This window comes from Mustelus asterias, chromosome 19 (assembly GCF_964213995.1).
Source record: "Mustelus asterias chromosome 19, sMusAst1.hap1.1, whole genome shotgun sequence".
Taxonomy (NCBI): domain Eukaryota; kingdom Metazoa; phylum Chordata; class Chondrichthyes; order Carcharhiniformes; family Triakidae; genus Mustelus; species Mustelus asterias.
In genome coordinates this window covers 12571995-12644083 of record NC_135819.1, presented here as the reverse complement: position 1 = coordinate 12644083, position 72089 = coordinate 12571995, and positions in this window count along the sequence as shown.

The window sequence follows — 72089 nt, the reverse complement described above, 5'->3', positions numbered from 1 at the left end:
ACTCTAAGATAAAAATGTCTCTGTATCAATGCTCGGAAGTAGGGCTGATTTTCAGTTTCAATATCTCTGAAGATGGGACATTATTTTCTTTTTAAGCACAACTGGGAAAATAGGTGACTCATTATTATGAAAACAGATAGCACTTATCTGTTTTCATAATAATGAGGCAAAGAAAACTTGGAAGTATGAATATTTTACATATTTGGATGCTATGTGCTGAATAGAGGGTCATATTCTGGAAGCTCACTGGGTAAGCGAGTAAGTGAGCAGGCCAAACAGACCAGAAAGGTTTCACCTCTAGTCTGCCTTGTTAACTAATTCCTCCATGTCCAGTCCTCCAACCCATTTTAATCTCTGTGCTTCTCCTACTCTAACCTCTAACGCATCCCCTGATACCCATCATCTTCCATTGGCAGTCATGCCTTTAACTGTTTAGAGCTGGTCCCAGCGAGAAGGATAAGAGCAGCAGACACATGAGAACACCACCAGTTAGAAATTCCTATCCAAGCCACTCAACACCCCGACTTGGAAATATATCAGCCGTTGCTTCACTGCCATGGGTCAAAATCCTGGCACTCCCTCCCTGACAGCACTGTGGCTGTGCCTACACCACATGGATTGCGATGGTTCTGGAAGGCAGCTCACCACCACCTTCTATAACACTACATTCTGCACTCTCTCCTTTCCATTATAAACCTTTCTCCCTGAACTTCTCCACCTCCCCTCCTCTCTTGCTTTCCACCTTTACAATCTTTCAGTTACCAGTCCCAATCTCCCAATGTGGCTTGATGTCAATATTTGTCTGGTATGCTCCATGAAGTTCATTGGGATGTTTTACTGTGTTAAAGTTAATGTTGATGTTTTTACTGCTTTAATGCAATTTTTTTGTTAGAATTTTAATCAGGATAACAGAAACAACACTCTAAGTTAGTGAAGGAAAATTTCCATTCTTGATCACTATCTGGCAATTACTATCTGGGTTTAATTGTAATGTCCATCAAGGTGGAATGACCTGTCGACACTCACTGTCTGGACTTGCATGTAAGCAATGAGTGTTCAGTAAGGAGGTACTGGAGGATGATCAGTACCCACACACTATACCCCAAGTTGACTCGGTATTTATTGGTTTTGTTGAAAGCTACAAGATGTTGTGCTAACATAAATCAAGACCACAAGAAACTACAAAGGGTCGTGAATGAAGCCCAGTCCATCACGCAAACCAGCTTCCCATCCATTAACTCTGTCTACACTTCGCAATGCCTTGGAAAAGCAGCCAGCATAATCAAGGACCCCACACACCCCGGACATTCTCTCTTCCACCTTCTTCCGTCGAGAAAAAGATAAAGAAGTCTGAGGTCATAAACCAATCAACTCAAGAACAGCTTCTTCCTTGCTGCCACCAGACTTTGAATGGACCTACCTTGCACTAAGCTGATCTTTCTCTACACCCTAGCTATGACTGTAACACTCCATTCTGCACTCTCTCCTTTCCTTCTCTATGAACGGTATGCTTTGTCTGCGTAGCGCGCAAGAAAAAATACTTTTCACTGTATCCTAATACATGTGACAATAATAAATCAAATCAAAATCAAATTAAAGGCATTTAATCTCACCTCCATCTTAAATGAAACCACCTCATCTCTCCATGTCAGGAGATGCCAATTACAGAGGAGGGTTACTCACTCTTCGACCCTCTCCATTCTTGTGCTGCTGGTTTATGAATGAAAGTTCGGAAAGACATAGGAGGATAAATCGCGAAGTGAGGGAAAGATGAATCAGCATTGGAGAGAGTGGGTAGAGTCTCTCAACTAAAAGCTCTTCTCAATGTTCCTTCCATTAAGAAGCCAAAAGCATCACAAGACTGGAGCAGAGGAGCAGATTGTATTATTCAAAGTTGATGCTTGGAACATTTTTTGATATCTGATTTGATTTGATTTATTATTGTCATGTATTAACATGTGACAATAGTTATAGTTATATTAAAGGTATATATAAATGGAAGTTGTGGAGTTTTACATGATTTCTCTGATAGAGTCTCCCATTGCTTCAATGGAAAAAAGAATAGTTTACAGTCTATGGGCGGGATTTTCCACGCCTCCTGCTGCGTCTTTCACAGTGGCGGAGGCAACCCATCATTGGCCAGTGGCGGGATCTTCTGGACCGCTGTCAGTGGCGTTTCTCTTTTTTTATGCAACTCCGCCGCTCTCGCTGGCGGGAACGGTCAGAAATTTCCGGCGCCAGTCCAGGGAAGGGGAAGAAAGGGAACTTTAAAAACAACTTTCCCAGGACTGGAGAGAGCAGCTGAAAATGTCTGCTCTGTCATCTCAGGAGGTTACAAACTCCACATCTGCGCAGAGCCAGTCGCCCTGAGGCTAGCTGTGTGCAGGGTTATGACTGAAGACTGCCAGTAGCATTATCTACTTGCCTGTCATCACTTCACCCCTGGCACAGGGCTCGGTAAGCCTGATGTGGGTTGGTTGATGACTTGTTGAGCAACTTGACTGCTGACTAGAGGGCGGGGTTTGTTGCAGCCTTGTCCAAGGCAGCTATTTGATGCGACACATTTGAAGTAACTCTTCAAATGCAGACAATAAAAATAGAACAAAACTTGCCCCAACTTATAAATCAAAGACATGGTTTAATAAAGAAACTTCATTGCTCCAAACTTGGGGCCTCGCCCTGGGCCACTCCAAGCTTACCACAATTCCAAACAGGTTCTTATTTATAGTGAGTCAGCTGACTATTACATCATTCTGTAATTGGTTCCATGGTTTACTGGGTCAGCTGACCCTTACAGCTCGTTAGCATTGGTCACATTACATCCAATACAAAGTTGCCACGGGTTACATTCTAACAATGTGTGCTACACTCATGGCAGATGAAAGGATGCAGGTTTGATTTTGAATTGTCCTTCTCCTGGACCTGTTGCTGAGTTTGCTGAACCTCATCTACACTGGCCCTTGACAACGCTGTCCAGTCTCTTGGAGCTATTTGTGATATTTTGTACTGTCAGCTGACCCATAGCTGGGTTTCGAAATCAGAGGTACCTTCTAGTAGACTGCCAATTAAGGCTGATGAGCCCTACCAACATGGAGCCATCTGGTTTAGAGATACCAAGCATCCACCTTCGCACATCTGCCCACAGTCCTGAACATGAAGCCGGGTGGTCGGAGATTTATTTGGAGCAATTACTTGAGAGCTTACGGGGGCTTTTTGGGAATGAGAAGCATCTCAACTGCCTTCATCATCCCAGTCCTTGCTAACCCTTTGTCCCCCTAGTAATGCCGAAACCACAAAAAAATGTATAGAGTAAAATCAGAGTGTTATATTGAGACATAGAAACATAGAAAATAGAAGCAGGAGTAGGCCATTCAGCCCTTCGAGCCTGCTCCGCCATTCATTATCAAATTCAATATCCTGAACCCGTCTTCCCTCCCCCGACCCCGCACCCCCCTCCCTCCCTCCCCATATCCCTTGATCCTTTTAGTCCCAAGAGCTATATCTAATTTCTTCCTGAATTCACACAGTGGTTTGGCCTCAACTACTTTCTGCGGTAGTGAATTCCACACATTCACCACTCTCTGGGTGAAAAAATTTCTCCTCACCTCAGTCCGAAAAGGTTTACCCCTTATCCTCAAACTATGACTCACATTTAGTCGAGTAATCTTATTAGGTTACTGCACTAAAGAGAACTATAGATAACTGAACGTTATCGTTTTAAAAATTCATTTGGGGGACATGGGCGTCGCTGGCTGGGCCAGCATTTATTGCCCATCCCTAGTTGCCCTTGGATGGCAGTTGAGAGTCAACCACATTGCTGTGGCTCTCGAGTCACATGTAGGCCAGGCCGGGTAAGGACGGCAGATTCCCTTCCCTCAAGGACACTAGTGAGCCAGATGGGTTTTTTTCAACAATTGACAATGGTTTCATGGTCATCAGTAGATTCTTAATTCCAGATTTTTTTTTATTGAATTCAAATTCCACCATCTGCCATGGCGGGATTCGAACCCGGGTCCCCAGAACATTAGCTGAGTTTATAGATTAATAGCGATAATACCACTAGGCCATTGCCTCCCCCAAAGTTGAAGCTTTGGCGTGGCAGATATGTTGGCTTAAGCAGGTTATCCAGTAGGTAACTGAGCCACACAGACCTAAGAAGTCCCAGGTGCAAGTTTAGACTGCTGTGTTTGCTGAGCGTCAATACTCTTCGATTGGCTCAAAGTCTCCAGGTAAGGAGAGGAAAACTGGACAGGCCTCTTTCATGGTGGCACAGTGGTTAGCACAGCTGCCTCACAGTGCCAGGGACCCGGGTTCAATTCCTGGCTTGGGTCACTGTCTGTGCGGAGTCTGCACGTTCTCCCTGTGTCTGCATGTGTTTTCTCCAGGTGCACCGGTTTCCTCCCACACTCCAAAAGACGTGCTGGTTAGGGTGCATTGGCCGTGCTAAATTCTCCCTCAGTTTACCCGAACAGGTGCCGGAGTGTGGCGACTAGGGGATTTTCACAGTAACTTCATTGCGGTGTTAACGTAAGCCTATTTGTGACTGATAAATAAAATAAACTCTTTATTATTATCCAATGATCCCATGTATTTCAGTGATCAGGTGAGGAAGGGATCAAGCTCAACCTTTCCCTGTGATTGAATATCCTTTCGGCACTCCACATCAAAAATCACTGCTGCGCAATGGCCACTTGGGCAAAGAATCAGAGGGCAATTGGTACAGGGCAGTACCTAACCAGCACAACTTTCAGACTGGGGGAGGAAACCGGAGCACCCAGAGGAAACCCATGCAGACATGGGGAGAACGTGCAGACTCCACACAGACAGTGACCCAATCCAGGAATTGAACCTGGGTCCCTGGCGCTGTGAGGCAGCAGTGCTGACCACACCTCACAAAGAAGCCAGCAGCCTCAATGCAAGAGGACAGGGAATTATTGAGAGAAAAAAAGAAAGAGCTGCATTTTTATCAGGCTTTTCCAGACCACCGAACATCTCAAAGTGCATTCCAGCCAATGAAGTATTTTCAAAGTGTAGCTACTGTTGTAATGTCGGAAACCCGGCAGCTAATCTACACCCAACAAACTCACACAAACAACAATTTGATAATGACCAGATAATCTGATTTTGACTGAGGGATAAATATTGGCCAGGACACTTGGGATAACTCCCACAACCTTCCTGAAGATAAAATAATAAATCAACATGTAACATCATATTTAAGGCCACCAAATATCAAAGTGCTATCAGAAACATTAATAATTTTATTTTAGAACATTAATAAAATTTACCAAGTTTTAATACTTGAAGAAGTCCAAACTTGTGCAGGTCAGGCACATTGGTCATACTAACTTGCTCCTTAGTGTCCCTGGATGTGTTGGTTGGAGGGATTAGGGACGGCACGGTGGCACAGTGGTTAGCACTGCTGCCTCATAGTGTCAGGGACCTGGGTTCAATTCCCGGCTTGGGTCACTGTCAGTGTGGGGTTTGAACATTCTCCCTGTGTCTGCGTGGGTTTCCTCCGGGTGCTCTGATTTCCTCCCACACTCGAAAAATGTGTGGGTCAGGTTGATTGGCCATGCTAAATTGCCCCTTAGTGTCAAGGGGACGAACAGGGTAAAAACGTGGGGCTACGGGGATAGGGGCTGGGTGGGATTATGGTCGGTGCTGGCTTGATGGGCCAAATGGCCTCCTTCTGCACTGTAGGGATACTATGATTCTATAAACTCAGCCAAATTTACTGTTCCTGTATGTCTATCCATGTTTGTGAATTGTAGATCTACACTCTAGATAAATGGATATTATTTCACTAACAGGTACAGCATTATTGAATTAAAACACTGGTGTGAATGAGAAGTACAGAAACAGAAAATATGAAGTGTTGGACTGGCGGTCACTTCACCCAGAGTTCCTCTCCTGACCTGGCTGCTTTCTAGCTCGCTCAGGTCACTGAGAAATTGTCCCATCAATCACTGCTATTTGACTGCTGACGGAACCAAGAGGAGGTCCTTCCTCTGGGACCTGAGGGGACAGTTCTCATGCCCTTCAGAGGCTTGGGAATCCCACTAAACAGAGAACATACTGGGCCAGACAGCTGCTTTTACCATCAGTAGAGGGGGACCAACACTGCACTCCAGCTTCACACACACAGCAGCTGTTAAGTGTAAAATTGCCCATTAACACTTTGTGTACTCAGTTTCTCTGCATCAATGGAAGATCAGCTACCTTTGAAATCAAGCTGCCTTCTGAACTTGTTACTGTACCCGTCTCTTACCCTGCTGGCTGGTGTCGTTTGACAATAATTGCCAACAAGTTATACTGTGAACACCTTTCTCCTGTTTGTGGATGAGAATTCTACTGAATGCAGGATCGTTCTTTCAGATGTAGGGATTCAGGCAGTCAATAGTGTTTCATTTTCACATTATCTTGACCGTACCAATATCTGGTGTAAAACAGTTTTGTTCCCGTAATGTTGATGTAGGGAGGAAAAATTCAGCGTCTTATTTTTAGCTTTTATAGTTTATTTATTAGTGTCACAAGTAGGCTTACATTAACACTGCAATGAAGCTACTGCGAAAATCCCCTAGTCACCACACTCCGGCGCTTGTTTGGATACACTGAGGGAGAATTTAGCACGGCCAATGCACCCAACCAACATGTCTTTCAGACCGTGGGAGGAAACCGGAGCACCCGGAGGAAACCCACGCAGACACGGGGAGAACGTGCAGCCTCTGCACAGACAGTGACCCAAGCCGGGAATCGAACCCCGGTCTCTGGCGCTGTGAGGCAGCATTGCTAACCACTGTGTCACCGTGCCGTCTGAATGGAGACATGTGCGAAGTGAAATCTACCATTCCCTATCCGGGGCGGCTGGGAATTACGGTAAGACTATCAAAGGGACTCAGGTGTCCAGGCTTCGGATGGAATTAACTGAGGTCAGCTGCCGGCAGGTGTGGTGTGAGGGTGATATTGCGTGTCCTTCTGATGACGGCAAGACATGCAAGCCAACATTTGTGGGTTGAAGGTTACGCTGCGATGCCCTCCACTGCCAAATTGCCTGCTGACTTCCATTGTGATGGATAGGTAAACACGGCCACGTAGACAAGGAGGGTTTCTGGCATTCCAACAACATCTTTGTGAAAGGAAAAAAAACTTGGCAAAGCAGAAGGAGTCTAATATAGCACAATCTCCACAACATGCTACTCCGACAATGGATCATAAAATCCTACAGTGCAGAAGGAGGCCACTCAGCCCATCGAGTCTGCACTGACCACAATCCCACCCAGGCCCTATCACCACAACCCCATGCATTTATTCTAGCTGGGTCCCCTGACACTCAGGCAATTTAGAAACCCTACAGTGCAGAAAGAGGCCATTTGGCCCATCGAGTCTGCACCGACCACAATCCCACCCAGGCCCTACCCCCCTATCCCTACATATTTACCCACTAATCCCTCTAACCTCACATCTCAGGACACTAAAGGGCAATTTTAGCATGGCCAATCCACCTAATCCGCACATCTTTGGACTGTGGGAGGAAACCAGACCACTCTGAGGAAATCCACGCAGACATGGGGGGAACGTGCAGACTCCACACAGACAGTCACCCAAGGCCGGAATCAAACCCGGGTCCCTGGCGCTGCTAGGCAGCCATGCTAACCACTGTGCCACCGTGCCATAAACAAGGTATTCCTGCCATTCACAGCAGTGCAGACAACTACCTCAAAAAGTGTCAACAGCAGTCAGACTAGCAACCCCCATTTTTATTCTAACCACAATAACTTGGCTTTATGACTATTCACCAACCGCAATAGCAGGTCTACATCTGTTACCGATCCCTCCAGGACAGGCATGCCAACTGGTGAGGAAGTCTTGTTCACAAATTGCTAAAGTTTATGGTATGAACGATTTTTTAAAATTACTTGTTGAGGAGATACTGAGTTATCCCTTAGTTTAGTTAGACTCTCAACTGCCCTTGGGCAACTAGGGATGGGCAATAAATGCTGGCCAGCCAGCGATGCCCTTGTCCCATGAATAGAGTCATAGAGGTTTACAGCATGGAAGCAGGCCCTTCGGTCCAACTTATCTATGCCGCCCTTTTTTTTTCACCACTAAGCTAGTCCCAATTGCCCCGCGTTTGGCCCATATTCCTCTATACCCATCTTAACCATGTAACTGCTTTTTAAAAGACAAAATTGTACCTGCCTCTACTACTACCTCTGGCAGCTTGTTCCATTTTTTTTTTCTCCACTCCACCTGACGAAGGGACAGCCTGTTCCGAAAGCTAGTGGCATTTGCTACCAAATAAACCTGTTGGACTTGAAGCTGGTGTTGTTAAACTTCTTACTGTGTTTACCCCAGTCCAACGCCGGCATCTCCACATCACAGCTTGTTCCAGACACTCACCACCCTCTGAGTGAAAAACTTGCTCCTCTGGACCCTTTTGTATCTCTCTCCTCTCACCTTAAACCTATGCCCTCTAGTTTTAGACTCCCCTACCTTTGGGAAAAGATGTTGACTATCTACCTGATCTATGCTCCTCATTATTTTATAGGCCTCAAAAAGATCACCTCTCAGTCTTCTCGGCTCCAGGAAAAAAGTCCCAGTCTATCCAGCTTCTCCTTATAACTCAAACCATCAAGTCTCGGTAGCACCCCAGTAAATCTTTTCTGCACTCTTTCTCGTTCAATAATATCCTATAATAGGGTGATCAGAACTGTACACAGTATTCCAGGTGTGACCTTACCAATGTCTTGTACAACTTCAACAAGATGTCCCAACTCCTGTATTCAATGTTCTGACCAAGCATTAATTAAAAAAATTCAGTGTCATCATACAGGAACAGAAACAATGAGAACAAGTATCTTTGGGCATCAAAAGCATAAAACCAGTAACTTTGTACAGCACAGTGATATTATATAATAATTAAATCATAATATGATTGTGGATATCAAAAGGCAGGAGTGCAAGTCAATCTTTGCCTCTTCAAAAATGCAATGTTAGAAATGTAATTCTTCAAAATCTGTAAGAGTGTCATTTGGGCACTTGCAAGGATTTTATTGAGGGGGCGTTAGGCTCAATGGAACTCACACGAATGTGCAGTATCACTACTACAGTGTAATGGATACTAAACCAAGGGGCCCTGTCATCAAACAGTCACCACATCCTTAATTAGCATGGAAATGTTGAATGCTTTACAGTGTAGAAGATGGGGTCGACTGCAAAGCCTGCCAGACCGCATCGAGAGCTGCTGACAAGAGTGCAGTAACAGATGGATGGACAATGAAGAGTTTTCCAGTCACTCAGGAAAGATGGGCAAATTGAGAGGCACTGAACCAATTTCGTGCTTAATCTCCCTTCCACTATCCGTATCTTCCCTTGTAGATCTAGCATAGAGTCATAGAGGTTTACAGCATGGAAACAGGCCCTTTGGCCCAACTTGTCCATGCCACCCCTTTTTTTTTGAACCCTTAAGCTAGTCCCAATTGCCTGCATTTGGCCCACATCCCTCTATACCTATCTTACAAATGTAACTGTCTAAACGCTTTTAAAAGACAAAATTGTACCTGCCGCTACTACTACCTCTGGCAGCTTGTTCCAGACACTCACCACCCTCTGTGTGAAGTAATTGCCCCTCTGGACCCTTTTGTATCTCTCCCCTCTCACATTAAACCTATGCCCTCTAGTTTTAGACTCCCCTACCTTTGGAAAAATATATTGACTATCTAGCTGATCTGTGCCCCTCATTATTTTATAGACCTCTATAGGATCACCCCTCAGCCTCCTACACTCCAGAGAAAAAAGTCCCAGTTTATCAAGCCTCTCCTTATAACTCAAACCATCAAGTCCCAGTAGCATCTTAGTAATGTTTTCTGTTCCTGTAGTCATTGGAGGTTGGTCCCAACTTGCTTTTTCATTCTCTCCCCATCCAAACCCTGCTTCCACCCCCATCACCTTCTATAGCTGGGCAGCACGGTGGCACAGTGGTTAGCACTGCTGCATCCAAACCCTGCTTTTAACCCACACCACCTTCTACAGCTGGGCAGCGCGGTGGCACAGTGGTTAGCACTGCTGCATCCAAACCCTGCTTTTAACCCACACCACCTTCTACAGCTGGGCAGCATGGTGGCACAGTGGTTAGCACTGCTGCCTCACAGCGCCAAGGACCCAGGTTCAACTCGGGCCTCGGGTGACTGTCTGTGCGGAGTTTGCACATTCTCCCCGTGTCTGCGTGGGTTTCCTCCGGGTGCTCCAATTTCCTCCCACAGTCCAAAGATATGCGGGTTAGTTGGATTGGCCATGCTAAATTGACCCTTAGTGTCAGGGGTATAGCTAGGGCAAATGCATGGGGTTATGGGGATAGGGCCTGAGTGGGATTATCATCTGTGCAGCGTTGATGGGCCGAAAGGCCTCCTTCTGCACTGTGGGGCTTCTATGATATAGATTCTTGGAGATCCATACAATCGTTAAAGTCTGAATGGTTGAATAAAATCTAGAAAAGGGCAAGGTGCCCCTCAGGCATGGCAGTGAACACAAGACGGGATTCCCCAAGATCCTAGCACCCTCCGTATTACACTGAATAGCAATGTGAAACACAATGTTAGGTCTATATTGCCGGTGAAGGCAGGATTCTAATCCTGGAGACAAACTGAAGTAGTGAGGATACAATGGAGAAGCCTTGTTCAGTGCAGTGGGTGTGAACTTGCTCATTTACACAATGCAACATTAATGAATTACAGGTCCTAGACACCTCCAAAGTATATCCAGTTAACCCCTGGTCGCTTGGGCCATTCAGGTCCTGTGTCTGAGAGGGCAAGCGGCTGACCCTGTACAGGGCTCCTTAAATGCCTTTCAGAATCAGCTGCTAGGAGGCACACAAGGCAGGTCGATGGATTGCTCTTTTGTTTCCTGCGATTCGAGGCTTTGTGGTCAAACTATGTGATTTGAACTGCACCGCCGTCACTGCCTCCAAGCAGCAACTGGAGTTACGCCGCATCTGTTTCTTTGGAATTTAATTCATCACAATTATCTGTCCTCACACTCCCGAACTGCTGACTGATTAGGGGCTGCTGCTCGTCCTCAGGGCTTCTCAGCAAAGCCACTACTTCCAGAAGTAAGCTTCGGCACGGAGGGCATCACAACTACATTTAAATTCTGCCCTCTCCTGCTGTGTACATACAGATTTATGAGCAGATCTCCCACTCACCTGGCGAAGGAGCAGCGCTCCAAAAGCTAGTGGCATTTGCTACCAAATAAACCTGTTGGACTTTAACCTGGTGTTGTTAGACTTCTTACTGTGCACATACAGATACAGAGACACACAAAAACAGGTACACGCACCTTACTTTCCAGCAGAAGAACTGGACACTGGTCAGGAACCTTAGCTAAAGTAAAAGTTTATTTATTAGTCACAAGTAAGGCTTACATTAACACTGCAGTGAAGTTACTGTGAAATTTCCCTAGTCACCACACTCTGGCTCCTGTTCTGGTACATTCGGGGCGGCACGGTAGGACAGTGGATAGCACTGCCGCTTCACAGCGTCAGGAACCTGGGTTTGTTTCCCGGCTTGGGTCACTGTCTGTGTGGAGTTTGCACGTTGTCTGCGTGAGTTTCCTCCGGGTGCTCCGGTTTCCTCCCACACTCTGAAAGACGTGCTGGTTAGGGTGCATTGACCTGAACAGGTGCCAGACTGTGGTGACTCGGGGAATTTCACAGTAACTTCATTGCAGTGTTAATGAAAGCCTTACTTGTGACTAATAAATAAACTTTACACTGACAGAGAATTTAGCATGGCCAATGCACCTAACCAGCACGTCTTTCGGACTGTGTGAGGAAACCGGAGCACCCGGAGGAAACCCACACAGACACGGGGGGAGAATGTGCAAACTCCACACAGATAGTGACCAAGGCTGGGAATCGAACCTGGTTCCCTGGCGCTGTGAGGCAGCAGTGCAACGGTACCACCATGCATACAAAGGCCAATTGTAGTCGGCAAAATATTGCCGCAGCTAAGATTAGCTGTCAGTATAGGCAGAGAAATTAACTGCACTATACATTGAGCGGGACACCTTTATCAATTAAGCTACTGAGGACATGAAAATGGAATCCTTTATACACTTCTGTTACTATCGTCAATGCCAAATATGTCAGGTACAGCATAACTAAATGCAATGCAAAGATCCCTCTATTCTACCACAGCCTCAATATTAGGCCCATTTCCTCCCAGTCCAGCTGAGAATCTATAGAATCCCAACAGTGCGGAGGGAGGCCATTCAGCCCATTAAGTCTGCACCAACCCGTCAAAAGAGCATCTTACCCAGGCCCACTCATTTACCGTGACTAATCCACCGAACCTGAACATCTTTGGACACGAAAGGGCAATTTACCATGGCTAATCCACATAACCTACACATCTTTCAACTGTGGAAAAAATCTGGAGCACCCGGAGGAAACCCGGGGAGAATGAGGAAGGCAGCACTGTATGGCATAGTGGAGGGCAGCAAGATGGCACACTGGTTAGCACTGCTGCCTCATAGCGCTGAGTCCTGGGTTCAATTCCTTGGGTGACTGGCTGTGTGGAGTTTGCACGTTCGTCCCATGTCTGCATGGGTTTCCTCCGGGTGCTCCGGTTTCCTCCCACACTCCAAAGATGTGTAGGTTAGGTTGATTGGCCATGCTAAATTGCCCCTTAGTGTCCAAAGATGTGTAGGTTAGGTTGATTGGCCATGCTAAATTGCCCCTTAGTGTTTAAAGATGTGTAGGTTAGGTTGATTGGCCATGCTAAATTGCCCCTTAGTGTCCAAAGATGTGTAGGTTACGTGGATTGGCCATGCTAAATTGCCCCTTAGTGTCCAAATATGTGTAGGTTAGGTTGATTGGCCATGCTAAATTGCCCCTTAGTGTCCAAAGATGTGTAGGTTAGGTTGATTGGCCATGCTAAATTGCCCCTTAGTGTCCAAAGATGTGTAGGTTAGGGTGCATTGGCCATGCTAAATTGCCCCTTAATGTCCAGAGATGTGTAGGTTAGGAGGATCAGCGGGTTAAATACACAGTGATATGGAGTTAGGGTAAGATGCTCTTTCGGAGAGTCGGCGGAGATTGGATGGGTCAAATGGCCTCTTTCAGCAATGTAGGTCCTATGATTGTGCAAACTCCACAGTCACCCAAAGCCGGAATTGAGCCCAGGTCCCTGGCACTGTAAGGGACCTGGGTGACTTGCTAACCACTGTGAACCGTGCCGCCCACTTGATTAAATGCTCTCAGCTTCTTGGGGGGGGAATCTGAACCAAAAAATGGCAGAGTGTTGTTTCTGGCGACAAAACCCGCTGTTGAGAAAATGTCGGTTTTCTCTCCAGATTCGACTGCACTCCTTCAAAAAGAACAAGGGGTGCGTTTCACGCTGTCGTACAGGTGGGCGGGGCTTCATCTCGCCGGCAAAGCCCCGGCTGCACAGAGATCGGGCACCGTATTTAAAGGATGCTCCGACCGGTACATGTATAAATCTCCTTCCTAGCCCACCATGGAAGTGCCAGGGTCTCCCATGCCCACTCCCAATCAGAGTCGACACTTCTCTCCTCCCACCCATGCGCAGTTGGAGGCGCCGATCGGAGCTGCAGGATTTTGGGTGCATTAAGCCCCGCCCACAGGCTTGTGCGGCGCGATTCGGAATTGCTGCGATGTTTTCAGGCAGAGTGCACTTGGGGGCGGCGCCAGATCTGAAACACTCCCAGTTTCAAGTCCACCCAGCACTTAGAATCAAAATGATAAAATAGGGCCTTAGTGTCAGCTTTGGAGAAAAAGTGTCTCAAGCCTGACTGGGTACATTGGATGTCGAATCAATACAGCCTTCCTAGCAGCAGTGTGGTTGTACCTGCAACGGAAGGGCTGCAGCAGTTCAAGGCGGTGGCTCACCAACACCTTCCCAAAGGCAAGTAGGGTTGGGCAACAAATGTCAGCCTTGCCAACGATGCATACTCGTTGCATACTGGCGTAACATGCCAGCTCACCACCACCTTCTCAAGGGCAACTGGGGATGGGCAAAAAATGCTGGCCAGCCGGCCACGCCCATGTCCCGCGAATGAATGAAGAAAGATATATCCCATGAAAGAATTTTAAAAATCTTTTACAGCTAACACAGATCACTGTGTGCTGGATTACAAATCATACCCTAAAGACGACGGGATTTCATGGTAAGCTGCCGCGGAACATCACAGCCTAAGCAATTGGGACTTCAAATGAAGAACACATGATGTATGCTTATTAAACAGTGTAACAAATCACTCAATTCTGCCTTTGTCACGTGTGTCTCATTGAAAGTGAACACAACCATAACCTATGACAAAAAAAATCACGACAAACCACTCAGGCTGATAAGAATGTTCAGAATAGGTTAACAGCTACGCTGTATCTTTACACAATGTGGAGATGCCGGCGTTGGACTGGGGTAAACACAGTAAGAAGTTTAACAACACCAGGTTCAAGTCCCAACAGGTTTATTTGGTAGCAAATGCCTCTAGCTTTTGGAGCTCTAAGCCCCTTCTTCAGGTGAGTGGGAATTCTGTTCACAAACAGAGCATATAAAGACACAGACTCAATTTACATGAATAACGGTTGGAATGCGAATACTTACAACTAATCAAGTCTTGAAGAAACAAAACAATGTGAGTGGAGAGAGCATCAAGACAGGCTAAAAAGATGTGTATATGTGTAAAATGGCTGTCTTGTCTGGAGACAATACACATCTTTTTAGCCTGTCTTGATGCTCTCTCCACTCACATTGTTTTGTTTCTTAAAGACTTGATTAGTTGTAAGTATTCACATTCCAACCATTATTCATGTAAATTGAGTCTGTGTCTTTATATGCTCTGTTTGTGAACAGAATTCCCACTCACCTGAAGAAGGGGCAGCGCTCCGAAAGCTTGTGTGGCTTTTGCTACCCAATAAACCTGTTGGACTTTAACCTGGTGTTGTTAAACTTCTTACTGTCTTTACACAATAGCAGATGGTTTTAAAATGGCTGTTTATATTGCCCAGTATGAAACTATATCACACTGCACGCCCCACATTATGTTGCTTGTTTCCTGCATCTTCAAACGTGAACTAGGCTTTCTCTCTGTTGAGAGCGAGTGTGCTGACAGGCCTGTTTTGGTTCTGCACACTTGCTGTTTGTTAATAAAAGTCAGCTGGTTCCCTACTTTTCTCTTTTTCCAAAAGACACCTACGTGGATATTTGTACAGAATTCCCCCAACATTCAATTATTTGTTCCTTCCTGCCGCTTGCCATTTCAACACGCCCTCCTCCTCTCATGTCCGTGTGCCCACTCTTGGTCTGTTGCAGCATTCCCGTCAAGCCCAACGTAAACTGGAGGAACGGCACCTGATCTTCCGATTAGGCACTTTGCAGCCTTCCGGACTGAACACTGAGTTCAACAACTTCAGAGCATAGACTTTCTCCTCCACCTCCACTTATTTTATTTCATTTCTTTTTATCTCATTCAGCTATATTTATTGTTTTGCATTAATATTATTTTTCATTTGCATTTTTTCTCTCATTTCACTTGTCCGCTTCTTAAAAATCTCACGGTCCATCTGGTTCCCCCCCACTGCTTCCCTCCAGCTCACGAAGGCCATCGGCCACATGCCTCAGGTTGTCTTTTGACACTCTGCACCTTTTTTCTTGCCATTTACACATTCCGATCTCTTAATGGACGCTATCAGCACCCTTCTCAGCCTTTATCACCACCATTTACATTCCCTTTGTCCTTTTGCCATTGACATCTTTGTCAATTACACCCCCCCCCTCCCCCCTCACCCTTACAGTATAAATCTCATCTGATTTTCTTTGTCTTCAGCTCTGATGAAGAGTCACCCAGACTCGAAACGTTGGCTCCATTCTCTCTCTCTACAGATGCTCTCCGACCAGCTGAGATTTTCCAGCATTTTCTGTTTCCCTTCACGTTGTATCTCTGATATCTAGCAATTACCAGCAAGTATTACTGGGAACAATCACAGGCTAGAAACTTGGTTGACTTTTGCACTCCCTCTCCCGGGATATGGAAATCGAGTATTGATTTACCTTCGCCTTGGTGGAAATCAGTCGATTTATCACATCAAGAAAATGAATATGTAACTTTCCTTAGTTGTGCGGTTCAGTACTTTTCCTTTAACACTTACGCATGAAACATGCTGTCCAAACAGATATCAGTATCAGAAAAACTGCAAAGTGTGCACTTCCAAACACACCTATACATAAGCATGTGCATTGGCAGGGAAATGGATAGTTCCACAGAAAGGCAGACACATGCACAGCACACGCATCAACACATAAACAGAAAAACAAACACACCCAGGCATTTGCCTTCCAGCTTTCTCATTGTGTTGTCTTTCCCTGAGATGTATATAGTTCTGGCAGTTGTTTTACCTGACGTCTGAACTGAAACCATTGTCAGAAAGCACGGTGGCCCAGTGGTTAGCACTGCTGCCTCACAGCGCCAGGGACCCGGGTTCGATTCCCGGCTCGGGTCACTGTCTGAGCAGAGTCTGCACGTTCTCCCCGTGCCTGCGTGGGTTTCCTCCGGGTGCTCCGGTTTCCTCCCATAGTCTGACTTATGAACTGAAACCATTACCAGAAAGCACGGCGGCACAGTTGTTAGCGCTGCTACCTCACAGCGCCAGGGACCCAGGTTCGATTCCTGGCTTGGGTCACTGTCTGTGCAGAGTCTGCACATTTTCCCCATGCCTGCATGGGTTTCCTCCGAGTGCTCCGGTTTCCTCCCATAGTCTGAAAGACATGCTGGTTAGGGTGCATTGACCATGCCAAATTCTTCCTCAGTGTACCCGTAAAGGTGCCGGAGTGTGATGACTAGGGGATTTTCACAGTAACTTCATTGCAGTGTTAATGTAAGCCTTACTTGTGATGCTAATAAAAAAACTGCGTATATTCTCGAGATCTTTCTTTGTGAACTAACAATGTATAAACAAACAAAACCAAAAATTGTTGGAAACACTTAGTAAACAAGTCAATGTTTCACTTGTGAACTTTTTCTGAGCAAAATATATTGCGCCATGCATGAATACTTATTTGAAAGAAGGAAAAAAAAATAGCTTACATTTATATAGCACCTTTCACAACCTTGGGACATCCCAAAGTGCTTCACAGCCACTGAAGTATTTTTCAAGTTAAATCCCAATGATTTGGACTTACCCCATCAAACGTCTTAATAACTTTAAAGATCTCTTTTTTGTCATCTGTTTTAGCCTTTTTGATCCTGGGTGGAACTTTCTGCTTTTTGACTAGGTGTCAATCAACTAAGGCAGGAAAAGCAGTGTGTAGCCTGCCAGCTATAATGTCATCTTTTGCTGCCATATCTTTTGACATTTGGTCAAAAGAAATCCTGGAGGTGGGTCCCACGACACCACACTGGTGGGACGGGCTCTGAATGTGGATCACTGCCAGGTTACTTCCTGGGCATGACCCTCTCCCCCCTGGGGTGTTGTACTTACCTGTGCACCCTCAGTGGGTTCCCTTTGCCAGGTCCCCATTTGTCAAAGACTGTTCTAAACTTTAACATGGGGGGAAAATAGAATAGGAAAGCCCACTATTAATACCAAAATGTACGGTAATGCAGTTCCCAATCTTTCATGGTGGGAACCCCATTATGTACAAAAGCTTGTGAATGTAGCCCAATCTACCACGCAAACCAGCCTTCCATCCATTGACTCTGCCTACACTTTCCGTCACCTTGGAAAAGCAGCCAGCATAATTAAGGACCGTACGCACCCCGGACATTCTCTCTTCCATCTTCTTCCGTCGGGATAAAGATACATAAGTCTGAGGTCACGTACCAACCGACTCAAGATCAGCTTCTTCCCTGTTGCTGTCAGACTTTTGAATGGACCTACCTTGCATTAAGTTGATCTTTCTCTACACCCTAGCTATGACTGTAACACTACATTCTGCACTCTCTCCTTTCCCTCTCTATGAACGGTATGTTTTGTCTGCATAGCGCGGAAGAAACAATACTTTTTACTGTATCCAAATACATGGGACAATAATAAATCAAATCAAATGTCATTGGCGGGGAACGGGGACAATGAGAAATCCCAGGAAATCCCAATGGCATAAAAGCCATTTGGGGACTCCCATTGGATTCTCTGTCTCTGCCGTCATTCCTTCCTGCTGGAAGTGGGGATTGTCTTCCTTAGTGATCCAATCAGAAATATTGCAGTTTCTTGTTCCCTTCCCTCTTTTTAATTAGATTGATGGGATGTGATCATTGCTGTCAAGGCCAACATTTGTTTGGCATCTCGAATTGCCCTTGAGAAGTTGGTGGTGAGCTGCTATCTTGAGTCGTTGCGTACATACACACACAGTGCTATTCGGGAGGGAGTTCCAGGTTTTTGACCAAACAACCATAGTGGCCACAAATGTGGCATTCCATATTACTAACCACCTCGCGCAGAGTGCTGTCATTCTTTTTCTACAGTCACCAGCACCCCTCTGGGTCATTGCACCTGGCCAGCCGTTCTTCACACACGGTGGCACAGTGGTTAGCACTGCTGCCTCACAGCGCCCGGGACCCGGGTTCGATTCCCGGCTTGAGTCACTGTCTGTGTGGGGTTTGCACGTTCTCCCCGTGGCTGTGTGGGTTTCCTCCGGGTGCTCCAGTTTCCACCCACAGTTCGAAAGACGTGCTGGTTAGATGCATTGGCCGTGCTAAATTCTCCCTCAGTGTACCCGAACAGGAGTATGGCAACTAGGGGATTTTCACAGTAACTTCACTGCAGTGTTAATGTAAGCCTACTTGTGACTAATAAATAAACTTTTTACTTTAGTTTTTCCTGTGAGCTTTCACATCAATATAAGCAGACTATAGAATACAATCATGAAATCACTCAAAATCCACCTATTCACCCTGTACTGTAAGACTCACAGGACTGGAATCTTGCTGGAATTTTCCCTTCCATTTCCTGGCAGTGTCAAGGCTAATTACTGCCTCGTTTTGAGACCAGTTGGCATATCCCATGGATCAAATCTGAAACATTCCTGTGACTTGGCTCAGTTTCAATCCAGGTATCCACTCAGCTGGAGTCTGCAAACCAATGATCTAATATCAATGCTCAATGAGTGAAGGACTCATTTTCTTCCAAAATTTCATTGAGAATTAAATAGCGTCCTGTTTTACATGTCATATTATTCATTTGCTGCCACACGGAGTGGTTGAGGCATGAATGCATTTAAAGGGAAGCTCGGTGCGTAGATGAGGGAGGTGATGAGTGAAAAGTGGGAAGGTTTAACAAGAGTGGGAGAAGGCTCATGCAGGGCAGTGGGGGGTGGGAGTGAGGTGCGGCTGGTGGTAAATGTTTTTGTCGCCCAGTTAGGCTGAATGAGCTGTTTCTGTGCTGTAGGTCTGTGCAATTCTTAAATCTGGTCCATTTTATATAAGCTGTTTTTATTTTTTTGTTGTGTATAGTGAATCACTGGGTGAATGACAAAATGTGCTCTGGTACAAGTGTTGGGTTGTTTTAATCCACAATTCATAGAACCCTAATCCCTGCGGAACGTGTCTTGGCAAACTAATTGGGAGTTTAATGAGACATTGCTCAGGGTGCACTGTCACCAGCCTGCTAATGTGTGAACCAAATCTAGAGAAGCTCTAAATAAAATGGATGCTGAGAGGTACTGCGGCAATGCCCTATACCATGAAATGGGGAGATGAAGCCTTCAACTTCCTACTTTATTCAAGAAGAGAGGGAGACAGCTAGAAGGAATCTATTGGCCCAGTTAGCCTGTCATAGGGAGAAAGTTAGAAGCCATTCTTAAAGATGTTATAGCCGGGCATTTGGAAAACTTCAAGGCAATCAGGCAGAGTCAACATGGTTTTGTGAAAGGGAAATCCTGTTTTACCAATTTATTTGAGTTCTTTGAAGGAGTCACATGTGATGTGGATAGAGGGGAACTGTACTTAGGTTTCCCGATGGCATTTGATAAGGTGCCACATCAAAGATTATTGCGTAGAATAAAAGCTCATGGTGTCGGGGGGTGGGGGTAACATATTGGCATGGATTGAAGATAACAGGAAACAAAGGGTCGGCATAAATGGGTCTTTTTCTAGTTAGTAGGATGCGATGAGTGGTGTGCCACAGGGATCAGTGTTGGGGCCTCACCTTTTTACAATTTATATAAATGACTTGGATGAAGGGACTGACCATATGGTTGCTAAATTTGCTGATGACAAAGATAGGTAGGAAAGTAAATTGTGAAGGGGTCCAAGGAGGCTATAAAGAGTCACAGATAGGAAAGACAGTGGGGAAAAGCTCTGGCAAATGGAGTATACTGTGGCCATTTTTGCAGGAATAATAATTTTTTAAAAGTTTATTATCTAAATGGTGAGAGACTGCAGAGCTCCAAGATGCAGAGGGATCTGGGTGTCCTAGCGCATAAATCACAACAGGTACGGCATGTAATTAGGAAAGCGAATAGAATGTTATCATTTATTGTGAGGGGATTTGAAGACAAAAGTAGGGAGGTTATGTTTCAGTCATATAGTGCAGCGGTGAGACCACATCTGGAATATTGTGTTCAGTATCGGTCTCCTTATTGAAGGAAAGATGTAAATACATTAGAAGCCAGTCAGAGAAAGTTTAATACACTAAAACCAGGAATGGGTGGGTTGCCTTATGAGGAGGGGTTAGGTTTGTATTCACTAGAGTTTAGAAGAGTAAAAGAATCATAGAATCATTATAGTGCAAAAGAAGGCCATTTGACCCGTTGAGTCTGCACAGATCACAATCCCATCCAGCCCCTATCCCCATAGCCCCACTTATTTACCCTGCTCGTCCCCCTGGCACTAAGGGGCAATTTAGCATGGCCAATCAATTTAACCCGCACATCTTTGGACTTTGGGAGGAAACGTGAGCACCTGGAGGAAATCCACACAGACACGGGGGGAATGTGCAAACTCCATATAGACAGTGACCCGAGGCCGGAATTGAACCCGAGTCCCTGGCGCTGTGAGGCAGCAGTGCTAACCATTGTGCCACCGTGCCGCCCATAGACTTAAGACCATAAGACCATCAGACATAGGAGCAGAATTAGGCCACTCGGCCTATCGAGTCTGCTCCGCCATTCAATCACGGCTGATATTTTTCTCATCCCCATTCTCCTGCCTTTTCCCCACAACCCCTGATCCCCTTATTGACCAAGAACCGACCTATCTCTGTCTTAAAAACACTCAATGACCTGGCCTCCACAACCTTCTGCGGCAAAGAGTTCCACAGATTCACCACTCTCTGGCTGAAGAAATTCCTCCTCATCTCTATTTTAAAGGATCGTCCTTTTAGCCTGAGATTGTGCCCTCTGGTTCTAGTTTTTCCTACCAGTGGAAACATCCTCTCCACGTCCACTCTATCTAGGCCTCACAGTATCCCGTAAGTTTCAATAAGATCCCCCAGGGATCTTAAGATCCTGAGGGGTATTGGATATGGAGAGAATGGTTCGTCTTCTTGTGGAATAAACTGTGTGCAGGAACAAAAAGGTCGCCTTGGAAAGATGTCACCTGCCTCAGGCCTCACTTGAAAGAAAATCTTTTGAACTCAACCTTTTACCTGCTGAGCTGGTAAAGCATCCAGAATAGACCCCTATAAGAGCTACTTCACATGATACTTTTAGCATAAATATTTGTCTTTCCTGCATTGGTATTTGCACTGTACTGACTGGCTTCATGGACCCTGTCAATAACAGGTTGACAGCTCCTGCCACAGGCATGAAAAGTGCTGAGAATCAGAGCTGTCGTAGCAGGGCTGGGCAGCACAGCTGCATGCAGACAGATTTCAGCCAACGAGAAGATATTTTCTGATTTAGCAAGATCTTTCTGCGATGCCTGACATTTACTCAGCAAAATGCAGCTATGGCTCATTCCTGCCCAAGAGTCATTGAACCCCATAACACGATGATTAATATTCCTCAAAGGTCAGGTGAAAACGCTTTCCCACATACAGTCAAATCACATCATGCATTAGAGAGTCATCTTGATGATTATTGGACTAATCCTTCTAATCGGAGGACTGAGCTCTGTATTTAACTCCTTTGCTGCCCACTTGTGAATGTTCCTGTGGTTTCTTAAAGTTTGTTTATTCGTCACAAGTAGGCTTACATGAACACTGCAATGAAGTTACTGTGAAAATCCTCTAGTCACCACACTCCAGCGCCTGTTCGGGTAACACTGAGGGAGAATATACCATGGCCAATGCACCTAACCTGCACATCTTTGGACTGTGGGAGGAAACCGGAGCACCCAGAGGAAACCCACGCGGACACGGGGAGAACGTGCAAACTCCACACAGACAGTGACCCAAGATGGGAATCGAACCCAGGTCCCTGGCGCTGTGAGGCAGCAGTGCTAATCGCTGTGCCACCGTGCCGCCCCTGCAAGGTACAATTGTTCGGTTATTGCTACTGTGCAGCTGTAGAAGGTGCTGGTGAGGCCACACTTGGAATACTATGTACAGTTTTGGTCTCTTTATTTGAGAACAGATATACTGGCACTGGAGGGGGTGCAGAGGAAAGTCACTAGGTTGATTCCGGAGTTGAGAGGGTTGGCTTATGAGGAGAGACTGAGTAGACTGGGACTATACTCAATGGAATTCAGAAGAATGAGGGGAGATCTTATAGAAACATATAAGGTTATGCAGGGAATAGATAAGATAGAAGCAGGGAGGTTGTTTCCACTGGCGGGTGAAATTAGTACTAGGGGGCATGGCCTCAAAATAAGGGGGAGCAGATTTAGGACTGAGTTGAGGAGGAACTTCTTCACCCAAAGGGTCGCGAATCTGTGGAATTCCCTGCCCAGTGAAGCAGTTGAGGCTACCTCGTTGAATGTTTTTAAGGCAAGGATAGATAAATTTGTGAACAGTAAAGGAATTAAGGGTTATGGTGAGTGGGCGGATAAGTGGAGCTGAGTCCACGAAAAGATCGGCCATGATCTTATTGAATGGCGGAGCAGGCTCGAGGGGCCAGATGGCCTACTCCTGCTCCTAGTTCTTATGTTCTTATGACTGTGTTGTTTATTGGTGCCTGGCTGACGTTACAATAGGCCATCACAACACATTGGAGTATATTGTAGAGAATTAATCAGAGACTCATGATAAATTGCAATATGATGGGGCATTTCAAGCATCATGGCGAAGCTTGTCTGTCCAGGCTTGTTGGCAGAAAGCCTTCCTGGTTTTAACATGTCAAGGAGAATTTCTATTCCAGGGGATCTGTGGGATAACTGCAATACTGCTCCTCCAGTCCCATCCCTTACACCACGAATGTAAGTGTGCAGCTCAGGTCAAAACAGGGTCAAGCTCGGTTGTGATGTCACCGACAGCCAAACAGCCTGCCAAAATGCAATGTCTGGGCTTAGATCCGAAGACTGGGCTTTGGAGTTAAACAAGGGAGGGTGGGAGGTGGGAGAGGAATCCTTCAAAATGTGGACAGTACCTCAGTAAAAGGCAACAGCAAGGGCAAAATAAATAATTTGGAAACAAGTCACAAGAATGACAGAAAAACATCACAGAATCTTTGCACTGCAGAAGGGAGGCCATTCAGTCAGTCCAGTCTGCACTAGCTCTCCAACAGAGCATCTTACCCAGTCCCATTCCCCTGGCTTATCGCCGTCATCTCGCACATTCTTTTTTTTCAGATAGCAATCTAATTCCACTTTGAATACCTCGAATGATCCTGTTTTCATCACACTCTTGGGAAGTTCGTTCCAAACTCCCTCTGGGTGCAGAAAAAAATTCCTCACATCACTTTTACTCCTTTTCTCAATCATTTTGAATCAGTGCCCTCTCGTACTTGAATGGGAACAGTTACTCACTCTTTATCCTGGCCATACTTCTGAGGATCTTGAATACCTCTTTCAAGTCTTCTCTCAGCCTTCTTTTCTACAAGGAAAACAATCGCAGTCCTCTCAAATCTATCCTCATAACTACAGCTCTTCATCTCTGGAAGTCATTCTTGTGAATCTCCTCTGTAATCTATCCAATGCCTTCACATCCTTACTTAAGTATGGCACCCAGAACTGGATGCAGAACTCCAGATGAGGCCTAACTATTGTCTTATACAAGTTCAACATAACCTCCTTACTCTTGTGCTCAATGTATGTGCATGTGTGTGTGTGTGCATTTGTGAAAGTGTGCATGCGTATGTGTGTGGTGCGTGTGTGTGTGTGGTGCGTGTGTGTGTGTGTGGTGTGTATGGTGTGTGTGTGTGTGTGGTGTGTATGGTGTGTGTGGTGCGTGTGTGTGTGTGGTGTGTATGGTGTGTGTGTGTGTGTGGTGTGTATGGTGTGTGTGTGTGTGGTGCGTGTGTGTGTGTGGTGTGTATGGTGTGTGTGTGTGTGTGTGTGTGTGTGTGTGGTGCGTGTGTGTGTGTAAATGTGTGAGTGTGCGTGCGTGCGTGTGCGAGCATGCATGTGCGAGCATGCGTGTGTGTGCGTGCGTGTGCGAGCATGCATGTGCGAGCGTGCGTGCGTACATGTGCGCGCGTGCGTGCGTGCATGTGCGAGCCTGCGTGCATGAGCATGTGTGCGTACATGTGCGAGCGTGCATGCGTGCATATGCGAGCGTGCGTGCGTGCATGTGCGAGCCTGCGTGCATGAGCATGCGTGCGTGCATGTGCGAGTGTGCGTGCGTGCATGTGCGAGCGTGCGTCTGCGTGCGTACGTGCGTGCATGTGCGAGCGTGCGTGCGTGCATATGCGAGCGTGCGTGCGTGCATGTGCGAGCATGCGTGCGTGCATATGCGTGCGTGCATATGCGAGCGTGCGTGCATGTGTGAGCCTGCGTGCATGAGCGTGTGTGCATGTGCGAGCCTGCGTGCGTGCATGTGCGTGCGTGCATGTGCGAGCGTGCGTGCATGTGTGAGCGTGCGTGCGTGCATGTGTGAGCGTGCGTGCGTGCATGTGCGAGCGTGCGAGCGTGCATGTGTGAGCCTGCGTGCATGAGCGTGCGTGCATGTGCGAGCCTGCGTGCGTGCATGTGCGTGCGTGCATGTGCGAGTGTGTGTGCGTGCATGTGCGTGCGTGCATGTGCGAGCGCGCGTGCGTGCATGTGCGAGCGTGCGTGCGTGCATGTGCGAGCGTGCATGCATGCGTGCGTGTGTGTGCGTGCGTGCGTGCATGTGCGAGCGTGCATGCATGCGTGCGTGTGTGTGCGTGCGTGTGTGCGTGCGCAGTGGTGTGTGTGAGTGTGTGTGTGTTTACACAGAGTAGCTGTTTGTTGTGTGTGTTTACACAGAGTAGCTGGATAGTTGTTAGATAAAGGAAATCTAAAAAAGTTCGAAAGCCAGGATACTATGTTTTATTGACTCTCACCAATTTTTACAGATGCACCATAGAAAGCATTCTTTCTGGTTGTATCACAGCTCAGTATGGCTCCTTCTCCGACCAAGACCAAAGAAAATACAAAGGATCGTGAATGAAGTCCAGTCCATCACGCAAACCAGACTCCCATCCATTGACTCTGTCTACACTTTCCACTACCCTGGAAAAGCAGCCAACATAACTACGGACCCCACGCACTCCGGACATTCTCTCTTCCACCTTCTTCCATCAGGAAAAAGATCCAAAACTCTTGAGGACACGCACCAATCGATTCAAGAACAGCTTCTTCCCTGCTGCCATCAGACTTTTAAATGGACCTACCTCACATTAAGTTGATCTTTCTCTACGCCCTGGCTATGACTGTAACATTACATTCTGCACCCTCTTCTTTCCTTATCTATGAATGGTATGCTTTATCTGTATAGCACGCAAGAAACAATACTTTTCACTTTATACCAATACATGTGACAATAATAAATCAAATCAAATCAAAAACCACTCTCTCATCATGCTCAGCCATCTTCAATTACTCAGCTAGACTGAGATCCCACTGTTTCTTCACCTCCTTTAGAGTTTCTCCCTTTATGATATACCGTACTCTACTGAATGGAGAATAACTAATGGTGGATGAATTAAACTGATATTTTATGTCTGTCTTCAATGTAGATGATGCAAATAACATCCCAGAAATAACTGTGAATCGGGAGGTGGAAAGGAGGGAAGAACTCAAAACGATTACAATCTCCAGGGAAAGGTTACTGAGAAAATTATTAGAACTAACAGCTGACAAGTCCCGAGTCCTGGTGGCTTCTGAGATAGTTGATGCATTGGATTTAATTTTCCAAAGTTCTATAGATTCAAAAAGGGTCCTATCAGATTGGAAAATAACCAATGTGACTCCTCTATTCAAGAAAGGAGGGAGACAGAAGGGGCTGCAGGACAGTTAGGTTAACATCTCCCTAAATAAATTGCTAGAATCTATTGTTAAGGAGGTTTAATTGGGGCATTTAGAATGACACTCTGCAATCGTGCAGAGTCAGCATGGTTCTGTGAAAAAGTTTATTTATTAGTCACAAGTAAGGCTTACATTAACACTGCAATGAAGTTACCGTGAAATTCCCCTAGTCGCCACATTCCGTCGCCTGTTCGGATCAATGCACCCTAACCAGCACGTCTTTCGGACTGTGGGAGGAAACTGGGGCACCTGGAGGAAGCCCACGCAGACATGGGGAGAACATGCAAACACCACACAGACAGTGACCCAAGCCGGGAATCGAAACCAGATCCCTGGCGCTGTGAGGCAGCAGTGCTAACCACTGTGCCACCGTGACGCCCCTACAGAAAGGGGCAGGAAGCATCCAGAGATTGTATACATGCACGTCATTTGAAAAACAAATGAGTATTTTCTGGTAATAGTGGGGGGTCCAACCCACCTGCCGTTGGTGCCACGCCATCAACACAAAAAAAAATACTTTAGAACTGAAACAAGTCCTTCAGCCCTCAATGGGCAAAATTCTAACCTCAGAATCCAGCAGGTGTGACGCTCTCTCTTTAAGGTTCTGCACTGTTGCATCTGCTACACTATATTGGCAGACTTGACCTAGCTTGAATGTGGTTAATGATGTACTCTGTCTTTTCTTATTGTTTGAATAGAAAATTCCTGCGCACACCCATTCACGGTGCAGGTAGCAGTCGGTACTGCCAATGTCACCTTACACCTGCTATTGAATACAAGAACCTGCTATATCTACTCTTACAACTCAACAGAACCACACATTAGCCATTAATAATGGGTTCTACGAATAGAACCCAGCACAATTCCAATTATTTGCTATTTTACCTCTTGCTTTCTAATTCTCGAAGGCTTGTTTTAAAACAATTTAGGGATTTTCACAAACAGGAAGCAGAAATCGTACCCTTTAGTAAGCTGACCTTTGAGCCTTCTAGATGCTTTCATCCTTTCTCTGTAAGGCTGAATACAAAACGCTTTGATGAATATTAAGCAGTTCCCTTGTTTTCCTATGCAGCAATGACACTATCCCGTCCACTAAAAGAGTTACATAAATGTAGTAGCACTCCTGCTGTTAACAGCTGTACAAACAACCAAATAGATGGTGATTTAGAAACCATAGAATCCTTACAGTGCAGTAGGAGGCCATTTGGCCCATTTGAGCCTGCACCGACAACAATCCCACCCAGGCCCTATCCCCGTAATCCCACATATTTACCCCGCTAATCCCTCTAACCTACTCATCCCAGGATACTAAGGGGCAATTTAGCGTGGCCAATGCACCTAACCGCACATCTTTAGACTCTGGGAGGAAACCGGAGCACCCGGCGGAAACCCACGCAGACACGGGGAGAATGTGCAAACTCCGCACAGGCAGTGACCCAAGCCGGGAATTGAACTCAGGTCCCCGGAGCTGTGAAGCTACAGTGCTAACCACGGTGGCACAGTGGTTAGCACTGTTGTTTCACAGCTCCAATTTGGATGGTGGGAGCCCGGAACTCACTGCCTGAAAGGGCGGTGGAGGCAGAGACCCTCATTTAAGAAGTATTTAGATGTGCACTTGCGATGCCAAGGCATACAAGGCTGTGGACCAAGTGCTGGAAAATGAGATTCGAATAGCTGGGTGGTTTGTCTTGGACCGGCACCGGCTCTGTGGGCTGAAGGGCCTTTTCCTGTGCTGTAGACTTCTATGACTCTATCTATATGCAAGGACTGCACTGTAATTAATGAGCATGGAGTGGGTGAATTGCCAGCTTTGACCCAATTGCTTGCTGTGTTCTTCTCTCATCAGGCCTGTCTGTGGTTGTAATGCCTGTTGCATTCTCTCTGTTCTATAAGTTTAGCACACAATAACACTTTGAGGATTGAATTTCCTTTCTTTTACGGTGCTTATCCATGATCCTTCTGACCATTTCTCTCCTGGGAAATCTCTTTCACTGGCTAAACCAGACATGCAGGGCCAGGAAGTCTGACAGCCCCTCATGTAATACTACAAGCAAACAACCTCAGGCAAAGTGCACAACTGGCTGCAACTGTTTGTGTGGTACAAGTGGTTATAGCTAAAGCACCAGCTGCCAGGCTGTGGCTGACTATTAATGGAGCTGCGAATCCAATTCAGAGCTGGTAAACACCTACCCAAGGCCAAATAAATATTTTACTGGACCCATCCTGTTGATAGCTGTCTGGCTAAATGCACCATGTGGTGTGCTACCTTGCCACATATTTCAGGATGTTACCAAGTGCAGTCCCCACCAGGTCTTCCCTCAGTTGAAGAGTTAACCCTTACAGTTGTTCACAGTCTTGAAAAGAAAGAAAGGCATGTTTCTATGGCATCTTATATGGCCTGAGGATGTCCCCAAACACCATCAACTAATTCAACGCTTTTTAAAATGTTGTCACTGTTGTAATAGGAAACACAACAATTTATACATAAGTTTATTTATTAGTGTCACAAGTAGGCTTACATTAACGCTGCAATAAAGTTACTGTGAAAATCCGCTAGCCACCCCATCCCGGTTTCTGTTAGGGTACACTGAGGGAGAATTTAGCACGGCCAATGCACCCTAACCATCACATCTTTCGGAAACCAGAGGAAACCCACGCAGACACGGGGAGAACGCGCAGGCTCTGCACAGACAGTGACCCAAGCTGGGAATCGAACCCAGGACCCCGGCGCTGTAATGCAGCAGTGCTAACCACTGTTCCACCGTGCCGCTCCTAATTTGGTTCCACAAACCGGAATAACCAGATAATAATTTTTAAACCAAAAGAGAAAACGCTGGAAAATCTCAGCAGGTCTGGCAGCATCTGTAAGGAGAGAAAAGAGCTGACGTTTCGAGTCCAGATGACTCTTTGTCAAAGCTTTTTCTGAGTCCAGATGACCCTTTGTCAAAGCTTTGACAAAGGGCCATCTGGACTCGAAACGTCAGCTCTTTTCTCTCCTTACAGATGCTGCCAGACCTGCTGAGATTTTCCAGCGTTTTCTCTTTTGGTTTCAGATTCCAGCGTCCGCAGTAATTTGCTTTTAATAATTTTTAAGTTAAGATGGTTAAAGCTGGTTAAGGGAAACGTAATGGCCAGGTCAACAGGGCTTGTTCTTCAGTATCTCCTCAAAATCTTGCCATGAGAATTTCATCAGGGAGGTAGACGGACTCAGGTTTAACATTTCACCCAAAAGGTCGCACCCCTGACAATGCAGTACTCCCTCAGTGTTGCACTGATGCTTCAGCCTAAAGTTGTCTCTGGTGTTGGGACTTCTGGCCTTTTGACTCAGATTTGAGAGTGTAACCAGTCAGCCACAGCTGACACAGGGATCACAATGAACTTGTTATATTTATGATCTGATTAAATTCTGGGCTCCGCGTTCTTCCAGCATTAGAGGGAAAGTTGTGCTGAGAGGAGCTTTGCCAATACTCCTGGTCCCCCCCCGACTTTTCTCATCTTGTTTTTTGCTCTGAAGGAGTTACCTCTTTCTGGATCTGGCTGCGCAGCATGGGTGGGGATCTAATTTATCTCACCCGCTGATGCACATCAATTGGACACGAGGCTCGAAGCTTCAGTAAAAGAAGGCTTTTATTAACTAACAATGAAGCTATCAGAACTTTAACACACTATCCCAGACTGAAGGGGTCCCGTCCGAGCAGGGACTCTTATACCTCTCCAAGGAGGCGGAGCCCGACTGGGATGTGCCACAACAGTAACAAACACAGGTGTAACAATCCCACCCTAACCCAACAGCAACATTAGTACAATCCCACAGTAACCTATATACATTCCTGTAGTACTGGCCAGTCCTGGCTCAGTACTATCCAGTGGGAACCAACGATGGTTCACCACACCCGCAGCCATTATAAATATCCCGAGAAGCAGCAAACCAAAGCTCTATCCTGAGCTTGGCTAACATCCACGTGCAGGCGTCCACTGCACTGTATTAAACAGGAGAAGCCACAGGCGATTTAAATCATTCTAGGCTTGCTAAATGCAGCACAACGGCCGCTCTAAGAGACCAGCTACCTTGGCACAGGAAACAAAAACTCAGACCTGCTGGTCCTTAAAAATTAATTAAAGACTAGCTTCATCAACTGATGCATCAGGGGAGCATCTAACATCAGAGAATGCGACAGCACAGATGGAGGAGATGCAATCCATCTGTGTCAGGTCTTTAAAAGATCCATCAAATTAGTTCCATCCCTTTGCTCCTGCATATTTTCATCCTTCAAGTATTTACCCAATTCTTCTTTGAAAGTTACTATGAAATCTGCTTTTACTAACTAGTCATGTGGTGCAGCCCACATGTCTGTCCTTGTCCTGCTGCAACGTTCCAGTGAAGCTCAACGCAAACTGGAGAAACAGCATCTCATCTTCCGACTGGGCACTTTACCACCTTCCGGTCTCAACATCGAATTCAACAACTTCAGATGATTTGCTCTACCCCACCTCCACCCCTTTGTTTTCATTCTATTTTATTTAATTTTTTACTGTTCTCTACCTTTTATTTCTTTACTGTCTTTCTTCATTTATCTTCCCCCCCCCCGCCCCACTCTTTCCCCCTACTTTATCCCCCTTCCCTTACCTTTTCTCCCCCTTTGCTTCTCCTTTTCCAAATTTTACTTCTGTCCCTTCCACCCGCTCCCCGCCTCCTCCCCACCCCTACAACAACATCTTCATGTTAGCTTCTCTGCCGTGTGGCCATCACACCCTCTATTCTCTCTCTGGACTGCCATTAGCAGCCTTTCCCCTGGTTTCTGTGGCTATGACCTCCTCTTTCATTCCCTCACCCTGCAGCATAAATATTGAATCATAGAATTCCTACAGTGCAGAAGGAGGCCTTTCAGCCCATCGAGGCTGCACTGACAACAATCCCACCCAAGCTCTATCCCCGCAACCCCATATATTTACCCTACTAATCCCTCTGACACTAAGGAGCAATTTAGCATGGCCAATGCACCTCCCACTTTTCTATGCCTTTTAGCTTTGACAAAGAGTCATCTGAACTCAAAACGTCAGCTCTTTTCTCTCCTTACAGATGCTGCCAGACCTGCTGGGATTTTCCAGCGTTTTCTCTTTTGGTTTCAGATTCCAGCATCCACAGTAATTTGCTTTTATCCATAACAAGTCCCCACTGACTCTTGCCAATAAACATTTTGAACAATTAAAAATGTTCTCTAGCTCATTCCTAGTCAAAAGCCTCCCACCACATCCCTTGATCAAGTATCAAGATCCTCACTACACTCTCACAGTTACAATAAGGGAAACAGTTAGATCCGACAATATCACCCATCCCACAGTGATCTTCCCTTGCGAATGCCTTGTGGTATTGACTTCAGTTGATTTGAAGTAAATTGCTGGGAAATTTTGTGTTTATGAATGAGGGATGTTAGGTCCGCACAGAATGGAATGGTTTCCCACTGTTGGCATCTAGGGCCAACTTCAGGCACTGCCAACCCAGACGAAGAATGAGTTAGACTTAAACTATTCCACCTGAACTCTCAGACACGACATTGCAATAAGAACATAAGAACATAAGAAATAGGAGCAGGAGTAAGCCATCTGGCCCTTCGAGCCTGCCCCGCCATTCAACAAGATCATGGCTGATCTGAAGCGAATCAGTTCCACTTACCCGCCTGCTCCCCATAACCCCTAATTCCCTTATCGATCAAATATAAATGAGGAATTCTGCATGTTTCCAATGACAAAGCGCTGTGGGAAATAGAAGTGGTCTATCACAGAATCACAGAGTTCCTGCAGTGCAGAAGGAGGCCATTCGGCCCATCGAGCCTGCACAATCAATCCTACCCAGGGCAAAAGCAAATTACTGCGGATGCTGAAATCTGAAACCAAAAGAGAAAATGCTGGAAAATCTCAGCAGGTCTGACAGCATCTGTAAGGAGAGAAAAGAGCTGACGTTTCGAGTCCAGATGACCCTCTGTCAAAGCTCACAGACATGTGGGTATGGGAGCAGGATCGTGTGTTAAAATGGTAAGCAACCGAAAGATCAGGGTCCTGATTGCGCACAGACCGAAGGTGCTCAGCAAAGCGGTCACCCAGTCTACGTTTGATCTCTCCGACCCAGGCCCTATTCCCGTAACCACACATATTACTCTGCTAATCAGCCTAACACTAAGGGACAAGTCAACATGGCCAATCAACCTAAACTGTACATCTTTGAGGTGTGAGAGGAAACCAGAGCAGCCGGAGGAAACCCACACTGACATGGGGGGAATGTGCAAACTCCACACAGTCACCCGAGGCCGGAATTGAACCCAGGTCCCTGGAGCTGAAAGGCAGCAGTGCTAACCACTGTGCCACCATGCCAACACAGTGCCTCTTGTGCTAGTCAAGAGTTTCCATTTTATTCTCTCATCTTAGCCATCAAAGTTGGCAATGCAACGTGACAGCAATAGTCCAGAATCATCATGAATAGGGAATAATCTGAACCCAGACGTTCCTCTTTCATTGCAAAACTGCATAGAGTCATAGAATCATAGAGGTTTACAGCATGGAAACAGGCCCTTCGGCCCAACTTGTCCCTGCCGACCTATTTTTCTTTAAAACCCCTAAACTAATTCCAATTGCCTGCATTTGGCCCATATCCCTCTATACCCATCGTACCCATGTAACTATCTAAATGCTTTTTAAAATACAAAATTGTACCCGCCTCTACTACTACCTCTGGCAGCTTGTTCCAGACACTCACCACCCTTTGTGTGAAAAAATTGTCCCTCTGGACACTTTTGTATCTCTCCCCTCTCACCTTAAACCTATGCCCTCAAATTTTAGACTCCCCTAACTTTGGGAAAAGGTATTGACTATCTAGTTGATCTGTGCCCCTCATTATTTTATAGACCTCTAGATCACCCCTCAGCCTCCTACGCTCCAGAGAAAAAAGTCCCAGTCTATCCAGCCTCTCCTTATAATTCAATCCATCAAGTCCCAATAGCATCCTAGTAAATCTTTTCTGCACTCTTTCTAGTTTAATAATATCCTTTCTATAATAGGGTGACCAGAACAGTATTCCAAGTGTGGCCTTATCAATGTCTTGTACAACTTCAACAAGACATTCCAACTCCTGTATTCAATGTTCTGACCGATGAAACCAAGCATGCCGAATGTCTTCTTCACTACTCTGTCCACCTGTGACTCCACTTTCAAGGAGCTATGAACATGTACCCCTAGATCTCTTTGTTCTGTAACTCTCCCCAACGCCCTACCATTAACTGAGTAAGTCCTGCCCTGGTTCAACCTACCAAAATGCATCACCTCGCATTTGTCTAAATTAAACTCTATCTGCCATTCGTCAGCCCACTGGCCCAATTGATCAAGATCCCGTTGCAATTGGAGATAACGTTCTTCACTGTCCACTATGCCACCAATCTTAGTGTCATCTGCAAACTTACTAACCATGCCTCCTATATTCTCATCCAAATCATTAACATAAATGACAAATAACAGTGGACCCAGCACTGATCCCAGAGGCACACTGCTGGTCACAGGCCTCCAGTTTGAAAAATAACCCTCTACAAACCACCCTCTGGCTTCTGTCAAGAAGCCAATTTTGTATCCATTTAGATACCTCACCCTGGATCCGGTGAGATTTAACCTTATGCAATAACCTACCATGTGGTACCTTGTCAAAGGCCTTGCTAAAGTCCATGTAGACAACATCAACTGCACTGCCCTCATCTACCTTCTTGGTTACTCCTTCAAAAAACTCAATCAAATTTGTGAGACATGATTTTCCACTCACAAAGCCATGCTGACTGTCCCAAATCAGTCCTTGTGTCTCTAAATGCCTGTAGATCCTATCTCTCAAAATACTTTCCAACAATTTACCCACCACAGATGTGAGGCTCACTGGCCTGTAGTTCCCAGGCTTTTCCCTACAGCCCTTTTTAAACAAAGGCACAACATTTGCCACTCTCCAATCTTCAGGCACCTCACCCATGACTATCGATGATTCAAATATCTCGGCTAGGGGACCCGCAATTTCCTCCCTAGCCTCCCACAATGTCCTGGGATACACTTCATCAGGTCCCGGGGATTTATCTACCTTGATGCACTTTAAGACTTCCAGCACCTCCTTCTCTGTAAAATGTACACTCCTCAAGACATCACTATCTATTTCCCTAACATCCATGCTTTTCTCATCAGTAAATACTGATGAGAAATATTCATTTAGGATCTCACCCATCTCTTGTGGATCCGCACATAGATGACCTTGCTGATCCTTAAGAGGCCCTACTCTCTCCCCAGTTACTCTTTTGCCCTTTAGGTATTTGTAGAAGCTCTTTGGATTCTCCTTTGCCTTATCTGCCAAAACAATCTCGTGTCCCCTTTTTGCCCTCCTGATTTCTCTCTTAACTCTACTCCTACACCCCCTATACTCTTCAAGGGATTCACTTGATCCCAGCTGCCTATGCATGTCATGTGCCTCTTTCTTCTTCTTGACCAGGGCCTCAATATCCTGAGTCATCCAGGGTTCCCTACTTCTGCCAGCCTTGCCCTTCACTCTAAGAGGAATGTGTTTACCCTGAACCCTGGTTAACACACTTTTGAAAGCATGCCACTTTCCAGACGTCCCTTTGCTTTCCCACAGACTCCCCCAATTAACTTTTGAAAGTTCCTGCCTGATACCATCAAAATTGGCCTTGCCCCAATTTAGAATGTTAACTTTTGGACCAGACCTATCATTCTCCATAGCTATCTTAAAACCAATAGAATCATGGTCACTGGTCCCAAAGTGATCCCTCACTAACACTTCTGTCACCTGCCCTTCCTTATTTCCCAAGAGGAGGTCAAGTTTTGCCCCCTCTCTAGTCGGGCCATCCACATACTGAATGAGAAATTCCTCCTGAATACACTCAACGAATTTCTCTCCATCCAACCCTCTAATACTATGGCTGTCCCAGTCAATGTTGGGAAAGTTAAAATCTCCGACTATTACCACCCTATTTTTCTTGGAGCTATCTGTAATCTCCTTACATATTTGCTCCTCAATTTCCCGCCGACTATTTGGGGGCCGATAGTACAACCCTATCAAAGTGATTTCCCCCTTCCTATTTCTCAGTTCTACCCATATAGACTCAGTGGCCGAACCCTCGGATATATCCCCTCTCAGTACGGCGGTGATGCTTTCCCTAATCAAAAGTGCAACTTCCCCTCCTCTCTTACCTCCTGTTCTATCTTTCCTATAGCATCTGTACCCTGGAACATTGAGCTGCCAGTCCTGTCCCTCCCTTAGCCATGTTTCAGTAGTTGCTATAATATCCCAGTCCCACTTACCCATCCATGCCCTGAGTTCATCTGCCTTGCCCGTCAGGCCTCTTGCATTGAAATAAATGCAGTTTAATCTGGACTTCCCTTGCTCTCTGTCTTGCTTTTGCCTGATCTGTCTGGTACTAGGATTACTGACACTGCCTTTACTACTTAATGTGCTCTCTTTGTGCATCTGATGGAAGTCTTAACTGCTGTGCATCATTGCATCAGGCAATAAGGATTTATTGGATAAATATCTGAAGCAGAAAAAACACCTGAAGCACGACGGAGAAAGCGACTAATTGGATAGCTCTTTCAAAGAGGCCAGCATAGGCACAATAGGGTGAGGCATTGGCGTAGTGGTATTGTCGCTAGACTAGTAATCCAAAGACCCAGGGTGATTCCATTGGTGGTTAGCACTGCTGCCTCACAGCACCAGGGGCCCGAGTTCAAATCTGGCCTCAGGTGACTGTCTGTGTGGAGTTTGCACATTCTCCTCGTGTCTGTGTGGGTGCTCCGGTAGGGCGGCACGGTGGCACAGTGGTTAGCACTTCTGCCTCATAGCGCCAGGGACCCAGATCCCACCGTGGCAGATGGTGAAATTTGAATTCAATAAAAATCTGGAATTAAGAATCTACTGATGACCATGAAACCATTGTCGATTGTTGTAAAGACCCATCTGGTTCACTAATGTCCTTTAGGGAAGGAAACTTGCTGTCCTTGCCCGGTCTGGCCTACATGGGACTTCAGACCCACAGCAATGGTTGACTCCTAAGAGCCCTCACGGATGGGTAATAAATACTGGCCCAGCCAGCGACGCCCACATTCCATGAACAAATTTTTTAAAAATGACCCATGATTTCACAAGTGAATCACTAAGATGACATTTACTTTCAAGCAATACGCCCACGGCACCAAAGTGGCAACAGAGACAGTTGGAATCCAACACTGGAGAAGGTTCAGGTCACAAGGTCAAGGCTGCGGTTACAATTCCGATCATAGAATCCCTACAGTGCAGAAGGAGGCCATTCGGCCCATCGAGCTGATAACAAATCCATCCAGGCCCTATCCCCGTAACACCACACATTTACCCTGCTAATCCTTCCTGACACTAAGGGGGAATTTACCATGGTTAATCAACCTAACCCGCACATCCTTGGACAGTGGATGAAAAGTTTAAAGTTTATTTATTAGTGACAAGTAGGCTTACATCAACAGTGCAATGAAGTTACTGTGAAAATCCCCTAGTCGCCACATTCCGGGTACACTGAGGGAGAATTTAGCACGGCCAATGCACCCTAACCAGCATGTCTTTCGGACTGTGGGAGGAAACCGGAGCACCCGGAGGAAACCCACGCAGACACGAGGAGAACGTGCAGACTCCGCGCAGACAGTGACCCAAGCCGGGAATTGAAACCGGGGCCTTGGCGCTGTGAGGCAGCAGTGCTAACCACTGTGCCACCATGCCGCCCCTAAACAAACATACACACAACGGGGCACATGCACATTTGTTTGCCCCTTTGTGCCTCCACAACGTATAGAGGCCATATTCAGCTAAAGAGAATGGTTTCTATCACAGAGCCACCTCCAACTGTTATGAATCAGCAAGGCTGGTTTCATACAATCTGTGCTGTGGAGATGTGTTGCAAGACTTCTTACTGTTCATACAATCTCCTAGCTTGACTCAAATTAATAACTTGATTGTGGCTACACACTTTATAACATAATCTGAAGCCCCTGTATCGGGATATTTTGAATATTTTCATTACTTGATCCTAACAAGAGTTTGGGAATGCCAACTATCCCAGGATTTTGAAAACCAAGTATCACTTGCTTCCCAGTGCTGCCAATGGTCACTGATGTATCCCAAGAACAGGTTTTCCAAAGTGGTTGGTCCACATTCCAATTCGAACACAGCTCCGGAGGGAACTGGGGAATGACAGCCTTGTTTTTTCCACAGACAATGACAACCTTAATCTAGCTGGAAGGTCACAGTGCAGCAGTTTATGAATAGAAGCATTGTAAGAACTGGACTCTCTTAGCACTGAGGTTGTTTACCTGATTAGCCTGCATTCGACTGATAAAGCCCCAAATAGCAGGTAATAGGATCCAGTTTGCTGCACTATCATTGGAGACAGGGGCGTTGATGGAAAAGAAACCACAAAGAAAATATATTTATTTTAGTCCGCTGTGTCATACATCAGGCAAAGGAGTCATACTCTTGCGTAACAGGGTGTCAGCTAGAATATATACATGCCAGCTGGACTATTTGGGCTCAGGCATGATGCTTCCTACAGTCAAGTAGCCTATCCAGATTCAAATGTCCGTTTGGTCGATGTACCAGAGTGCGGAGTGGATGGGGTGGGTGGTTTGGAGTGGGCGCACGTGGTACAGTGTCGCAGCAAAAAGTAATCGCTGACAAAAGACCTGGGGGCTGATTCTCTGAACTCACTCACAGCCAGGAAGAATTTCTATATTGGTGTCACAAGTAGGCTTACATTAACACTGCAGTGAAGTTACTTTGAAAATCCCTGGTCTCCACACTCCGGTGCTTTTCAGTCTTCAGAATCTACTTATTTGTCATGGGGGAGTCATCCCTCTTCTCTAGGTTGGACTCATGGCCAATCCACCTAACCAGCACATCTTTCAGACTGAGGGGGAAACCGGAGCGCCCGGAGGAAACCCACGCAGACACGGGGAGAACGTGCAAACTCCACACAGACAGTGACCCAAGCCGTGGATCGAACCCGGGTCCCTGGCGCTGCGAGGCAGCAGTGCTAACCCACTGTGCCACCGTGCCGCCCTGTTGCAGTGAACGGAGATTTGGCTAAGCACCAAATTCGCTGTCCTCGATGTCAGCAGCGACGGGTCGTGAGCGGCCAGAGAATTCCGGCCCGGATGTCCGTAGGCTGATTGAATAGAAATCAGCAATAGATACGCTGACTAATTTCTCTCCACTGTAACCAAGGGCAATGAGGTTAGCAGATTATTTTCTGACTGAGTACTATACTGACATCGCGTGTGCCCACAGGCTATCAATAGATTTCCATCTCAAAATCTGTAAAGATATTATTTTGGCTTTCTTTATGATCTAGGAGCTGAGCCACACAGGCCACAACATCCTCTCTTCAGTTTCCAAGCTGGGCTTTCAGCTAGAACATAGAGATTCCAGCCATGAAAACTCATAAAAGCTGATGAACAACTTATTAAAAAGTTGTCAGCTCAAATAAGACAAGAACATACAACTGGAAACATGCTGAAAGAAAGCATTAGTCCACAACCACGATGGCACGGTGATCAGCACTGCTGCCTCACAGCGCCAGGGATCCAGGTTCGATTTCCGGCTTGGATCATAAGAACATAAGAACTAGGAGCAGGAGTGGGCCATCTGGCCCCTCGAACCTGCCCCGCCATTCAATAAGATCATGGCTGATCTTTTCGTGGACTCAGCTCCACTTACCTACCCGCTCACCATAACCCTTAATTCCTTTACTGTTCAAAGATTTATCTATCCTTGCCTTAAAAACATTCAATGAGGTAGCCTCAACTGCTTCACTGGGCAGGGAATTCCACAGATTCACAATCCTTTGTGTAAAGAAGTTCCGCCTCAACTCAGTCATAAATCTGCTTCCCCTTATTTTGAGGCCGTGCCCCCTAGTTCTAGTTTCACCCGCCAGTGGAAACAACTTCCCTGCTTCTATCTTATCTATTCCCTTCATAATTTTATATGTTTCTCCAAGATCTCCCCTCATTCTTCTGAATTCCAATGAGTATAGCCCCAGTCTACTCAGTCTCTCCTCATAAGCCAACCCTCTCAACTCCAGAATCAACCTAGTGAATCTCCTCTGCACCCTCTCCAGTGCCAGTATATCCTTTGTCAAGTAAGGAGACCAAAACTGTACACAGTACTCCAGGTGTGGCCTCACCAGCACCTTATACAGCTGCAATATAACCTCGCTGTTTTTAAACTTCATCCCTCTAGCAATGAAGGACAAAATTCCATTTGCCTTCTTAATTACCTGCTGCACCTGCAAACCAACTCCTTGAGATTCTTGCACAAGGGCACCCAGGTCCCTCTGCACAGCAGCATGCTGCAATTTTTTACCATTTAAATAATAGTCCATTTTGCTGTTATTCCTACCAAAATGGATGACCTCACATTTACCAACATTGTACTCCATCTGCCAGACCCTCGCCCACTCACTTAGATTATCTATATCCCTTTGCAGACTTTTGGCGTCCTCTGCACACTTTGCTCTTCCACCCATCTTAGTGTCATCTGCGAATTTTGACACACTACACTTGGTCCCCAACTCCAAATCATCTATGTAAATCGTAAACAATTGCGGTCCCAACACTGATCCCTGAGGCACACCACTAGTCACTGATCGCCAACCAGAAAAACACCCATTTACCCCCACTCTTTGCTTTCTGTTAATTAACCAATCCTCTATCCATGCTAATACATTATCCGTAACACTGTGCACCTTTATCTTATGCAGCAGTCTTTGGTGCGGCACCTTGTCAAATGCCTTCTGGAAATCCAGATACACCACATCCACAGGTTCCCCATTGTCCACTGCACATGTAATATTCTCAAAGAATTCCACCAAATTAGTCAAACATGACCTTCCCTTCATGAACCCATTACCAATGGGACAATTTATATCCAGATGTCTCGCTATTTCTTCCTTGATGATAGATTCAAGCATTTTCCCTACTACAGAAGTTAAGCTAACCGGCCTATAGTTACCCTTTTGTCTACCTCCTTTCTTAAACATTGGCGCCACATTTGCTGTTTTCCAATCTGCGGGAACCACCCCAGAATCCAGCGTATTTTGCTAAATTACCACTAGTGCATTTGCTATTTCTCTTTTAGTACCCTGGGATACATTCCATCAGGACCAGGAGACTTGTCTACCTTTAGCCCCACTGTCTGTGTGGAGTTTGCACATTCTCCTCGTGTCTGTGTGGGTTTCCTCTGGGTGCTCGTGTTTCCTCCCACAGTCCGAAAGATGTGCTGGTTAGGTGCATTGGCCGTGCTAAATTCTCCCTCAGTGTACCTGAACAGGCGCCGGAGTGTGGTGACTGGGGGATTTTCACAGTAACATCATTGCAGTGTTAATGTAAGCCTAGTTGTGACTAATTAATAAACTTTACTTTATCTCATTTTTATTTCATGGGATTTCAAGATTTTATTGGTGTTTTGGGATACCTCAGTGCAGTTTGTTTTTGAAATCGAATGCCCCTGCCTGTGTATGACATACAACATAAGTCATTTAAAATGGGAGTGTCGTGGAACTAGTCATGAAGCTATTCCATTTATGATACCCTTAAGGTAAGGAAAGGGGAGGTAACAAAAGTGCAATTTTGTGGCTGAAGATTTTTTTGAAGGGAAGTTCATCTCTGAAAGTGCAACATTCCTTGAGGAGTCTATTTGAAGATTCAAAACTTGATCTGGCATTTTCTACCATTTCAAAGTTGACAATGATGTATTTAAGAGACAGAGAGGTAGAAAGAGTGAAAACGTAAAAGAGAACTCAAAGCACAGTAGTGTATGAGGTTAATTCTAACTGCGCAATATACTAATGAAACTCAGTGTACATTTTGAGAGAGGAAGGGACTCAGTTTACATCCTTTCGTCTGTGTAGAATGACCTTTAATGAATGACGACCAGAAGTGGCACCAACCGAGCCACGGAGTGATGGCTGGAGGTGGGTGTTTTCCGAAGTGGGAACAAAGTGCAGCTGCCATGTGACGGCACAGTGGGGGCGGCATGGTGGCACAGTGGTTCGCACTGCCGCCTCACAGTGCCAGGGACCCGGCTTCAATTCCTGGCTTGGGTCACTGTCTGTGTGGAGTCTGCACATTCTCCCCATGTCTGCGTGGGTTTCCTCCGGGTGCTCCGGTTTCCTCCCACAGTCTGAAAGACGTGCGGGTTAGGGTGCATTGGCCGTGCTAAATTCTCCCTCAGTGTTACCCGAACAGGCGCCGGAGTGTGGTGACTAGGGGATTTTCACAGTAACTTCATTGCAGTGTTAATGTAAGCCTACTTGTGACTAATAAATAAACTTTAATGAAACCATGTGAGGAGGGGAAGCCCACATGGAGAGCATGAGACCAGCACAAAGGTTAACAAAGTAACCCTTGGTGTAGATTAGAGGGGCTTTAGATTGGTTTCACTGTTCGGCGCAACATCGAGGGCCGAAGGGCCTGTACTGCGCTGTAATGTTCTATGTTCTATGTTCTAACCCCCTGAATGTCCCCTAAGGTTGGCTGAATTGGTGTTTTAGCACTGGTACAGATATAACTGAAGCGATTTAAAGTATCAGTAGACATAGCACAGGCAGATTATAGTATTTAACAGCAAGACCATAAGATATAGGAGCAGAATAAGGTCATTTGGCCCATCGAGTCTGCTCCGCCATGGCTATGTTTCTCAACCCCATTCTCTCGCCTATCAAATATGTTCATTAATCTGGTAAACATTTACACAGTTGTGATTTCAATGATTTCATAGAAATCATAGAATCCCTACATTGCAGAAGGAGGTCATTCGGCCCATCGAGCCTGCACCGACTACAATCCCACCCTAGCCCTATCCACATAAGAACATAAGAACATAAGAAATAGGAGCAGGAGTAGGCCATCTAGCCCCTCGAGCCTGCCCCGCCATTCAATAAGATCATGGCTGATCTGACGTGGATCAGTACCACTTACCCGCCTGATCCCCATAACCCTTAATTCCCTTACCGATCAGGAATCCATCCATCCGCGCTTTAAACATATTCAGCGAGGTAGCCTCCACCACCTCAGTGGGCAGAGAATTCCAGAGATTCACCACCCTCTGGGAGAAGAAGTTCCTCCTCAACTCTGTCTTAAACCGACCCCCCTTTATTTTGAGGCTGTGTCCTCTAGTTTTAACTTCCTTACTAAGTGGAAAGAATCTCTCCGCCTCCACCCTATCCAGCCCCCGCATTATCTTATAAGTCTCCATAAGATCCCCCCTCATCCTTCTAAACTCCAACGAGTACAAACCCAATCTCCTCAGCCTCTCCTCATAATCCAAACCCCTCATCTCCGGTATCAACCTGGTGAACCTTCTCTGCACTCCCTCCAATGCCAATATATCCTTCCTCATATAAGGAGACCAATACTGCACACAGTATTCCAGCTGCGGCCTCACCAATGCCCTGTACAGGTGCATCAAGACATCCCTGCTTTTATATTCTATCCCCCTCGCAATATAGGCCAACATCCCATTTGCCTTCTTGATCACCTGTTGTACCTGCAGACTGGGCTTTTGCGTCTCATGCACAAGGACCCCCAGGTCCCTTGGCACGGTAGCATGTTTTAATTTGTTTCCATTGAGATAGTAATCCCATTTGTTATTATTTCCTCCAAAGTGTATAACCTCGCATTTCTCAACGTTATACTCCATTTGCCATATCCTCGCCCACTCACTCAGCCTGTCCAAATCTCTCTGCAGATCTTCTCCGTCCTCCACACGATTCACTTTTCCACTTATCTTTGTGTCGTCTGCAAACTTCGTTACCCTACACTCCGTCCCCTCCTCCAGATCATCTATATAAATGGTAAACAGTTGCGGCCCGAGTACCGATCCCTGCGGCACGCCACTAGTTACCTTCCTCCAACCGGAAAAACACCCATTTATTCCGACTCTTTGCTTCCTGTCGGATAGCCAGTCCCCAATCCACTTTAACACACTACCCCCAACTCCGTGTGCCCTAATCTTCTTCAGCAGCCTTTTATGGGGCACCTTATCAAACGCCTTTTGGAAATCCAAAAACACCGCATCCACCAGTTCTCCTCCATCAACCGCCCTAGTCACATCTTCATAAAAATCCAACATGTTCGTCAAGCACGACTTTCCCCTCATGAATCCATGCTGCGTCTGATTGATCGAGCCATTTCTATCCAGATGCCCTGCTATCTCCTCTTTAATAATGGATTCCAGCATTTTCCCTACTACAGACGTTAAGCTGACCGGCCTATAGTTACCCGCCTTTTGTCTCCTTCCTTTTTTAAACAGCGGCGTAACATTAGCCGTTTTCCAATCAACCGGCACTACCCCAGAATGCAACGAGTTTTGATAAATAATCACTAACGCATCCACTATTACCTCTGACATTTCTTTCAATACCCTGGGATGCATTCCATCCGGACCCGGGGACTTGTCCACCTTCAGTCCCATTAGTCTACCCAGCACTGCCTCTCTGGTAACATTAATCGTATTAAGTATTTCTCCTGCTGCCAACCCTCTATCGTTAATATTTGGCAAACTATTTGTGTCCTCCACCGTGAAGACCGACACAAAAAACTTATTTAAAGACTCAGCCATATCCTCATTTACCACTATTAACTCCCCCCTCTCGTCCTCCAAGGGTCCAACATTCACTCTAGCCACTCTATTCCTTTTTATATAACCCCATGTTTTTATCCTAGCTAGTCGCCCTGACACTGAGGGGCAATTGAGCATGGCCAATCCACCTAACCTGTACATCTTTGGACTGTGTGAGGAAACCGGAGCACCCGGAGGCAACCCACGCAGACACGGGGAGAACGTGCAAACTCCACAGACAGTCACCCGAGGCCGGAATCGAACCCAGGTCCCTGGCGCTGTGAGGCAGCGGTGCTAACCACTGTGCCACCGTTTGATCAATAACCTTTCATCCCCATCCACAACAGAAAAAGAGTATTATGAGAAATCTGTATATTTGGTATCTGTAAGTAAAACCACTCCAAGTTTAAATGCAGCACTTTCATACGATGAGGAATATATAGTATTATAATTCTGATGGTAGGCTCCTGGTCGCCAACCCAATCTAACTATTGAACTAACCTAAGAAGGGCTCTTCCTACAATGAAGGAATATCAAGTTTTAATGGTAACTCCTGTTAACGCAACTCATTTTAGTTGCATGGCCCTCAACAACTCATCAAAAGTTGTCACATGGTCCTCCCCTGTTCTATGGCCTTCCCTTTCCTAATCTCCTGACTCCTTCAGTACTGCAATGCAGTGCCGGCTTACATTTGGTGCTCTGAAGTGAGACTTAAACATACAACTGCTGACTCCAAAGCGAGTGTATTAGTCACTGAGCCACAGTCAACACCAATGGAGCTTCACGCAGCTTATCTGTTGCATCGATTAGCCATATTTACAACGTTACGGTTTTAACTTGTATGTTTTGGTAAATTTGAAGATCTGTTGTTGAACGTTGTCACATAGGAGTATTTAGCAAAGCAGCACAGTGGTTATATACTAATGAAACTCAGTGTACATTTTGAGAGAGGAAGGGACTCAGTTTACATCCTTTCGTCTGTGTAGAATGACCTTTAATGAATGACAACCAGAAGTGACACCAGCCGAGCCACGGAGTGATGGCTGGAGGTGGGCGTTTTCCAAAGGGGGAACAAAGTGCAGCTGCCATGTGACGGCACAGTGGGGGTGGCACGGTGGCACAGTGGTTAGCACTGCCACCTCATGGCGCCAGGGACCTGGAGTTGATTCCCGGCTTGGGTCACTGTCTGTGTGGAGTTTGCACATTCTCCCCGTGTCTGCTTAGGTTTCCTCCGGGTGCTCCAGTTTCCTCCCACAACCCAAAAGACGTGCTGGTTGGATGGATTGGCCATGCTAAATTCGCCCTCAGTGTACCTGAACAGGCACCGGACTGTGGCGACTAGGGGATTTTCACAGTAACTTCATTGCTGAAGTGTAATGAAGCCAATTTGTGACACTAATAAATAAACTTTAAATCAAGTTTCCTTCTGTGAGGGGCATTGTGTGTTGGAGTGTAACCAGCGACAAATTTGTATTGGATGTAATATGACCAATGGGAACAAGATGCAAAGGTCAGCTGACCCAGTAAAACATGGAACCAATCACAGAGTGATGTAATAGTCAGCTGACCAACTGATTCACTATAAATAAGGAACTATGTAGAATTGTGGGTAGCTTGGAGTTGCCCAGGGTGAGGCCCCAAGTTTGGAGTAATGATGTTTCTTTAGTAAACCCCTTCTTTGATTTATAAGTTGGAGTAAGTTTTGTTGTTGTTTCATTAGCTGCATTTTGAAGAATTCCTCCTGAAGAAACCAATGAGCTTTCCAATAATCCAACATTTTATTTGTTACATTTCTAGGATTTTTTTCAACTCCCTTTAAATTCTTAAATTGCCACAGTGAAGTTTGAATTTACATGAGCTGGGTCACTCAACCAATAGCGCTACCACTATACTTGGCCATGCTGAATTCTCCCTTAGTGTACCCAAACCGGAGTGTGGCGACTAGGGGGTTTTCACAGTAACTTCATTGCAGTGTTAACGTAAGCCTTACTTGTGACACTGATAAATAAACATAAAAGAAACTTAAATATCCAGACATGTATTTGTTCCATTAAAGTTGAACTAATACTTGACGCCCCCAAACGGTAACTTGGCTGAGATACAACAAACCACACCCAACTAAGAATAACAATATTTCAACATCAATTAAGGCTACCAGTTATGTTGGGTTTGGCACTAAATGGGCTTAACTTACTTATGTTTAGAATGCTGTTGAAAAATTATACAAGTTGGATCTGATTTATATTTTTGTCCCAATAAATTTAATGTATTGAAAAGATTGGTAAATCTAATATGATTGACTTTAGAATCTCTTCCACTCTTTTGCACGAGGATGTGTTATAAATTACATTTACAATTCAGGAGTATATCATCCACCCATTTCTGAGTCAGCGAACTTCCAAATGGAGTTGATTTGCAGCTCGGATAAAAGTTTGTAATGCATCTCATCTAATGCTGTGTCCAAAAGACAGCCCATCAAACAGTGCAACTCTCTTTCAGTCCTGTCTCCGGGAGTGTCGGCCTAAGTTACATACTCAAAACTCTGCAGTGAGGCTTGAACCCACAGCCTTCTGGACTCAGAGACAAGAGTGCTACTGCTACGTCAAGCGGGGTTGTCAATGATGTACAGTGTGTTGACTGATTTGGAATAATCCCAATGTAGCAACCAGGGGGTTTGATACGTTGACAATACTCTGTTCATAGATTGATAGGATAGGCATTCCACAACATTGGTCCAGTGAAGTCCCTTTAAAAAGGGATTCATTTTTAAGTTTACTGCCATTACTTCTAGGAATGATGATGATGACTCAGTCTTTTTAAATTTTTGAAACTTTTTTTTTCTATTCATTCGTGGGACAAGTGCGTCACTGGCTGGGCCAGCATTTATTGCTCATCCCTTGTAGCCCTTGAATTGAGTGGCTTGCTAGGCCATTTCAGAGGGCAGTTGAGAGTCAACCACATTGCTTTGGCTCTGGAGTCACATGTAGGCCAGACCAGGTAAGGACAGCAGATTTCCCTAAAGGACATTAGTGACCCAGATGGGTTTTTCCGACAATTGACAATGGTTTCATAGTCATCAGTGGATTTTTAATTCCAGATTTTTTTATTGAATTCAAATTCCACCATCTGCCATGGCGGGATTCGAACCCGGTGTGGTGAACCATAGATGGTTACCACTATGGGTACTGAACCATAGATGGTTAGCACGATGGGTACTTGTACATATGTTACTGTTGTCACTGTTGGGGTTAGGGTTGGGGTGTTCTACCTGTTGATATTGTTCTGTGGTACACTCCGGTTGGCTCCGCCTACCTGTAGGAGTATAAAGGTCACTGCACTGCCTGGTGACCCTTTAGTCTGGGATTGTATTGTTATGCGGTACGCTCCATTCTTGTTACTAATAAAAGCCTTTATTTCCCGGGTACGATCCAGCCTCCCGAGTGATTTAATCGCGCATCACCCGGGTCCCCAGAACATTAGCTGAGTTTCTGGATTAATAGTATAGTGATATGTTTACTTGTCCAGTAGATAAATGTTGGTCTTTTGAAGTGTTGCATTAAACAGATCAGGAAACTCCAAAGTTCAACTGCCCAGTCATGACCTCAGTATTTTTTTATTTGTTCATGAGATGTGTGTGTCACTGACCAAGGCCAGCATTTATTACGCATCCCTAACTGACTGAGGTGGTGGTGGTAAGTTTTCCAAATCCATTGTATGCCATGTACAGCATGTGCACCCTCAGTGCTGTTAGGGAGGGAGTTCCAGGATTTTGACTCTGACAGTGAAGGAACAGCCGATACATTTCCAAGTCAGGATGGTGAGTGGTTTGGAGGAGAACTTCCACGTGGTGTTACCATGCATCCACACCCCATGCCCTTCCAGAAGTAGGAAACATTTGGAAGGTGCTGCCAAAGATGGCTTGTTGAATTACTGAGGTACATTTTGTAGATGGCACCCAGTGAAGCATTGAATCCCTACAGCAAAGAAGGCGGCCATTTGGCCCATCAAGCCTGCACCAACAACAATCCTACCCTATCCCCATAACTCCACATATTTACCCTGCTAATCCCCCCAAATAAATTTAGCATGCCAATCCACGTAACCCACACATCTTTGGACTGTGGGAGGGAGCACCCAGAGGAAACCCACACAGACACAGGGAGAATATACAAACTCCGCACAGACAGTGACCCAAGCAAGGAACAAACCCAGGTCCCTGGCACAGTGAGGCAGCAGTGCTAACCACTGTGCCACAATGCCACCCTGTGTGCCACCAGTGGTGCTGTGGTGTGCTGCCAGTGGTGCAGGGATGGATTATTTAGGTGTTGGAGGTCTGTCAGTTAAATTGGCTGCTTTGTCTTGGATGTTGTCAAGCTTCTAGAGTACTGTGGAGATGCATCCAGCCAGGTGGAGTGTATCCCATCACACTACTGACTTGTACCTTGTAGATGGTGGGCAGGGTTGGGAGTCAGGAGGTCAGATACTCATCCTCTGAATGCTCTTATCGCAATAGTATTTATGTTCCATTTAAGTTTCTGGAAAATGTTTCTTCAGAAGGAACTCTTCAAATGCAGACAATAAAAATGTAACAAAACTTACTCCAACTTATAAATCAAAGAAAGGGTTTAATAAAGAAACTTAATTACTCCAAATTTCAGGCCTCACCCTGGGCCAATCCAAGTTTCCCCACAATTCCCTGTTTGTGAATTGAACTCTTCGCTCACCCGATGAAGGGGCAACACTCTCAAAGCTCATGCTACCAAATAAACTTGTTGGACTTCAACCTGATGTTATGAGACTACTTACTGTGCCTACCCCAGTCCAACACCACAATTCCCAACAGTTTCTTATTTATAGTGAGTCAGCTGACCAGCACATCATTCTGTAATTGGTTCCAATGGTTTACTGGGTCAGCTGACCCTTACAGCTTGTTACCATTGGTCACATTGTATCCAATACAAAGTTGTCACCGGTTACATTAAACAGTCAATGATCCAGAATGTTGATGACGGAGCCTTCTGCAGTGGTAATGCTTTTGAATGTCAGGGCGTGGCCATACTCTCTCTTTTTGGAGGTGGTCATTGCATGGCCCTGTGATGTGACTGTTATTTTCTACTTATCTGTCCAAGTCTGTATGTTATTAAGGTCTTGCTGCATGCGGGCACAGACTGCTTCATTATCTGAGGTTTAAAAAAAAAGCAAAATATTGCAGATGTTGGAAATCTGAAATAAAATAAAAACAAAGTACTGGAAATAATCCGTGGTTCTGTTTTTATTTCATTATCGGAGGTGCTGAGAATGGAACTGAGCTCTGTGCAATCTGAGGCTTGGCTCTGTTGAGACATGTTTTCCTGTCCTGAACACAGACAGGTTGCACTGCATTGAGAATAGTGGGTAAGGACAAGATCTGGTTATTCACAAGCTTGAACTTGTGAATATCCAGCTAATCTTTACTATCTGGGCTCTCTGGCAAAAATTGAATATGGGTGAGTCTCTGCATTTGGCCAGTCAATGCTTGTAAATTTTGATTTGATTTATTATTGTCACATGTATTTACAGTGAAAGGAATTGTTTCTTGCGGACGATACAGACAAAGCATTCTATTCATAGGGAAGGAAATTCGAGAGTGCAGAATGTAGTGTTACAGTCATAGCTAGGGTGTAGAGAAAGATCAACTTAATATATGGTAGGACCATTCAAAAGTCTGACAGCAGCAGGGAAGAAGCTGTTCTTGAATCGATTGGTACGTGACCTCAGACTTCTGTATCCTTTTTCCTGATGGAAGAAGTTGGAAGAGGGAATGTCCGGGGTGCGTGGGGTCCTTAATTATGCTGGCTGCTTTGCCGAGGCAGCGGGAAGTGTAGACAGAGTCAATGGATGGGAGGCTGGTTTGTGTGATGGACTGGGCTACATTCACGACCTTTTGTAGTTTCTTGCGGTCTTGGGCAGAGCAGGAGCCATTCCAAGCTGTGATACTATCAGAAAGAATGGTTTCTCTGGTGCATCTGTAAAAGCTGGTGAGAGTCGTAGCTGACATGCCAAATTTCCTTAGTCTTCTGAGAAAGTAGAGGCATTGATGGGCTTTCTTAACTATAGTGTCAGCATGGGGGGACCAGGACAGGGGTTGTTGGTGATCTGGACACCTAAAAACTTGAAGCTCTCGACCAATTCCACTTCATCACCATTGATGCAGACAGGGACGTGTTCCCCACTTCTGAAGTCGAAGACTATCTCCTTCGCTTTGTTGACATTGAGGGAGAGATTATTGTTGCCACACCAGTTCGCCAGATTCTCTATCTCATTCCTGTACTCGTCATTGTTTGAGATCCGGCCCACTACGGCTCACCAAATTCTATCTCTTCAGCTAGTGGTTTCAAGAAGGAAGTGGTTAAAAAAAGATTTTTATATTTAATCTCATTTCCCATCACAAAAATGGCATAGATTCGAATAAATTTAATAATAATATTTATTTTAAAAATAAAAATGTACTTCAGTTTGTTTTAATTTGGTCATTTATAGGTGAGTCAGTGGTGGAGTGACAGGAACATGGGATGAATAACACACAGGGGCTTGCATTGTTCAGTCTTGCTTGTAGACCTGAATATTTTCCTGCTATATTTGTGGCATTATCGAAGCTCTGTCCATGACAATGTTTGATGTCCAAACCTAAATTTGCAACCATTTCCAAAACATAAAGAACATAAAGAACTAGGAGCAGGGGTAGGCCATCTGGCCCCTCGAGCCTGCTCCGCCATTCAATAAGATCATGGCTGATCTTTTCGTGGACTCAGCTCCACTTACCCGCCCACTCACCATAATCCTTAATTCCTCTACTGTTCAAAAAACAGTTGTCTCCACACACTCAGAAGTTACAGAATCCAAGAGTGCAGAAGGAGGCTATTTGGCCCATTGAGTCTGCACCGACCACAGTCCTACCCAGGCCCTATCCCCATGCGTTTACCCTAGCTAGTCCCCCTGACACTAAGGGGTAATTTATCATGGCCAATGCACCTAACCCACACATCTTTGGGATTGTGGGAGGAAACCGGGGCACCCGGAGGAAACCCACGCAGACAAGGGGAGAATGGCAAACTGCACACAGACAGTGGCCCAAGCCGGGAATCGAACCCATGTCCCTGGCACTGTGAGGCAGCAGTGCTAACCACTATGTCACCGAGCCACTGAAGTATGGGATTATAGGTGGAAAAAAACAAAGAAATCGCTCTACAACTACACCATTGTTGGTCGCATAGCTTAAGATTAATGGTGCATGTGACTCACATAGTGTCAATCGACTGATATGGAAAAGTATTTGGCATCTTTTACTGCATTAGTTAATTGGTTTCTGCGCATAAGTTTGATGAGTTAAAAATTGATCTTCCCTCAGCCAAATTCACTGAGACATTCAAGGCAAGCAAAAAATAATCTCATGACTCATCATGTCCTCTTAGAGGTAGTTCCAAAGAAGACAGTACATTGACTTTGGCAACAACACGTTTCAGCACTTCCTTTAAACAGAGCTAATAATGCAGAATCAGTTCTTCCAGATAATTTACACATAGCACACATAGCTTTAATCTGAGCTTTGGAAGTTTCATGTTCAGCAAGATCTCTTCCAACATTTCTCCAGTTAGAGTACCACAGTGGTTAGCACTGCTGCTTCATAGCACCAGGGACCCGAGTTCGATTCCCGGCTGGGGTCACCCTCTTTGCAGAGTCTGCAAGTTCTCCCCGTGTCTGTGTGGGTTTCCTCCGGGTGCTCCGGTTTCCTCCCACAGTGTGAAAGATGTGCTGGTTAGGGTGCATTGGCCATGTTACATTCTCCCTCAGTGTACCCGAACAGGCGCCGGACTGTGGTGACTCGGGGCTTTTCACAGTAACTTCTTTGCAGTGCTAATGTAAGCCTACTTGTGACTAATAAAAAAACCTCATGACTCATCATGTCCTCTTAGAGGTAGTTCCAAAGAAGACAGTACATTGACTTTGGCAACAACACATCTCAGCACTTCCTTTAAACAGAGCTAATAATGCAGAATCAGTTCTTCCAGATAATTTACATCTCTAACAGATGCACACATAGCTTTAATCTGAGCTTTGGAAGTTTCATGTTCAGCAAGATCTCTTCCAACATTTCTCCAGTTAGTGTTCACCAAGGAGAGGGGCCATGTTTTTGAGGAAGAGAAGGTGTTACAGGCTAATAGGCTGGAGGAAATAGTTGTTCGGAGGGAGGATGTACTGGCAGTTTTGAATAAACTGAAGGTCGATAAGTCCCCTGGGCCTGATGAAATATATCCTAGGACTCTTTGGGAGGCAGGGGCTGAGATTGCAGAGCCTTTGGCTTTGATCTTTGGGTCCTCACTGTCCACGGGGATGGTGCCAGAGGACTGGAGAGTGGCGAATGTTGTTCCTCTGTTTAAGAAAAGGAATAGAAATGATCCTGGTAATTATAGACCGGTTAGTCTTACTTCGGTGGTTGGTAAATTGATGGAAAAGGTCCTTAGGGATGGGATTTACGACCATTTAGAAAGATGCGGATTAATCCGGGATAGTCAGCACGGATTCGTGAAGGGTAAGTCGTGCCTCACAAATTTGATTGAATTTTTTGAGGAGGTAACTAAGTGTGTTGATGAAGATAGGGCAGTTGATGTCATATACATGGATTTTAGTAAGGCGTTTGCTCAGGTCCCCCATGGTCGGCTTATGATGAAAGTGAGGAGGTGTGGGATAGAGGGAAAGTTGGCAGATTGGATAGGTAATTGGCTATCTGATCGAAGACAGAGGGTGGTGGTGGATGGAAAATTTTCGGACTGGAGGCAGGTTGCTAGCGGAGTGCCACAGGGATCAGTGCTTGGTCCTCTGCTCTTTGTGATTTTTATTAATGACTTAGAGGAGGGGGCTGAAGGGTGGATCAGTAAATTTGCTGATGACACCAAGATTGGTGGAGTAGTGGATGAGGTGGAGGGCTGTTGTAGGCTGCAAAGAGACATAGATAGGATGCAAGGCTGGGCTGAAAAATGGCAAATGGAGTTTAACCCTGATAAATGTGAGGTGATTCATTTTGGTAGGACTAATTTAAATGTGGATTACAGGGTCAAAGGTAGGGTTCTGAAGACTGTGGAGGAACAGAGATCTTGGGGTCCATATCCACAGATCTCTAAAGGTTGCCACTCAAGTGGATAGAGCTGTGAAGAAGGCCTATAGTGTGTTAGCTTTTATTAACAGGGGGTTGGAGTTTAAGAGCCGTGGGGTTATGCTGCAACCTTGGTGAGACCACATTTGGAATATTGTGTGCAGTTCTGGTCACCTCACTATAAGAAGGATGTGGAAGCGCTGGAAAGAGTGCAGAGGAGATTTACCAGGATGCTGCCTGGTTTGGAGGGTAGGTCTTATGAGGAAAGGTTGAGGGAGCTAGGGCTGTTCTCTCTGGAGCGGAGGAGGCTGAGGGGAGACTTAATAGAGGTTTATAAAATGGTGAAGGGGATAGATAGAGTGAACGTTCAAAGACTATTTCCTCGGGTGGATGGAGCTATTACAAGGGGGCATAACTATAGGGTTCATGGTGGGAGATATAGGAAGGATATCAGAGGTAGGTTCTTTACGCAGAGAGTGGTTGGGGTGTGGAATGGACTGCCTGCAGTGATAGTGGAGTCAGACACTTTAGGAACATATAAGCGGTTATTGGATAGGCACATGGAGCACACCAGGATGATAGGGAGTGGGATAGCTTGATCTTGGTTTCAGATAAAGCTCGGCACAACATCGTGGGCCGAAGGGCCTGTTCTGTGCTGTACTGTTCTATGTTCTATGTACCACAGTGGTTAGCACTGCTGCTTCACGGCGCCAGGGACCCGGGTTCAATTCCCGGCTGGGGTCACCGTCTTTGCAGAGTCTGCAAGTTCTCCCCGTGTCTGTGTGGGTTTCCTCTGGGTGCTCTGGTTTCCTCCCACAGTGCGAAAGACGTGCTGGTTAGGATGCATTGGCCATGTTACATTCTCCCTCAGTGTCCCCGAACAGGCGCCGGACTGTGGTGACTAGGGGCTTTTCACAGTAACTTCATTGCAGTGCTAATGTAAGCCTACTTGCGACTAATAAATAAACTTTACCCGTTGACGAATGCTTGTTTCCCCTTACTAGGGTCTTGGCATCAGTTGATTGACACTATGTGAGTCATATGCAACATTAATTTTAAGCTATACGACCAATAAAGGTGTAGTTGTAGAGCGATTTCTTTGTTTTTTCCACCTATAATCCCATACTTCAGCAGCATGGCGACACAGTGGTTAGCACTACTGCCTCACAGTGCCAGGGACCTTTGCTGTTTGTAATATATATATAAATGATTTGGAGGAAAATGTAACTGAATTGATTAGTAAGTTTGCGGACGACACAAAGGTTGGTGGATTTGCGGATAGCGATGAGGACCATCAGAGGATACAGCAGGATATCAATCAGTTGGAGACTTGGGCGGAGAGATGGCAGATGGAGTTTAATCCGGACAAATGTGAGGTAATGCATTTTGGAAGGTCTAATACAGATAGGAAATATACAGTAAATTGGAAGAACCCTTAAGAGTATTGATAGGCAAAGGGATCTGTGTGTTCAGGTACACAGGTCACTGAGAGTGGCAATGCAGGTGGAGAAGGTAGTCAAGAAGGCATACGGCATGCTTGCCTTCATCGGCCGGGGTATTGAGTTTAAAAATTGGCAAGTCATGTTGCAGCTTTATAGAACCTTAGTTAGGCCGCACTTGGAATATAGTGTTCAATTCTGGTCGCCACACTACCAGAAGGATGTGAAGGCTTTGGAGAGGGTACAGAAAAGATTTACCAGGATGTTGCCTGGTATGGAGGGCATTAGCTATGAGGAGAGGTTGGAGAAACTTGGTTTGTTCTCACTGGAGCGACGGAGGTTGAGGGGAGACCTGATAGAAGTCTACAAGATTATGAGAGGCATGGACAGAGTGGATAGTCAGAAGCTTTTTCCCAGGGTGGAAGAGTCAATTACTAGGGGGCATAGGTTTAAGGTGCGAGGGACAAGGTTTAAAAGAAATGTACGAGGCAGATTCTTTACACAGAGGGTGGTGGGTTCTGGAACTCGTTGCCGGGGGAGGTAGTGGAAGCGGATATGGTAGTGACTTTTAAGGGGCGTCTTGACAAGTACATGAATGAAATGGGAATAGAAGGATATGGTCCCCGGAAGGGTAGGGGGTTTTAGTTAAGTCGGGCAGCATGGTCGGTGCAGTCTTGGAGGGCCGAAGGGCCTGTTCCTGTGCTGTAATTTTTTTTGTTCTAGGGTCAGGGAATAGTTTGCAAACATAACAGTAGACTGCCTTAGGCATTTGCAGAAAAATCAACCAATTTCTAATTTCTGTCATCCCATTTCTCTTCATGATCAGACTTATGAAGACTTCTAACCTGCTTTCAATCTTCAACCGTAAACTGTTTCTCAAATTTTCCATATTATCTAAGCTTTCTATTTTATTTATATGAAATAGTTTATCGAACCCAGTGGAATGGATTTTAGCCATAAGGCAAAGTCTTTGGGGTAGGTTTCTTCCCTCACTTGCAGAGCAGAAATATCTTGTAGTTCCATTGTCAGTTCAGGTTCCAATTCTTGTTCAACTTTTTCAGGCAGCGTGAAATCGTACGTCGTAAGTCATCAGATAATTCACCCATACTTTGGGTGGATGAAGGTGAATGAGCGTTTCGTGCACTGTTCAATACTTCAAACTTTTTAAAGTAAAATGATAAACTGCCCTTTTGCCTCGCTCTGTCCTCTCGCCTCGCCTTTCCGTGCTGCCATCAGACTTTTGAATGGACCTACCTCATGTTAAGTTGATCTTTCTCTACACTCCAGCTATGACTGTAACACTACATTCTGCACTCTCTCCTTTCCTTCTCTATGAACGGTATGCTTTATCTGTATAGCGGCAAGAAACAACACTTTTCACTGTATAGTAATACATGTGACAATAATAAATCAAATCAATTTTCTGCATTTTTGACTGTCAGGTTGATAGCGTTGCTTCATATTAGCTGATCTTGATTTTAATGAATGTGATTCTTTTTCAAAGAACAAGCCTTTTTTGACCTCTTCAGCCCTAAAGGTTGAGTTGCCCCTCTCCCCTCGTTGCTCAATGATGGCTACCCCAAGTTCCGACTGGCTGGCTGGCGTATTACCTCCCTCTCTTGTGGCTTTTTTCACCAATACGCCCGGCCCTGGCGGCACCTCACACCTCACCGTGAAGACCTCACCTCGCTGCTGGCTGCCTGCCTCAGCCCTGGCCTGGGGATCGAGTCACCCTTGCTGATCTTGACGAAGGCTTGCTTCCAGGTCCCAAGCAACTGGCTGGCTCACCACAGCCCTCCCTCATGGCTTTTCTCACTGATTCACAAAGAAGTTAATTATGGGAACACGGGGAGATTGCCCGCTGCTAGCTCTGCATTTTAAATTGTTCCCACAGACATTGGTCGGCACGGTGTTTCAGGCCCTGTGTTTAGGCACGGTGTGTTTCATTGTAGGCCTGCCTCTGAGGTGAGTGAAACCCATCGAGCAGTGTGCTGCATTTTGGAAGAAATCCAGGCTCGAATACTGCATTCTGCTACTACAGGATTGCATTTCAGTTAATTTAGTTAATTACGGAAGTCCATCCGTGCTTGATGTGTAACAAAATTATCAACTTGTTTATATAGACAAGGCCTCCAATTTCATTAGTCTGCATGATGCGCGTTATCACACACGAGGCTTGAGATGCTCAGGAAATAAAGGCTTTTATTTGCTGTAACAACGAAGCTACTAATTATATACACGATCCCAGACTGAGGGGTCCCAGACAGAGCAGAGACCTTTATACCTCTCCCAGGAGGCGGAGCCCGACTGGGATGTACCACAATAACTATAATACAAGGTGTAACAGCCCAACCCTAACCCCAACAGCAACAAGTAGAACAACCCATCCCTAACCCCAACAGCAACATATATACATACTTGTAGTACTGGCCAGACCCTGGCTCAGTACTATCTAGTGGGAACCAACGATGGTTCACCACACTGCAGAAGGAAGGGTGCATAATGTCGAGATCAACCCAAATGTGCACCCAGGAAAAGGGATGAGAACGAGGAAATGAAAGTGACAGTTGATGAACTGATTGAATGTTAGATGGGTGGTGGCCAGATATGGTGACAATTGTGAAGTCCAAGGCGATTTCAAAGAGTTTAGTAAGGTTGGGTGGCATGAACACATACATGCCGATGGATACTGTCCCCAACCAGGAGTAACTGGAACTGAAACCATGGCTGATTCTCTCTCCACCCAAGTTGAGGGGTAAATTGACACTCCCTACTGCTGCTTTAACTGAGATCAGCTAAAGCACACAGCAAGGAACGAACCTCCAACCATCTTTCTAGGCTTGCTGCCATTGTTAATTTGTGGTCATAGAATCAGAGAATCCTACAGTGCAGAAGGAGGCCATTTGGCCCATCAAGTTTGCACCGACCACAATCCCACCCAGGCCCTATCCCCATAACCCCATGCATTTACCCTAGCTAGTCCCCCTGACACTTGGGGTCAATTTAGCATGGCCAATCCACCTAACCCGCACATCTTTGGACTGTGGGAGGAAACCGGAGCATCCGGAGGAAACTCACACAGACACGGGGAGAACGTGCAGACTCCACACAGGCAATGACCTGAGCCGGGAATTGAACGTGGGTCCCTGGCACTGGTCAGTGGATTTTGTTGGCTATGATAAAAGGTCATGTTGTTTTAAGCTTCAAGACTGACTCCCCACACCTTGCGCACATAACGCCGCAAACTGCCCGGCACAACTGAAGGATAAGCTATTTTCCACTTCGGCCATCTTGCTTTATGCAACTGAGATTTACCATGCCAAAAACATTAGAATCCTCTGAGTTTTTTTTAATTCATTCGTGGGACATGGGCCGGGACATGGTTGGCCAGCATTTATTGCCCATCTCTAGTTGCCCTTGAAGGGCAGTTGAGAGTCAACCACATTGCTGTGGCTCTGGAGTCACATGTAGGCCAGACCGGGTAAAGATGGCAGATTTCCTTCCCTAAAGGACATTTGTTAACCAGATTGTTTTTCCGACAATGGTTTCATGGTCATCAGTAGATTCTTAATTCCAGATTTTTCTTATTGAATTCAAATTCCAGGATTCGAACCTGGGTCCCCAGAACATGAGCTGAGTTCCTGGATTAATAGTCCAGCGATAATACCACTAGGCCGTCACCTCCCCTTGAACCCTCGACCAATCGCTTGTGGACAGATTCAAAGCTGCGGAAACAGTTCTACTTGTAGAATGCAAACAGCTGTAGGAAAACATTTCTCTATCTTTGAAGTGGAAGTGGAAGGAGTGGTCACGACAGTCAAAATATTTCCATGCTTTGTACCACCTGATACCCATTTGCTGGCGCTCTTGCAGACTGCTGGGAAAGTTTCCAACAGATGTTGAAATCATGTTTCATTCAGCGCCAGTTATCCACCTGGAATAAATTATTACAAAGCTAAACCTTAATATTTTCATAGAATCATAGAATCCCTACAGTGCAGGGGGAGGCCATTCGATCCATCGAGCCTGCACCGATGACAATCTTACCCAGGCCCTATCCCCGTAACCCCACAGATTTACTCTGTTAATCCCCCTGACACTAGGGTCAATTTAGCACGGCCAGTCAACCTAACCTGCACATCTTTGGACATTAAGGGGCAATTTAGCATGGCCAATCAACCTAACCTGCACATCTTTGGACATTAAGGGGCAATTTAGCATGGCCAATCAACCTAACCTTCACATCTTTGGTCTGTGGGAGGAAACTGGAGCACCCGAAGGAAACCCACGCAGACATGGGGAGAACGTGCAGGTTCCACACAGATAGTGACCCAAGCCGAACCTGGGATCCTGGTGCTGTGAGGCAGCAGTGCTAACCGCTATGACACCATGCCTCCCATTTTCATCTATTTCCAAAGAAGAACGCTTGTGCGATCAAGTGTTTATCCTTATTTTGCTCTGCAATTTTTTTTGAAGAATGATTTGGAACAGATTTTTTTGGCAGTAACTTTGGAGCAGCTGAGCAAAATGTTCTAATCTTCTCGAAAGTCCTCTTCACATACGAGGCATTTGCTGTGTAATGTGAGAAATTGCATCACATTCCACCTGGCAGATCTGTGCGGTAACATAGCTCTGTTCACCGTTCACCTGCTTTAAGCAGCAGGATATGCATGTTGAACAGGTTAACTAACGTATACCCATTCAAAAAATGTATCACACAGCAGGCCCTTACAATACAACCCTTAATTTGACTTACATTTCTATAAAATGTCAATTTTCTTCTAATTTCTTATTCATCCCAAGATTCTTCTGAAGCACACATCCTCTTTAATATTCAGCAAGTTTACATGCATTAAATTGATCTTTCTCTACACCCTAGCTATGACTGTAACACTACATTCTGCACTCCCTCCTTTCCTTCTCTATGAATGGTATGCTTTGTCTGTATGTCGCACAAGGAACAATACTTTTCATCGTATACTAATACATTAGTATTAATTAGGGGCAGCCTGGCAGCACATTGGATCGCACTGCCTCAAAGCACCAAAGACCCAGGTTCGCTTCCTGGCTTGGGTCACTGTCTGTGTGGAGTTTGCACGTTTTCCCCGTGTCTGCGTAGGTTTCCTCTAGGTGCTCTGGCTTCCTTCCACAGTCCGAAAGACATGCTGGTTAGGGTGCATTGGCCATGCTAAATTCTCCCTCAGTTGTACCCAAACAGGCGCCGGAGTGTGGCGACTAGGGGATTTTCACAATAACTTCATTGCAGTGTGAACGTAAGCCTACTTGTGACTAATAAATTAACTTTACATGTGACAATAATAAATCAAATCAAATATTGCTTATGTTTTCCAATGGGACTGGTGGCAGAGTGATCCAGGGTGACTTGAACATTTACTTTCCCTTGGTTCCTTTCCTTACTTGGCTTCTACTCAATGTCTCCTAGTCAAGGTCAAAGACCAAGCTGAAAGGAAATCACAGTGCCATGCTTGGAGGGCCGAAGGGCCTGTTTCCTGTGCTGTACTGTTCTTTGTTCTTTGTTCTTTGTTATATCACTGCAGTACAAGAAAGCACCAGTTGCTGAATCATTTTTAATTCCTATTCATTGTACTTTTAGGACCTAATTTCTTGAATAAAATTTGTGATTAGTGGTTGATGCGCTATCAATAAGGCGAAAGACTACCAATATGCCAATATAAGTGTAGGCTTTTATTCACAACAGAATCAGGAGCAGATCCCAACAAATAACCGACCTGGACTGAACAAGGGGGAGGAGACAGCCACCTTTATACTAGGTGCTGAGGGGAGGACCCAAACTGGAAGGGGATGTGTCCAGGTATGACAAGCACACACAACGGTGGTCCATATAGGACAAAGGCACAACTGAGGTCCACCACAGTGGTTTGTTATTTCTGATTGTAGACAGCAGGATCTTCCCCCACAGTCCATCCCAATTGCACCCGCTTTCTCTCTCTAATGAAGGCACTGGCTCATAGCTGGGAGTGATTCCAAGTCTACCAATGCCCTTACCCAGGCAGCCATTATTCAAGAGGCTAAATTCTTGATAAGCTATTCAGCTATAGGGGGCATTGCAACTGGACATCTAATGCATTTCTAACAAGGATCACTGGATAGTAATCACGACTGCCAGCACACACTGATTTCCAGTATTTTTTTTTATTCATTCGAGGGACATGGGTGTCTCTAGCTGGGCAGCATTTATTGCCCATCCCTAGTTGCCCCTTGAGAAGGTGGTGGTGAGCTAACTTCTTGAATCGCTGCAGTCCACGTGCTGTGGGTTGACCCACAATGCCGTTAGGGAGGGAGTTCCAGGATTTTGACCCAGAGACCGCGAAGGAAAGAAGTGAAATGGGAAATTTTAACTACTTTCTCTCCCATTGGCAGGAAAGGAGGAGGTGGAGATAAAACGAAATGATTGTACTTCTCACTCCTGCCACCCTACGACTTTAACACTTTGGTTTTGGTGACAGATAAGCGAGCCTCTGTACCGTAGTGACGGGATTCAGTAGTAAATGTAAATTGGAGCTCCACGGTATGGACGGGGCTGCAATGATGTTTTAACCAACTCCTGAACTGGCTCTCAACCATGGCAATCCTGCCAAGTGAAGCTGCCCAGGGATCAATCAGGCACGATTAGGCAAGTTGTCTGGGCCTCTGCGGTTCCTGGTTTGTCCCACATCCCAGCAGCAAGCTTCTTGGAACAGCTTGCCGCTGGTAGCACTCTGCTAATGGTGATGGTCGCAGTCAGGGTCTCCTGATCTTTGTCTTCTCCCTTCTGATCAACAATTGACTGGTGGCATCCAAATGGAGTCTGCTCGTTAAAGTCACACTCTCTCAATAGATTGCAATCCACTCTTATCGTGAGTTAATATTGGCATTGAAACATTCAGTACCTCAGCTGAGATCTACTGTTTCAGGGCAGAATTCTGGCCTTCCTGAATCCTGTGGTTCAGCTTCTCATTGAATGTAGTCAAAGAAAAATGTTCTTTTATTCTTTCTGCTCCTTCTTTATGTTCTCACCCCTCTCTCTTTTATGGCTCATTGCTGTTGAATCATTGCAAGAGCGATTAGAATAAATGTATAGATATCCACTGAGAGTGTTGCCAGGCTAAGGGCGGCACGGTAGCAAGGGCGGCACAGTAGCACAGTGGTTAGCACTGCTGCTTCACAGCTCCAAGGACCTGGGTTCGATTCCCAGCTTGGGTCACTGTCTGTGTGGAGTTTGCACATTCTCCTCGTGTCTGCGTGGGTTTCCTCCGGGTGCTCCGGTTTCCTCCCACAGTCCAAAGATGTGCAGGTTAGGTTGATTGGCCATGCTAAATTGCCCCTTAGTGTCCTTAGATGCATAGATTAGAGGGATTAGCGGGTAAAATATGGAGGGATATGGGGGTAGGGCTTGGGTGGGATTGTGGTCGGTGCAGACTCGATGGGCCAAAAGGCCTCTCTCTGCACTGTAGGGTTTCTATGTTGATTCTATGTTGATTCTATGTTTCTATGTTGAATAATTCTCAGAACGGCACAGTCAACCTCAATTCTATCTTCCCATTGACAAATACATTCCTAACACCAGGACACAGAGTATCTGGCTGATACTCCAGACATGAGGTAGTCAACGAGTATAGAATCATAGAAACCCTACAGTGCAGAAGGAGGCCATTCGGCCCATCGAGTCTGCACCGACCACAATCCCACCCAGGCCCTACCCCCACATATTTACCCGTTAATCCCTCTAACCTACGCATCACAGGACTCTAAGGGGCAATTTTTAACCTGGCCAATCAACCTAACCCGCACATCTTTGGACTGTGGGAGGAAACCGGAGCACCCGGAGGAAACCCACGCAGACACGAGGAGAATGTGAAAACTCCACACAGACAGTGACCCGAGCCGGGAATCGAACCCGGGACCCTGGAGCTGTGAAGCAGCAGTGCTAACCACTGTGCTACCGTGCCGCCCCTAGCTGATTAAGCTGATTAATCAGCTGAGTAACTGATTAATAGTCTAGCAATAATACGACTAGACGGAATCTTCCTGTCCCGCCTGCCACAGGAATTGTAGCGGGCGGGACAGGACCATGTAAAAGGTCCATTGACCTCGGGCGGGATTTTCTGGTCTTGGGGTGAGCGCGGCTGGAAAATCCCACCCTCAGGGCAGGATTTTATGGCCTCGCTCAAGCGAGACCGGAGATTACCGCCCAAGGTTCAACAGAGATTTCCGTTGTCGGACCTTTGCCCGCACTGATTCCGTGGCGGGCGAGGTGGCAGACTTCTGGCATCAGACTCTAAATGGCATTCAGAATTTACTGTCAGTTCTGTCAGGTAATTGCAAACATGTTCCACAGGTTCGGAGTTGTGTTGGAGTGTAGCGCAGCAATAATCAGTGGGACAAATAGACAGTCATATAGGACAACTCACTTTTCAGTGAACCTCATCCAGTAGGCGCCAGGCATGAGGCAGTCAGTGTGTATCTGATTCTACCCTCAGCCGATGGAAAATCCAACTCCAGTAAAATACGTTAGGATAGGGCTGTGTTACAATGAAGACATCTGAGAGGCATGAGGGCGGCACGGTAGCACAATGGTTAGCACTGCTGCTTCACAGCTCCAAGGACCTGGGTTCGATTCCCGGCTTGGGTCACTGTCTGTGTGGAGTTTGCACATTCTCCTCGTGTCTGCGTGGGTTTCCTCCGGGTGCTCCGGTTTCCTCCCACAGTCCAAAGATGTGCGGGTTAGGTTGATTGGCCATGCTAAAAATTGCCCCTTAGTGTCCTGATATGCGTAGATTAGAGGGATTAACGGGTAAAATACGTAGGGATATGGGGGTAGGGCCTGGGTGGGATTGTGGTCGGTGCAGACTCGATGGGCCAAATGGCCTCTTTCTGCACTGTAGGGTTTCTATGATTTCTATGATTTAAGTTTAAATGTATTCATTAGTGTCACAAGTAGGCTTATATTAACACGGCAATGAAGTTACTGTGAAAATCCCCTAGTCGCCACACTCCGGCGCCTGTACGGGTACGCTGTGAGAGAAGTTAGCATGGCCAATCCACCTAACCAGCACGTCTTTCGGACTGTGGGGGGGAAACCGGAGCACCCGGAGGAAACCCATGCAGACACGGGGGAGAACGTGCAGACTCCACACAGACAGTGACCCAAGCCGGGAATCGAACCCAGGTCCCTGGCACTGTGAGACAGCAGTGCTAACCACTGAGCTACCGTTCCCAATAGTTCTCTGGGCAATATCCATCCACTATCCCTCTTTTCACTTACTTTTATTCCCTCTTTTTAGAGCTGCTATGTATCCCATTCTTTGAGTTGGTGCATTATGTGGGTGACCCACTCCTACATTGATGTGGAAGCACCAGAGCTTCCGGAGGCTATAACACCAGGTTACGAAGGGTTCAGTGCCTTCAGCTTACGCCACACCAGACAGGAGTAACGTGAGCCTTGATTTGAAATTAAAACACCTGTCAGTGGATCTGAACCAACCCCTTACTCACAGAGCGCTTGAAGTTAAAGATGGGGCTTTGATGTCTGAGGAATAAAAAGGAAAAACCCAAACTTCTTGCTAATATTTTTTTTAAAAAGAACTGTAATTTGCAGCAATCATTTCAGTCAGAAATCTCCCTGTTATGAACAACTAAAACATTTCTGATCAGGAAAGTCTGGAAGGCTTAGAAACATAGAAGATAGGAGCAGGAGGAGGCCATTCGGCCCTTCGAGCCTGCTCCGCCATTCATCACCATCATGGCTGATTGTCCAACTCAATCGTCTAATCCTGCTTTCTCCCCATAACCTTTGATCCCATTCACCCCAAGTGCTATATCTAGCTCCTTCTTGAATACATTCGAACACAAGTACGGACACAATGTTATTTGATAAACGTGCCGATTTTGATAAGTGTTATCATGGATTTTATTACTGATAACTGCAGTTTTGGCATCAGTTTTTCACATTTTCTGTGTTCTAGTTTCGAGTGAGCCGTGATAGAAGAGATCAAGATCTCTGAAGGAGCTGATGGAGGCTGCAGGATACAGGGGGTTTATTTATCTATTACAGATTGCAATGCTCTGATAGCAGACACGGGACATATATCAGTGAGCTTGGAATCATGATATAGACTAATGCCCACTGTGCTCCCACAAGACTACTTTCCAATTGTACAAACAGAATACACTTCAATGCTTAATTGTTTAAACATAATAAGGCATTTGCGTTTCAACATGCCATTGTCCCACACTCGCACTGCTTGATTTATGTGTTGGAGCCAGTTGCTGGTTTATTCAACGTAAACGCAGCCGTCCCAAAAGATATCATCTGTTTCTCCATGGTGTGTGAGATCTCTTCACTCGCACTGTTTCAACATAAACCCCTGTTGGTTACTGAGCTTCTCAACTATACGCTCGGAGCTAGCCGCAGACACGCATCAGCATTTCAGACTCCTTCAGAGTGCTGCGGCATTTGAAATGACATGGGAAAGCTACAAGCGTAGCAGCTATGATACTGCATTTCACTGAAGCAAAACCTTATTAGCCACAGCACAATGGGCCAGTTTGGCAGCCCTCTTGTGCGGAATTATCATCTTCCCACGCACAACACGGGGCCAGCCTGACGCTCACACAAACAAGGCAGGCTGGAGTTGAGGCAGGTGAGTGAATCTTGCCGTGACAGATTGAGAAACTGAAAACATTCGGAGCAAATAAAAAGATTTTAAATCATAACTGTACTTTGTCCCAAAATTTAACGATGGATCTTACATAGCAGCAGGGTGTCTATCTATGACAGTATTGGTAGGCGTGACCACCGCACAGTCCTGTGGAGACACAGTCTGGTCTTCACATTGAGGATACCGTCCATTGTGTTATGTGGCACTACCACCGTGCTAAATTTCAAACAGATCTAGCAACTCAAGACTGGGCATCCATGAGGCGCTGTGGCCCATCATCAGCAGCAGCAGAATTGGATACAACACAAACTGTAACCTCATGGCCCGGCATATACAAAGAAAGAAGAACAAAGAAAATTACAGCACAGGAACAGGCCCTTCGGCCCTCCAAGACTGCACCGACCATGCTGCCCGACTTAACTAAAACCCCCTACCCTTCCGGGGACCATATCCCTCTGTTTCCATCTCATTCATGTACTTGTCAAAACGCCCCTTATAAGTCACTACCGTATCCGCTTCCACTACCTCCCCCGGCAACGAGTTCCAGGCATCCACCACCCTCTGTGCAAAACATCTGCCTCGTACATCTCCTTTAAACCTTGCCGCTCGCACCTTAAACCTATGCCCCCTAGTAATTGACTCTTCCACCCTGGGAAAGAGCTTCTGACTATCCACTCTGTCCATGCCTCTCATAATCTTGTAGACTTCGATCAGGTCTCCCCTCAACCTCCGTCGCTCCAGTGAGAACAAACCAAGTTTCTCCAACCTCTCCTCATAGCTAATGCCCTCCATACCAGGCAACATCCTGGTAAATCTTTTCTGCACCCTCTCCAAAGCCTCCACATCCTTCTGGTAGTGTGGCGAGCAGAATTGAACACTATATTCCAAGTGCGGCCTAACTAAGGTTCTATAAAGCTGCAACATGACTTGCCAATTTTTAAACTCAGTACCCCGGCCGATGAAGGCAAGCATGCCGTATGCCTTCTTGACTACCTTCTCCACCTGCATTGCCACTTTCAGTGACCTGTGTACCTGTACACACAGATCCCTTTGCCTATCAATACTCCTAAGGGTTCTGCCATTTACTGTATATTTCCTATCTGTGTTAGACCTTCCAAAATGCATTACCATCTCATCAACTTTTACAGATGCACCATAGAAAGCATTCTTTCTGGTTGTATCACAGCTTGGTATGGCTCCTGCTCTGCCCAAGACTGCAAGGAATGACAAAAGGTCATGAATGTAGCCCAATCCATCACGCAAACCAGCCTCCCATCCATTGACTCTGTCTACACTTCCCGCTGCCTCAGAAAAGCAGCCAGCATAATTAAGGAACCCATGCACCCCGGACATACTCTCTTCCACCTTCTTCCATTGGGAAAAAGATACAAAAGTCTGAGGTCACGTACCAACCGACTCAAGAACAGCTTCTTCCCTGCTGCCATCAGACTTTTGAATGGACCTACCTCGCATTAAGTTGATCTTTCTCTACACCCTATCTATGACTGTACCACCACATTCTGCACTCTCTCGTTTCCTTCTCTATGAATGGTATGCTTTGTCTGTATAGCGCACAAGAAACAATACTTTTCACTGCACGTTAATACATGTGACAATAATTTTTTTAAAAATCAAATCAAAATATCCCCCCCCCCGACTATGACCATCAAGCCAAGGGATCAACCCTGGTTCAGCAAAGAGTGCAAAAAGGCATGCCAGGAGCCATACTAGGCGTACCTAAAAATGAAGTGTCAACCTGGTGAAGCTACAACACAGGGCTACTTGTGTGCCAAACGATGGAAGCAGCAAGCGATAGACAGAGCTCAGCGATCCCACAACCAGGAAATCAGATCTAAACTCTGCAGTCCTGCCACATCCAGTCATCAAAGGCGGTGGTCAATTGAACAACTAGCTGGAGGAGGAGGCACCTCAAATACCCTCTCCTCAATGATGGGGCAGCCCAGCACATCAGTGCAAAAGATAAGGCAATTCGCAACAATCTTCAGCCAGAAGTGTTGAGTAGATGATCCATCTCAGCCTTCTCCCGGGGTCTCCATCATTACAGATGCCAGCCTTCAGCCAATTCGATTCACTCCATGTGACATCAAGAAACAGCTCACAGCACTGGGTACAACAAAGTCTACGGGACCTGACAACATTCTGGCAATAGTACTGAAGACTTGTGCTCCAGAACTAGCTACGCCCCTAGCCAAGCTGTTCCAGTAAAACTACAACATTGGTATCACTGGTAATGCGGAAAACTGTCCAGGTATGCTCTGTCCACAAAGAGCAGGACAAATCCGACTCAGCCAATTATCGCCCCATCAATCTACCAAGCAAAAAGTCTACCAAGAGACTGCGGCTGAGATGAATGACCTGCTTCAAGCACTGAACCAGGTCACTCATCTCAGTCCCAGTCTCTTATTGCAACAGTTCCTTGGGGGAGTGTCCTCAGCCAGACCATCTTCTGCTGCTTCATCAATGACTTTCCCTCCAAGCAGGCATGTTTGCTGATCATTGCACAATTCGTGAGTCTCCAGATACTAAAGCAGTCCATGTCTAAAGGCAGCAAGACCTGGACGATATCCAGGCTTGGGTTGACATGTGGCAAGTAGCATTCGTGCCACACAAGTGCCTGGCAATGAGCATCTCCAACAAAGAGAATCCAATCATTTCTCCTTGACATTCAATAGCATTACCATGACTAAATCCCCCACTATCAACACCCTGGGGGTTATCATTGACCAGAAACTGAACTGGGCCAGCCATATTAATACTGTGGTTACTGTAGCAGGTCAGAGGCTGGGAATTCTGTGGAGAATAACTCATCTACTCACACCCCAAATCCTGTTACACCGTCTACAAGGCACAAGTCAGGAGTGTGATGGAATACTCAGCATGAATCTCCCTGAGGCACTCTGCGGTGCACAGAGTGTGGGAGATTAATTTTTAAAATCCCGCTAAAAGACCGGGGGGAGTTACTCCAGCTTTTACACGAATTCGGCACTGAGAATTTTTTGGGGAGAATCCCGGCCCTGGTGGCAGCAGGGAAGAAGCTGTTTTTGAGTCGGTTGGTGCGTGTTCTCAGACTTTTCTGGCTTGTTCCCGATGGAAGAAGGTGGAAGAGAGAATGTCCGGGGTGCATGGGGTCCTTAATTACGCTGGCTGCTTTGCCGAGGCAGCGGGAAGTGCAGACAGAGTCAAATGATGGGAGGCTGGTTTGCATGATGGACTGGGCTACAGTCACAACCCTTTGTAGTTTCTTCAGGTCTTGGTCAGAGCAGGAGCCATACCAAGCTGTGATACATCCGGAAAGGATGCTTTCTATGGTGCATCTGTAAAAATTGGTGGGAGTTGTTGTAGCAGACATGCCAAATTTCCTTAGCCTCCTGAGAAAGTAGATGCACTGGTGGGCTTTCGTAACTATAGTGTCGGTGTTGAAGGACCAGGACAAATGGTTGGTGATCTGAACACCTAGAAACTTGAAGCTGTCGACCATTTCGACTTCATCCCCATTGATGTGGAAAGGCGCACATCCTCCATTATGTTTCCTGAAGTCGATGACTATCTCCTTCGTTTTGCTTTGAGAGTAAGTAGTCTCACAACATCAGGTTAAAGACCAACAGATTTATTTGGTAGCACGAGTTTTTGGAGCGTTGCCCCGATCCTGTAAACCCCACGACTTGCCTGGGCTTGTAAAATCTCACTAACTGTCCTGGCTGGAGACAATTCACACCTTTTTAACCTGTGCTTAACCCTCTCTCCACTCACATTGTCTGCACCTGAAAAGACTTGATTACCTGTTAATTCCAACCATTATCCTGTAATTGAGTTTATGTCTATATATGCCCTGTTTGTGAACCAAACTCTTCACTTACCTGATGAAGGGGCAATGTTCCGAAAGTTCGTGCTACCAAATAAACCTGTTGGACTTTAACCTGGTGTTGTGAGACTACTTACTGAGCCTACCCCAGTCCAACGCCGGCAACTCCACATCTTTACTGACAGAGAAAGAGATTCTTCATCTCTTTCCTGTACTCAGTCTCATCACTGTTTGAGATCCATCCCACCGCGGTTGTGTCATCAGCAAACTTGAAAATGGAATTGGAGCAGAATTTGGCCACATAGTCGTAAGTGTATATTGCTTCAATGTTGCTGGGTCAGAATCCTGGAACTCTCTCTCTAACAGCACTGTGGGTGTATCTACACAGTAAGAAGTCTCACAACACCAGGTTAAAGTCCAACAGGTTTCTACACCACATGGACTGCAGCGGTTCAGGAAGGCAGCTCATCACCACCTTCTCCTGGGCAATTAAGATGCTCGCCAATCCAACCAAGCCGTTAATTCTGTGAAAAATTGTTTGAAAATGGTTTGGGAAATTTTTGAAACATTGCAAACTAAATGCACTAGCTGCCAATAATGAGCGTTAGGTGCATGGTTTCACTGTGCTCTTTCATTATGATGCAGGCAGCATGCCAACTCCACACTCTCCTACTGATTAACATGATCGCAGCAGGTAGCACACCTCAGCCGAGGATCCCAAGTCCTGAGCAGCTAACACCAGTTGAAACTCGCCTGCACACCCTAAAGAGAGATGTACCGTAGCCAGAGAAGTTCTGGAAGTCATTCTACAACCGATTCTCATCTGGGAAAGACATAAGAACGGCACAACATGCATGTTGCAGATGGTGTAAGCACGCCGCTCTTATTTTCTCCATCTTCCTGTGTACAGAAGATGAATGGTGGCCAGAAATGGGCGGCACGGTGGTTAGCACTGCTGCCTCACAGTGCCAGGGATCCGGGTTCGATTCCCGCCTTGGGTCACTGACTGGAGTTTGCACATTCTCCCCGTGTCTGCGTGGGTTTCCTTCGGGTGCTCCGGTTTCCTCCCCCATTCCAAAAATGTGCGGGTTAGGTTGATTGGCCGTGCTATAATGCTCCTTCGTGTTAGGGGGATGTCAGGGGGATTGGTAAGGTAAATATGTGAGGTTACGGGGATAGGGCCCGGCGGAGGAATTGTTGTCGGTGCAGACTCGATGGGCCGAATGGTCTTCTTCTGCACTGTAGGGATTCTATCATTCTATGAAAGAGAGAGATCAATAGCAGAAGTGATGGTACCAGCAGCACGTGGTTAGGATATGATGCATTAAGAACTATGACTCTTTCAATGGTTCATTTTCTATGTTTCTGTGGTAAGCAAAGAGTCACCATCTCTGAGCCATACAGAATAGGAAGGTCCCCGTCCACACTGAGTTGCTGATATCAGCTGGCCTAGTAGTCAGGGTCAAGTGGTCACAGCTCCCTGGATTAGGAAAGAGAACATCGTGTTGGGGCTGTGCTCCCAATCATTGACATGCAAATTAAAGAAGGAAGAAAAGAATTGCTTCACAATTTGAACCACCAAGTAGCACAGCTGTCCAGAAGAGACGATTGCAACAGACCTCATTGGGAAATAGGACTCTGCTCAATATAACAATCTATCTCAGAGGATTTCTGCCTTCACCTGCCAAGTTGGTCAGCTTCCACATGTGTGTCCAAGGAATGGCGGAGTCCCAAGTGCCTGGCGTGCAGAAGCATGACTTCCAATCTCCAGACTGAAATCAGAAATTGATTATTCCAAATATCACGAGCAGCAGGCTTTCCAACATCTGGGAGAATGAATGCAAAACTATTGTATCATGTCTTATATTTGGAACTGACTGGATTAAATTAAGTGTAACCTACCAGAAAACACTTAATTCTCAATGTCATCCTTCCAACCACATGAAAAGGACTTTGGAAGGAATTCTGGAATGATTGATGGAGTAAATTGAGTTCTGAGAGATGGCCACACTAAAGTTGATCCACAGAGAGACCCACTTAAGCGGTCATGGCTTAACACTGAATTTACTGGCAGTTAGTTTGTTGACATAAGTTTTAAAAATTTGATAACGTGGTGCCTCGCTACCCCACCCAAGGGAATTCTGGCTGAGTTATGGTTCCACAAACACCCATTGCCCTTTGATACTTCACATCAACAGTCTTCAAGGATGAGACTGCACCTGTCAGCGAGAGAAGGCTCTGTAACTCGGAGGATATCTTCAGACACCCGTCCACGCAGGCCTTGCTTCAGGAATCACTGAGTAGGATCGCCAGTTGGCCAGTTTTATTTTCCAATAGCTCACAAGCATCGGAGGTCAAATGTACATCACCCTAACGCAACCCAGATGTGGTCGCAAAATCAAAAGCTAAATAAAGATGAGAAAAGTCATGCAGTTGTTTAAGTTCATTTATCCAGAAAGAGTCACGTCTTCGCACAACCAGCGCAACCCATAACGAGCATCAACCTGCTTTAAATGAATTTCAATACATTTAAATCTCATTAACCAGTTTCCCTCACCATATATTGACCCCCCCGGTCCCACCGCCCGCTCCATATATTGACACTGCGCCGATGTGACCTCACACCAGTGCAGTTTACAACAGGTTCACCTTGATGTGAACCAATTGTGGGGGTCTCCCCAGGGGCATATAAAGTTTATTTATTTATTAGTGTCACAAGTAGGCTTACATTAACACTGCAATGAAGTTACTGTGAAAATCCCCTGATCGCTACACCGCAGCGCCTGTTCGGGTACACTGAAGGAGAGTTTAGCATGGTCAATGCACCCTAACCAGCAGGTCTTTCGGACTGTGGGAGGAAACTGGAGCACCCGGAGGAAACCCATGCAGACATGGGGAAAACGTGCAGACTCCGCGCAGACAGTGACCCAAGCCGGGAATCGAACCCGGGTCTCTGGTGCTGTGAGGCAGCAGTGCTAACCACTGTGCCACCCCTAGATGAGTATAGTCCCAGGTAGAGATG